Source organism: Pongo pygmaeus, chromosome 8 (assembly GCF_028885625.2).
Source record: "Pongo pygmaeus isolate AG05252 chromosome 8, NHGRI_mPonPyg2-v2.0_pri, whole genome shotgun sequence".
In the NCBI taxonomy this organism is placed as follows: Eukaryota; Metazoa; Chordata; class Mammalia; order Primates; family Hominidae; genus Pongo; species Pongo pygmaeus.
The window spans coordinates 34,587,854-34,659,942 of NC_072381.2; the positions used below are offsets into that span (position 1 = coordinate 34,587,854).

Below are 72,089 nucleotides of genomic sequence, written 5' to 3' on the forward strand. Positions count from 1 at the left end.
CCTTTTGTTTGTGCTCAGCACTTTTGATCCCAAGACTTCCTGAGAGAAAAGACAGCACAAACCACCCATGCAGAGAGGCAGAGTGCAGCTGAGTTTTCTATTGCTCCAATTTCCTCAGGAGGACCACCTCGGAGTGACAAGAAACGGAGAGACCATAACGCTGCTATTTTATGTTTTATTTATTTTATTTTAATTTATTTTATTTTATTTTTGAGATGGAATCTCACTCTGTCACCCAGGCTAGAATGCAGCGGCTCGATCTTGGCTCACTGCAACCTCCCCCTCCCAGGTTCAAGTGATTCTCATTCGTCAGCCTCCCGAGTAGCTGGGATTACAGGCGTGTGCCACCATGCCCAGCTAATTTTTGTATTTTTAGTAGAAACGGGGTTTCCCCATGTTGCCAAAGCTGGTCTCAAACTCCTGACCTCAAGTGATCCACCCACCTCAGCCTCCCAAAGTGCTGGGATTACAGATGCGAGCCACCACACCCAGCCAATGCTGCTATTTTAATAAATAGATGATACCAAAAGCCTTAGCCAGCATTTTACAAAACCTCTTCTCTGACAGAGGAGGGTTCTCCCTGGCATCTCCATGCACCTTCAGCAAACTCAGGTGACTTGGGCAGCGCGGTGGGTTAATGTTTCAGTTTCATCTCCTGCAGGGGGCTTAGTCCTATCAAGAGCAAAGTGAGAACAGCTAGGAAAGTTGTTTCCTTTAAGCTCCAGCTTATTACTCAAAATGAACAGTTTTCCTTCAAAGAGCTTTTCTCTGATTATTTGTTACTAAATATAATGAGCATAAACAGCCACGAAGTTATCTCTTTTGAGATATTAAAGAGTACATTGAAAATAGACTCCAAAAATTCATATCTGCTAAACTTACATCATCTACTGTTTTGCCTTCTGACAATCATGTGAAAATCCCAAGGATGTTAGAATTTTATGCATCTATTACTAGGCCTGGGCAGGATTTTCCCCATGGAATTGCACACACCCTACTTTGAGGAGGAACACCAGTAATGCAGTTTCAAAATTGCACAGCAAAGATGTTAAGGGAAAGGCTGTATCAAATCTGCTATTTCGTACAAAATAAGCAACATATTGAGCATTTCTTCAGCTTCTAAAACCTGGCCGGACAATGTGCTCTTATGCTAAAAAAAATCCAAAGCTTGGAAAATAATTTTGTTATATTATCTTTACAGGACGATGTCTATATTCTTAGCTCTAGAGAAAATTCCATCAGTACATAACCCCACTCTGCCCTTATAAATGATCCTCAACTGCTTCTTTAAGAGCCAAGGAGCCTATTTTCTAAAATGTAAATTACTTTATCAACTACCATAAAATTCCAATTTAATTCACATACATCAGAATAAAAGGGCTGAGGCCGGCACGATGGCTCATGCCTGTAATCCCAGCACTTTGGGAGAGGGAGGTGGGCAGATCACTTGAGGAAAGGAGTTCGAGTCCAGCCTGGCCAACATGGAGAAACCTCGTCTCTACTAAAAATACAAAATTTAGTCAGGCATGGTGGTGCACACCTGTAATCCCAGCTACTCAGGAGGCTGAGGCAGGAGAATTGCTTGAACCCAGAAGGCCGAGGTTGCAGGAAGCCGAGATCGTGCCTCTTGCCTGGGCAAGAGAGTGAGGCTCTGTCTCAAAAAAAAAAAAAAAAAAAAAAAGCAAGAAAAGGTAGTGGTCTTGATCCAGTTACCTTCCAGAGTCAATTGGCAAAACCCCGTCTCTACTAAAAATACAAAAATTAGCTGAGTGCGGTGGTGCATGCCTGTAATGCCAACTACTTGGGAGGCTGAGGCAGGAGAATCACTTGAACCTGAGAAGCAGAGGTTGCAGCAAGAGGAGATGGCACCACTGCACTCCAGCCCGCAGCAGAGTGAGACTCTGTCTCAAATAAATAAATAAATAAAAGAATAAAAAGGCTGAACATTTTCAGGGCACATACTTTATGTGGGCAGGGAGAAGGCAGATGTGGTAATGACAGCAAGGGAAGGAAATTCTGATATTTTGGCCCTTTCCCTACAGTGAGGTATAAATTGGCATGAAAGTACCTCTCATGCAACCCAGGTTACTAAGTCAGCCCTAACGTGGCCATAAACCAGTGCATCCTATGAAACTGTTCTTTATAAAACATTTCCTTCTCAAATTCACGGCTACTTAGCCATAGCTACGATTCCTTGGTGACTGAGGAGAGATTTTACCACTTGAACCGTTTTAAAGCAAGACCAAATAAACTGAACAAGTACAGCATTTGCAACGAGTTTCCCTTACAATTCTCTCACTATGACCCCACTTCATCACCAGTGTCAGCTCTGTTCAGGAAGAAGTTCCTACACAGTTCCAGAAAGGATTCTTAATCTATAAGAGAAGTAATAATAATGATGTTTCAACGCTGTTATCAGTGTACTGAAATACTAACATAACAACTGAGGTTTTTCCGCTCTCTCCCATCTTATAAAGCCAGGAGCTTCTAACAACAGTGGTTGCTGGTAAGGGATTTTATCAGGTATGATTCTACCATCAAAATTTAAATATGATTTTTCATGCATTCCTGTGCACTTACCTCCAATAACTCCACAAGTTTTTCTCTGCATCTTTTATGGTCTTCTAAGGAATTGGTAGGCTACTCACTTCTAGTTTCATCTCTGAGGCCTGTTTGCTAGTTTCTGTGCCTCTTTAGATGTTCAGAACAGTAGAATCAACCAAATTCTCCAAGGAAATATGTCAGTTATTTGTGAGAGCATAGAGGACAGCCCTTCTCTTGGTGTTCTCTTATTATTACTGAATGCATAAAATGCTTTCTACTGTAACCCTGAGGAAAATCGGATTTCAAAAAAAAAAAAAAAATGCCCGGCGCGGTGGCTCACGTCTGTAATCCCAGCACTTTGGGAGGCCAAGATGGGAGGATCATGGGGTAAGGAGTTTGAGACCAGCCTCGCCAATGTGGTGAAACCCCGTTTCTACTAAAAATACACAAATTAGCCGGGTGTGGTGGCCCGCACCTGTTATCCCAGCTACTCAGGAGGCTGAGGCAGGAGAATCACTTGAACCTGGGAGGGGGAGATTGCAGTGAGCCAAGATCGCGCCACTGCACTCCAGCCTGGGTGAAAGAGCAAGACTCCATCTCAAAAAACAAAAATAAACCCAGCTCTCTGGAGATGGAGGTGTAGAGGAGAGGACAGGGAAATATCTCCTCAGAACTTACAGAAGACACCATCACTAGAATTCAGGCTTAAAACAGGGAACAGGAAGTAGCTGTCCAATAAGATGACCAAATTTTCATCTAAAAGAGAAGTCTTTTGCTGGTTATGACATGAAGATTGCGTGTGCTGTCCCTTGGGAAAGACACAGCCACTATTAAAGCTACATTATGATTAATGGTATCAGGCCCAGATGTTAAGTTTCAGAAACAGGTAAAGAAGTCCTGCTTCCCAGACCTTCCAACATAATTACTCAAAAGGGAGGATGGTAATAATTGCACATGCCCAAATCCTTGTGGGCACAGTTTGAAATTACCTACTGTAAACCAGAAATTACTTCATGGTTTCTTGTTTTAACTTGAAAAGTTTTGTGAGTTGTGTATTCTACCCTGTAATATACCTATGTTTATTTTAATGCAAAAATAGTGTTTTAAGTTGCCATTTATGTTTCCCTCGTGCACTACTGGCATATTAAGTGCCTCCATTTAATAAGTACCAAGTGTAGGGCATAGTTTAGACTTCTACACAGCGCTTGAGAGCCTTGCTACAATGCAGATTCTCATGGCAGTGTGGGCAGTGGGGACCAGGATTCTACTTTGTAACAAGCCCTCCAGGGGACTCTGATTTAGACTAATTAGCCAGGACAGTAAGAATTGGGTCAGCCAAAAGTAGGGATTAAAAGTCTTTGGGTCCTTAGAAACTTGTATTATATGGGTGGCTTAAAGATCCATGCCAATCGCTTAAAATCAAGAAAAGGAACTTCTCAGATCTCATTCAGGAGCCAAGAATCGGAGCCGAACTCATTGTGAGCAGGGTGGTGGCAACATGAGTACGTTGCACAGTAAAGAAGCAGAGTGGGTGACCAGGAGCTGTGTCTGCAGAAGAAATTAGGAACCAGGCGCTAAGAGGAAGGGAAAGTTCACCAGAACAACTTCCACCAGCATGATGAGCTCAGCATTTAAGCCAGAGAAGTATGTTAGGGGAGAAGGCAAATATTCCTGCTGAGCCAATGTGTGATCAAATTGTATCTTACCTGAGATATAGAATATTTATTTCTATAAGTTAGCAGTCACTCTTTGGGAAAGTGTTACTTTATGTACATTAGGGTCTTAATCAATTTCCTTAGGAAAATTCCCAACTTTATTCTTCATTGTGTTCTAAAGAATGTATGTGAACTCTTATTTCTTTTTTGTGTGTTTGCTTATTTGAGACAGTGTCTTGTTCTGTCACCTAGGCTGGAGTGCAGTAGCACAATCTTGGCTCACTGCAGCCTCAACCTCCCAGGCCCAAGTGATCCTCTCACTTCATCCCCCTGAGTAGCTGGGACCACAGGCATGCATCACCTCACCCAGCTAATTTTTTAATTTTTGTAGAGATGGGGTATCACTATGTTGCCCAGGCTGGTCTCCATCTCTTTGGGCTCAAGTGATCTTCCCACCTCTGCCTCCCAACGTGCTGGGATTACAGGTGTGAGCCACCAACCTGGCCTAAACTCTTATTTTTAAAGGGGAAAGGGATATGTCCAAATCTAGATAGAGCTAACTGTAGAGAAAAGTTCTAGAGGTCAGGTTCAGAGGGAGCTACGTCCAAAAGGAGTGAGCAGGAACCTGTGATCATGGGCAGTCAGGAGAGAAACAGTTGCAGGAGAGAGTTGGGGCCACTGCACCCCTCACCCCTGCTCTTTGCCTCTAAAGCTGAGCCACCTCCCTGCAAGAAAAACTTAGAATTTCCCTCTGCTTGAGTCATAGCCTAAGACTGGCATTCCCAAATTAAACTTCAAACTGGTGCTCACATATGAGGTATGTCCTGCAGAGGTATGAGGTGTGGCTTGGGATTTCATCATCATGCCTCAGACCAAAGAGTAAGCGAAAGGTAGAAACATGGCAGAGTCAGTGCTCCAGCAAATGATGGGCAGTTGTTTTTGCTCTGTTCCATTTGCTGTTTTATGTCCTGAGTTTTTAGGACAGATTTTAATTCATAAGTAGTGTCTAGGTAGAGCATGAGCTTTGAGGAGCATCTCATCCTCCACCTTTCCCTAGGTCTACCTCAAATGACGTATTGTGGCTCCAGTTCTCCCTCTGGCCTCTCTGTGGGTTGTCTCTATCTCTCCTCAGAAAAGTGTCAGCACGTCCTGGCCAACCAGCATCCTGGATGATCTGCTGTAGTATCAGCAGCCCCAGTCTAAGGAGAGGGCTGCTTGAGGCGGACAGGCCACAGAAAGCAGTGTAACCATGCCTAGCCCTTGAGCTACAAGGATCAAGGGCTTTCTTGCCTAGCCTTCATCTCTCTTCTTCATCCTCTCTCTAGGGCCCTTTATCTTCCTCACTCCCCATTCAACTATTTTGGAAAAGACAGAACACTTATACACTGTTGGTGGAAATATAAATTAGTACAGCCTCTATGGAAAAGAGCATAGAGATCTTTCAAAGAACTAAAAGCAGATCTACCCTGCGATCCAGCAATCTCATTACTGGGTATCTACCCAAAGGAAAATCAGTCATTATATTAAAAAGGCATCTGCACTCCTATGTTTCTCACAGCACAATTCACAATTGCAAAGATATAGAATCAACCTAAGTACCCATCAACCGATAAGTGGATTTTAAAAATGTGTTACACCATGGAATGTCTCTTTCTCTCTCTCTCTCTCTCTCTCTCTCTATATATATATATATATACACACACACACACACAAACACACACACAATGGAATACCACTCAGCCATAAAAAAGAATGAAATAATGCCTTTTGCGGCAACATGGATAGAACTGGAGGCCGTCATCCTAAGTGAAGTAACTCAGGAATAGAAAACTAAACACTGCATGTTCTCACTTATAAATGGAAGCTAAGCATAGGGCACACACAGGCATACAGAGTGGCATAGTGAACATTGGAGATGCAGAAGTGGGGAGGGTGGGAGGAGTGTGAAGGATTAAAAAAATCACCTATTGGCTACAATGTACACTATTCAGGTGATGGGTACAGTAGAAGCCCAGACTTCACACTATACAATTTGTCCATGTAAACAAAAACCGCTTGTACCCCTAAAGCTACTGAATTTTTTTAAAAGAAAAGACAAGACGGGAGAGGGTAAATACAATTGCTCTGGGAGCATTTGTACAAAAAAATTATGTAGAGACCTACATACAAACAGGTTGTATAATCATCCTGACCCTGAAAGGCTCTGTTCAAATAATTTATAAAGATTTAAGTCAAAGAAAGGTCATGGGTGCCACCATATTCCAGTGTCCACATCGGCCACCACCACCTCTATCCTTCACCTAAGACCCAATAGGATATTCAGAATAAGAACATTCCATTATTAAACCCATATTTATCAAATTGCTAACAGGCACTGAATACTATAGTTTATAGCAAGACTAAACAGCTTACAGACATACAGGTATCCTCAAAGTTAGTTTCTTAATTGCTGTTTCTAGTTATGCTAAGGTTTTCTGCAGAGTTGTGATGAAGAATATGAATTAAAGCATAAATCAGACACCCCAAGGAGCTTGCCTGGTTGGCCAAATACAGATATCATGCACATAAAAGTTGAGCTATAGAATGTGTTTTATTGTGATTATTGTCAAAAAAATCCTCATTAACCAGAATAGAATATATGTTTCCTAATAATCTCAACACAATGCATAACATTTATTGAGCAATTACTAAGAGAAAGGCAGTGCTAATTGCTTTAGCTGCATAATGTAATTCACTCCTCACAAGATACTTGCTACAGAGGTGGAAACAGGACAGGAACTACTTGAATGTCTGTCAATTCCACTAGAAAGAATGAAATAAAACCAATCAATTTCCAATTTTGCATAACCCCATTGTTTCACCAGAATGAGATTCTGATTAGCCAAGCCTAGGGGTATATTCCTGTTCCTTGACTATGCTCTGGTGGGGAGAAGGATCTGGTAGGAGCCTCCAGGGACACAGTTGTCTTCCTAGCAAGAGGGCTATGCCATTGATCTGTTTCACAAAAGCTTCTCTCAGAGTAAAAAGGGAACTCCCTTGCAGCAACTCAGAGCACCATTGAAAAGGCAAAATGCTGGGTGCTTAGGAAAAATGCGAAACACACCCAGAGAGGTTAAATAAGTTATTATCCAAGTTCACATAACTACAAAATGTTCATCTGTAGACAAGAAGACAGGATGCCTCAAGCTCAGTGTATGTTCTGTTACAACTTGAACTACTGTGCAGAAACCAAAAGACACACACACAAGGTCAATGTGTTTTAAGATGTGAACTGGGCTGGGCGCGGTGGCTCTTGCCTGTAATCCCAGCGCTTTGGGTGGCTGAGGTGGGCGGATCACCTGAGGTCAGGAGTTCAAGACCAGCCTGGTCAACATGATGAAACCCCGTCTCTACTAAAAATACAAAATTAGCCAGGCATGGTGGTGCACACCTGTAATCCCAGGGACTTGGGAGGCTGAGGCAGGAGAACCGCTTGAATCCAAGAGGTGGAGGTTGCGTGAGCTGAGATTGCACCATTGCACTCCAGCCTGGGCAACAGGAACCGGACTCCATCTCAAAAAAAAAAAAAAAAAAAGATGTGAACTGATCAATTTTATCCTTCCTTCTCCCCACTAAGCCAGAAAGTACTTCAGAGAAGCCAGGACTTCAAAATGACAAACTTGTGTCAAGAGAGTATTAAGTAAATAAATAACAAATGGTAAAGATTTTAACGGACTCATACAGGTCTGGTTTTAAACCCCCTCCTTCTGCTACATAGAACCTGTGAGGACTGAATCATACTATGCAGCCAAAGCAACTAGCTTGGTGCTTTTCCCTTAGTAATTGCTCAATAAATGTTACGCATTATAATGTGATTATTAGGAAACATTCTGTTTTGATGGATGGGTTTTTCTTTTGAAAATATAGCAATTGAAGATAACTTTTTCAATTGAAGCAATTGAAGACAAAGACTCTAGAATAAGGAAGGGTTTCTTAAAATTTCTTAAACAGATAACATCAGCACTTACCATAAAACAAAACCATAATAAATTGAAATACATAAAAAAGTAAGAACTTTTGTTTATTAAAGAAATCAAGAATGGGAAGGAAAGCCAAGAGTGGGGGAAGATATTTGCAAGACATATAAATGCCAAAGGACTCTTATCCAGCATCTACAAAGAACACCTCATCTATTGCTTGCTGTAGGACAAGTTATCCCAACATTTAGGGGCTTAAAACAACAAATATGTATTATCTCACAGTTTCTGTGGGTCAGGAACCTGAGCATGACTTAGTTGAGTGCCTATGACTTAGAGTCTCCCGTGAGATTGGAGTTGAGCTGTCAGCGGGGGCTCTGGTCATCTCAAGGCCTCACTCAGAGAGGAGCTGCTGTGGGCAGGAACCAGGTGCTTTCTGGCTCTTGGCTGGAGACATCAGTTTCTTGCCATGTGGCCCACTCCATAGGTCAGCTCACAAGGCAGTTGGCTTCTCCTAGAGCAAAGGATCCAAGATAGATAGATAGATAGATAGACAGATAGGTGATAGAGAATAGATAAATAGATAATAGATAGGTAGATAATAGATGATAGACAGACAAATGATAGATAATAGATAGATAGATGATAGATAATAGATGACTGATTGATAAAGATAGCTAGACAGACAGAGAACCAGCAAGACAGAAGTCACCATCTTCTTGTAACTGGATGTCAGAAGTGATGTCTTTCTCACCTTTGCGGTATTCTACTCATCAGAAGTGAATCATAGTTGGGCATGGTGGCTCACCCCTGTAATCCCAGCACTTTGGGAGGCCAAGGGCAGATTGCTTGAGGTCATGAGTTCGAGACCAGCCTGGCCAACATGGTGAAACTCCATCTCTACTAAAAATACAAAAATTAGCTGGGTGTGGTGGTGGGCGCCTGTAATCCCAGCTAAGCAGGAGGCTGAGGCACGAGAATACGAGAATTGCTTAAACTGGACGTGGGTTGGGGCGCAGAGGTTGCAGTGAGCTGAGCTCACACCACTCACTCGAGCCTGGGCAACAGAGCAAGACTCCATCTCAAAAAAAAAAAAAAAAGAAAGAAAAAAAAAAGAAAGAAGTGAGTCATTAGATTTGGTCCACACTCAAGGGAGAGGTACACAAGGGTGTGAACACAACAGGGGACGGTCCCTGGAAGCCGTTTTAGAGGCTTCCTACCACATTCTCACAAATCAATGAGAAGAAACAAACAGCACAATAGAAAAACAGGCAAATAATTCAGCCCACGCTTTATGAAATAAAATATCGCAATTGTCAATAAACAGAGGAAATAGTACTCATTAGTCATGGCGGAAATAAAAATGAAAACCAAGATGAAATACTTCCAAGTAACAAACAGACTAGCTAACAATAAAAAGGCAAAACGTACACCAAGTGTGGGCAAGGATGTGGGACAACTGGAATTCTCATACACAGCTGGTGGGAGTATAAATTTGTATGATCTCCTTATAAAACAATTTGGCAGTATTTATTAAAGCTAAACACATATATTCTATGACCCAGCACTTCCATTCCTAGAAAAATGCCTAACAAAATTGCATGTATGTGTACACTCAAAAGGTGTGTGTAAGAAGATTCATAGCAGCTTTACTTATAATAACCAAAAACCTGAAAACCTCCCAAATGTCTGTCAACAATAGAATAGATGAATAAATTGCAAATAATCATGCAATCAATTACAATAAGGCAACAAAAAGCGATAAACTACTGCTATATGTTAATAATATGAATGGATCTCATGAAATAACATTAAATAAAGAAATGAGCCAGAAAAGTACACATCCTGTACAATTGTATTTATGTAAAACTCAGGAACTGGCCAAACTAATCCATGATGAGGGGAGTGAGCAGAGCGGTCTCTTTTTGTAGGACTCAATGACTGTGAGGCATCAAGGTGGAAGGGACTAGGGACCCGGTAATGTCCTGTTTACTTGATACATTGATATGGGCCATTAACTTTGTGAAAATTCAATGTGCTATATACACTTATGATTCATGCACTCTTCTGTATGCATATATTTCAATAAAATTTTTCCTAAAAAAAAAACTTTGTGACAAACTTTCTTCTGCTGTGCTATTCAGAATGTCACCTGTGAATAAACTTACTAATAAATAAATTTATTTAAAACTGAAAATCTATCCATTGATGCTATGTCCTAAGTTCTAGTTCCTAAGGCCCTAAGTATCAAGATTTATCTTTTAACTGAATTCTTGGAAAGAAAAATTCACCGATTTTTTTTTAACCTTTTGGTTTTCTTTTCTCCCCCAAAGGAGCATTAGAAATGTTCTCCACTTTGGGCCAGGCACGGTGACTCACATCTGTAATCCCAGCACTTTGGGAGGCTGAGGCTGGTGGATCACCTGAGGTCAGGAGTTTGAGACCAGCCTGGCCAACATGGTGAAACCCTGTCTCTACTAAAAACACAAAAATTAGTCGGGCGTGGGTGTGCGTGCCTGTAGTCCCAGCTACTCAGGAGGCTGAGGCAGGAGAATTGCTAGAACCCGGGAGACAGAGGTTGCAGTGAGCTGAGATTACGCTCCAGCCTGGGCAACAGAGTGAGACTCCGTCTCAAAAAAAAAAACAAGTTCTCCACATTGGAGGACACCAAAAGTTGATCTGTCGTTCCCATCTTTAATGAGCCCACAGATTCTTCTTGCTAAAACGTCTCAGTCTTAATATGAGAAAAAAGGTTTATAAAAGATTTAGATGTTTTATTTTCTCCATTGACATTTATTACGTACAAATTATTTGACACCCAATAGTTTGTAGCTCTTTATCCAGGACCCATATTCTCAAATCTGCAGAATCAGGACACCGGTGTTTTGCATGGTGGTATCATGAGATATCACCATGTGTGTGTATGTGTGTAGATGTGTGTATATATGTATGTGTACATGTGTGTATGTGTGAATATATGTGTGTATGTGTATGTGCATGTGTATGTGTGTGTGTGTTGATGGGGTTCAGAAGAAACTGGTGCTGGGAGGGTTTTATGGAAATAGGTACAGATGGGGAAAAAGACAAGGAGACCCAGAAAAGGAGAGATTTAGGAGAGAAGGAAGACTTGAGAGATTTCTTAGCCATATATTGAAATTTCAAATACACTATCAGGTTGGTACTCGCATGCAAAACACATGTCCTGATTCTGCAGGTTTGGGAATATGGGTCCTGGATAAGGAGCTACAAACTATTCGGTGTCACATAACTTGTAGGTAATAAATATTAATGGAGAAAATAAAACATCTAAATATTTTATAAACCTTTTTTTTCTGTGAAAAAGTGAGAGGGGCATAAAAGGACTATGGCAGCAAGAAGTATAACCAAAATGTGGCCACAAGCATCATTTTTGTGGCTTCATAGAACCTTGGGTTTGAAACAGATCTTTTTTTTTTTTTTTTTTTTTTTTTGAGTTAGGGTCTTTCTCTGTCGCCCAGACTGGAGTGCATTGGCACAATCTCGGCTCGCTGCAACCTCCGCCTCCCAGGTTCAAGCGATTCTCCTGCCTCAGCCTCCTGAGTAGCTGAAATGATAGGCACGTGCCACCATGACTGGCTAATTTTTGTATTTTTGGTAGAGATGAGGTTTCACCATGTTGGTCAGGCTAGTCTCAAATGTGTGACCTCATGATCCACCCACCTCGGTCACCCAAAGTGCTGGGATTACAGGCTTGAGCCACCGCACCCGGCCCTGAAATGGATCTTAAGAGTCGTGTAATCTTACTCCAAAGTTGAATCTTAAATTCCTCTTTCATAAACTTCTGAAAGGGAGGTTTTATGAAGAAACAATGAGAGTAATAGACGGCATAGATTCATACATGTGTGATAGGACACTTGGTCCCTCAAGAGTCCCTAATTTAACCATTTGCATCCACTCTCTTTTTTCTCTAACATGGTATTAGACTGGTTTTTCCACGAGATTTGAGGGTCCATATTGTTTTATAACCTCAGCACTGAAGAACTGTAAACAAATGTGCATGCATACTGAATAGCTGTATTCAATACTTTAGGAGCAGTAAATCTTGTGTTTTTAAGCACTTTAAGTTATAGCTACCGAACAGCAAACACCCCATTGGCCATGCCAGGGAAGCTAGCGCTCTTCCAGAAAGCAAACTTTGAAAAGGCCTTCTTACTCTATACCACCACCAACTCTCTGCTAACCTCCTAGCCTCCTTTTCATACTAAATGTGTATCCCTCTCTCCAAAGCCATGGTGACACACAAATGATGAGAGTTGCTAAGTGGATATCTTCATCTTTGTTCTTCTTTTTCCAACTTCACTGAAAACTCTGCTTCAGAATGAAAGCTTTCTACATGCATCCAATATAGAAATCTGAAAAAAAAAAAAAAAAACCTACTCTTTCTTTGTGCGTCACTTAAAGATCTATGTAAATGCCTCCTAGTGAGGAATACCTACTTTTGTTTAAGATTTGAAATCATTAGTTTTAAATTAGAATTAATGTTTGACATCAAGCAGTAGGCATTGATGGTAGAAAATTGATCAGTCTCAGGAAACTACTAAATGGTGGATTAAATACATACATGGTACAGAGTATATCCTGTGTACTGTCTAGTACATTAAATGTATGTTTCTTGGGCATTGCACATAGATATTTAAAAACAATGATTTTCTCATAAACTCTCCTACCGGGACTTGCTTTCTTCAAAGGTGAAAAATAGATGCATGAGTGCCATATTTGAATGCAAACCTCATAGACTAGTAGACTGTGATGGAGTCACAGTGTCATATCCAGTTGGATAGACCTTTTCTAATAGTTTCCATTTTTATCAAAAGCAAAATGAAAGCTATTTTCTATGCAGAGGCAAATTCTAAACAACACCCACCAGAATTAGCGAAGCAACATTTCATCAGAAAATCACCTGCAGAATTTAGAATGCAATTTAGAATGACTAATTAGTGTGTTAAATTGATATATTCAGAAAGTGTGGAGGGGATGAGTCAACACTTCAGAAAGAACCTTAATTTCAGAATTTCCTGAGTGAGCGCCCCAAATTATAAGCCTACCCACACATTAGTACATGGGTTAGAGAAGTCGGCTCACCCAGACATTTGTTTTGTGCATAATTTTAAAAAGAATAAATACTACTTTGGAAACTGCTCTGCTTCATTTTGCCAAAAGTAACACCCTTTCTGGGCACAATGCCACTAGATACTCACCCTACTTTCTTTGTGTCTGCGGGACCCTGAAACATTGTTTGCAATTTTATCAAAGGATTCATTGGATCAGAGGAAAATCAGAGCGAACGTATTGTCCATTAAAATGTAGAAAGGTGGGCCTAAGATGCCTTAGAAGAAAGCAAGCTTTTATCATAACACATTGTTTACCTTTTCGTTATTTTAAACTTGAATCCTATTATTTCACCATCTCTACTGTCACCCAGCCATCATTTCTTATCAACTCTTAACTGGGCTATTGTAGTAGCTCCTTCCATGGCCTCCTGGTCTTTAACCTGGCTCAATACAGCCCAGTTTCCATTCAACAGCCTGCATGAGCTTTCTAGAGCTGCCTGGACAGCTGAGGCTCTGCAAGTGGGAGAGGTGATCCCATACCCAGAGGAGGTGCCCATCCCTATGAGGACAAACCTCCAGCCCCTCCAAGACGGGAAGAACCAATAGAATCAACTCACTGCTACAGCATCTGTTGGTCCCCTTGGGGAACGGTGCTCAGTGGTAAGGGCTCAGTGCTGGTGTCTGTTACCGACAAGCTGGGCATTCCCTCCGAAACAGCAGTAGTGAAACAGACCTTGGTGAGTGAAGCACATGCTGCTGGGCTCATTGGTAACCTCTGTCTTTGCCACCAAGGCCATGATGCTCATGGGCTTATCATGGCAGCTCTGGGTGGCTGGTGATAAAGCTGACGAATGTCAACCAGTCAAGTCATTTTATCTACATGGTTACTCAGTGCCGTTTCCATGGTGGGTGGATGCTTTCTGGGCATTCATACATGATACCAACATCTTCATGCTTTGTGCCCACTCCCATTTTCTCATGCATATGTCCCTCCTCCAGAACCCCTTGTCCCAATCATTTAGCGCACTTCCTTCTGTGCCACCGTCCAGAGATCTGAATGTATTCTCACCTCTGGGAACTTCAGGTGTGCTGCTGAAAGCTTTGCCCATTGGGAGAACATTTTTTTTCCACCATCCAATCACCCATGAATGTGGCTATAATGCAACTCCTGTTCATTTTTGGCTTGCCCCCACATAGTGAACCAAGTCATCTATAGACCAGCTTTGAAATTTTCTCTTTTCTTTCTTTCTTACTTTTCTTTTCTTTTTTTTTTTTTTTTTTTTTTTTTGATGGAGTCTCACTCTGTCGCCAGGCTGGAGTGCAGTGGCATGATCTCAGCTTACTGCAACCTCTGCCTCCCGGGTTGAAGTGATTCTCCTGACTCAGCTTCCCAAGTAGCTGGGACTGCAGGTGCATGCCCCCACACCCAGCTAATTTTTGTATTTTTAGTAGCGACTGGGTTTCACCATGTTGGCCAGGATGGTCTCCATCACTTGACATTGTGATCCACTGGCCTCGGCCCCCAAAGTCCTGGGATTACAGGTGTGAGCCACCGCGCCCAGCTGAAACTTTCTCTTTTCTTAAGAGACAGAGTCTCTCTGTTGCCCAGACTAAAGTGCAGAAATGCAATCACAGCTCACTGCAGCCTCCAACTCCTGGGCTCAGGCAATCTTCGCTCCTCAGCCTCCTGAGTAGCTAGGACTGTAGATATGCACCACCATGCCCAGTTAATTAAAAAAAAAATTATTTTTTTGTAGAGATCGGGTCTTGCTATGTTGCTCAGGCTGGTCATCAACCTTGAAAGTTTAAACATTTTCCTCCTCCTCGAGCTGGTCATAGGGAGTAAGTGCACTAGTGCAACTGCAGTGAGTGACATGGGGGTTTGGGCTACATGTTCGTGCAACTGACATGTGCCTGCTGGCCCTGCTCTAGTTTGATCCCAAATGCCCTGTTTTCATCTTAGAGTGGACTTTCTGAGCTCATTGGCTTTAGGACTTGGAAGGTTCAATGGAACGCAGTTCATAAATGGAAGTTCTAAACACATGGTCACCCGCTGTCCCATAGCTAAGTGTTCCAATTCTATCAGGGCCCAGTGATGCACAGGGACTGTTTCCCAAGGCACGTCACTCTCTGCTGAGGATGACCTGGCTTCACTTTAGAATCACAGGGGCCTGTGTTGTGATTCTCCTACCAGAGCTTGTCATAAGTTTCATACTGCATCATGCCTTCCCCACTGTCACTTCCCAAACCATAGGATCTGCCTGATCAGATGATTCCAAAAGCAGGGCTGATTGCTTCACGGCCCGGACCCGATGCAGTGCTCTTTTCCACTCTGAGTGCTGCGCAAACTGGCAGCCTTCTTTGTTACCTGGTACATGGGCTGGAGCAGTTTTCCCAGGGTGGAATATGTGGCCACCGGATTCTAAAGCGGCTCACTAGGTACCACACTTCTTTTCCTGCGTGAAGAAATCAAGATGTTGAAATGTGCTTTTTTTTTTTTGAAAAGTATATCCCAGCATGACCCTGACCAGAGGACCCCCTAAAAACTTCACTGAATTGTCCAGTGATCTTCATAGGATTTCTCTCCCACCGTCTAGAGCACAGGTGACTTTTCAAGGCCTCCAGGGCACTGCTGTTTCTTGCTCATCCTGTCCAAGCAGCATGATGTTGATAAGATGGTTTGGGTGACTGGGGAATGGTCCATACCTCTTCACCCTGTGTTATGACAGAGGAGGAGGACTAATACAGCCCTCGGGAAAAACTATAAGTGAACGTTGTCCTTTTCACATCAACATTAAGTGTTTCTCATCCTTTTTCTCTTCTTCTCTTCTCTTCTTCCTCTTCTTCTCTTTCTTCTTCTTCTTGTTTTTGTTGTTGTTGTTGTTGTTTTTGATTTTTTTGTGACAGGGTGTCACTCTGAAGTGCAGTGGCTCAATCATACCTCACTGCAGCCTCAACCTCCTGGACTCAAGCAATCCTCTCACCTCAGCCTCCCCATTAGCTGGGACTACAGGTGGGTGCCACAACTCCCGGCTATTTTTTTTGTAAATTTTTTGTAGAGACAGGGTCCCACTATGTTGTCCAGGCTGGTCTCGAACTCCTGGGCTCCAGCAATCCTCCCAACTCAACCTCCCAAAGTGTTGGGATTACAGGCATGAACCACTGCACCTAGCCTCTGATACTTTTTCCTAATTGAAGTGAAGAAGAATACACTTTGCCAACTGATGACTTTATCCCATGTAGCTGAGATTAATCTGCTTTTTCAGTAACACCAGAATTGGCAAGCAACTTCCAGGATGGCTATAGCTTGGTTAAGCCTGTGGTACTCTTAAGTCATTCCCCAGGACCAATATGGTTTCTCCAGGGACAAGCCTGGTAAATTAAACTGAGACATGACAGAAACCAATGCTCCTACATCTTTCAGGTCACTAATCTGTGTCATCTGCTCACGGTATTGGTGAATTCCATTTAGCCTTCTTAATTATAAAAAAATCTTACTCTACAGACCAGGGACACAACGTGGGATTACTCCAATAGTCAAATGTATCGATTACACTTATATGCTTAGGAATTGGAAAATGGCAACAGGCAAGTCCATGGACCTAGGGGCCCACTGTGAGCTGAACTTTAGCCAGGACCGTGGTTATTACTACCTAGTTCCTGCAGGCCCCATGCTGACCAACAGCCACAATGATGCCTTGGGTCTCTGAGTACCAATGTCAACTCAGACTCTGTAGCCAATTAGTTCTTCAAATATCTGCTTTTTTCTCCCTTTCCACAGGGTATGGTCACCTAAATAAATGGCTATAGGTCACTTTGCAGAAGAACTAGAGAAGTGTCACAGGATCTACTTGTCATGATGTTACAGGATCCTGTAGGACCTGGCTACCTCTTAGTCAAAGGGCTCCAGGTCTGAAAATTGGCTCCGGCATGGGGACCAACCACCAAATGGTAACTTGTTATTGGGGCAACTGCTTTCAGACTTTGACTCCTCCATTCTAACTTTGTTCTTCTTTTTAAATTAGAGATATCAGGTGGCACCTTGGTTGGCTGCTGTCAAGGGCAGTGTTCAGTAAACTACAGTCGGATCCAGCCCATCGTGAGTTTTTGCAAATAATGTTTTATTGGAACACATTCATGCTTATTAGGCTCTTCATTCTTTCCCTTGCTGTCTATGAAGGAAGCTTAGACATCTCTCCTTTGCTGAGGCTTGCCCATCATTTTTTCCTGGCTTGTAGGAGCCACTCCCATCAAATTAGTTTGTCCTATCCCCTGGGGCTTTGCTGGAGTGATAAAAACTATATCCTGAGAAAATGCTCCCAAATCAATGAATTCTTGGTTATCCAGCTTAACATTCTAGCATCCTCAACCAAAAACCCTCAAGTCTAACCCCAGGAGTATTTCCATGGTACTGCCAGTACATACCGGATAGTTGTCGCCTTTCTTTTTTCTTTTTCAACAGGGTGTCACTCTATTGCCCAGGCTGGAGTGCAGTGGCATGATCAGAACTCACTGCAGCCTCTACTTCCTGACAGAGCAGGAGTATCACCATCTTGGACAGGCATTGTCATTTTTAAATTCACCTGAATCAAAAACTGCCTAAATCCAAAGGCATCAACCTAATAGCTAAGGTCAGCATGACCATAAACCACAAACAACATCTCTGACCAGAAACATTCCAAACTCCTCCCCAACCAGAAACATGCTAGCCCTAAGATAACTCACCTCCGGCTGGGAAGATGCTAGCCCTGAGATAACCCACTTCCTGCTGGAAAGATGTCAGCCCCAAGATAACCTCCCCTCCACCCAGAGACATTCCAACCCTGTCATAAACATCTTCCCCACACAGAAACATTCCAAGCTTGTAATAAGCCCCTCACCCTAAAACCAATATATACTCTTAGTCTGTAAGAGAAAGCGCTCCTGACCAAAATTGTCCAGAAGCCCCTCTCGGGTTTTTCTCTAAAATAAACCTCTCTTTGACTGTTAAGCTGCATTCTGTGTTTCTTTCCTCTTTCTTTAACTCTTACACTTCCCAGGCTCAAATGAACCTCCTGCCTCAACCCCCAAGTAGCTGCACCATCATGCCCAGCTAATTTTTTTGAATTTTAGTAGAGACGAGGTCTCCCTATGTTGCCCAGGATTATCTCAAACTCCTGAGCTCAAGGGATCCTCCTGCCTCAGTCTCCCAAATTGCTGCAATTATAGGCATGAGCCACCATGCCCCACCACGTCTTATTTCTTTCTGTGTAGATCTCTTTCTTGCCTTACAGGGCACACCCTGACTATATATGTGTTATCTTAGAATTTCACTCTATCAGTCTGGGAGCAGGAATGGAGATGGAGACAGGTCTCAAGGGCTGTGTCTGTGTCTTTTGGTGAGGAAGATTCTGCAGCATCTTTCAGCATGGTCAAAGTGCTAGCTCTTACTAGGGAAAGATGGGCCACCCATCCATGCCCAGAGGATGGGGGTGGGAATGTTGTAGAGTCAACATCACTCAGGACATCTCTCCAGATTTCCTGCTCAAAGGAGTGTTTAATGTCTCTGGTGCTCTGAGATCCTCATAATTAGGTCTTGAGCTTGCCTTTTATTGTGCCTGCCCTTCAGCTATAGGTGGTAAAGAGTTCTTTATATGCAACCACCATTACCACTGGAGTCTCTATGTTTCCCACACTTAGCTATTAAGTGCATAATGATGGCTCTCAGTCTCTCATTGCCCACTAACATGCAGTCAATGCACTTAGCCTTAGCCAGCCAATTGTGCTATATACATATATATGTATATATATAATATATATATATATATATTTTTTTTTTTGAGACGGAGTCTTGCTCTGTTGCCAGGCTAGAGTACAGTGGTGCAAACTCAGCTCACTGCAATTTCCACCTCCCGGGCTCAAGCAATTCCCCTGCCTCAGCCTCCTGAGTAGCTAAGATTACAGGCGCACACCACCGCACCAGCTAATTTTGTGTATTTAGTAGAGACAGGGTTTCACCATGTTGGCCAGGATGGTCTCAATCTCTTGACCTCGTAATCCACCCACCTTGGCCTCCCAAAGTGCTGGGATTACAGGCATGAGCCACTGTACCTGGCCCAATTGTGCTGTACTTATAAGAAGTTTCCCTCGTATTTCCAAATGCAGATATCATCACACCCATCTCAGAATTTGCCCTGACAGGAACATTTTCAAGGGCCCCTACCAGTGAAATATTAGCGGTTGGACTGCATCTTGTTCCCAGGACCATACATGTGCTTCTGATCTGCCAAGTAAGTGAGTTAATTTTACAACTCCACCTTGCTGTCTGTGTTTTCAAACCACTCTTGGTACCACTTGTGTTAACCCAGATCCTCTGAGAAGCCGATATTGACAGGAGTAATATGCAAGGGTTTTATTAAGGAAGATGCTTGTGAAAAGAAAATGAGGGTGAGAGCTGGAAAAGGCTGGGAAAGATGTCAGGCTAGGAGGCAAGTGTGAATCTAAGTGAAGATGAGAGGGAGAGAATGTCGGGTGGAACTGTCCTAGACTGTCATGCAGTCTAAGGAAGCTTCAACAAAGCCAGCAGGGATTCCTTGAGTTTACATTGCCAAAAGAGGAGTTTAATGTCTCCCAGAAATGAGTCTGCTTTTGTAGCCCCGCCACACTCAGTCCTTGACAAGGGAGCAGTCTTGTCCAAGTAAGGTGTGGCCCCGGCCAAAATAAAGCAATGTATTTCAAAGCATAGCATCTGGGGCACTGGTTGCACTCCTTATAGTGGGAGCTCTGCAAGCCACAATTTTATGGCTACCATAGAAAGTCAATGTAAGTTCAATCAAAATCCTCTGTGGATTTTTTTTTTTTTTTTTTTGAAATTGACAAGCTAATTCTGAAATGTAAACAGAAAAGTAAAGGACCTAGCATACCTAAAAAGATTCAGAAAAGGAACAAAGCTGAAGGACTTAGACAACCTAATTTCAAGACTACAGCAATCACATATAGGGTCAGTATTGCTTAATGATGAGGATATGTTCAGAAATGTGTAGGTGATTTTGTTGTTGATTTTGTATGTGTGACCATCATAGAGTGCACTTATCAAACCTAGACAGTAGAGCCTCTTATATACCTGGGCTATAAGGTCTAGCTTATTGCTCCTAGACTACAAATCTGTTCATCATGTTACTGTACTGGATACTGTAGGCAACAGGAACACAATGGTAAGTATTTGTTTGTCTACACATACCTAAACATAGAAGAAAGTATAGTAAAAACATGGTATTATAATCTTATGGGACCACCATCCAGTATGCAGTCTATCATTGGCCAAAATGTCATACCGTGCATAACTGTACACATAAATTAATGAAATCAGCCTGACAGTACAGAATCTAGGAATAGACCCCTGTCTGCATGGTCTATTGCAGGGGTATCCAAACGTTTGGCTTCCCTGGGCCACATTGGCAGAATGTGGCAGAATTGTCTTCGGTTGCACATAAAATACACTAACTCTAATGATAACTGATGAGCTAAAAAAAAAAAATCACATAATGTTTATGAATTTTTATTGGGCTACATTCAAAGCCATCCTGGGCTGCATGCAGCCCATGGGCCATGGCTTGAACAAGTGTGATCTGTTGGTTTTCAAAACAGTGCAAAGATTACTCAATAGGGAGAGATATTCCTTTCAACAAATGATGCTGGAACAATTGGATATCGAGGTGCAAAAAATGAACTTTGATTCTTACCTCACACTACATACAAAAATTAACTCTAAATGGACATAGATCTAAATAACAAATCAAAACTATAAAATTTCCAGATGAGGACATGAGCTCATCTTTGTTGTTACCTTGGGTTAGGCAAAGATTTCTAAGAACATAAAAATCATGAAGGAAAATTTTGATAAATTAAACTTTATTGAAATTTAAGCAGCTGGGCACAGTGGCTCATGCCTGTAATACCAACACTTTGGGAGGCTGAGGCGGGCAGATTGCTTGAGCTCAAGAATTTAAGAGCAGCCTGGGCAATGTGGTGAAACCTCATCTCTACAAAAAGTTAAAAAAAAAAAATTAGCTGGCACACACCTGTAGTCCCAGCTACTTGGGAGCCTGAGGTGGAAGGATCACTTGAGCCCAGGAGGCAGAGTTTGCAGTGAGCCGAGATTGCACCACTGCACTCCAGCCTGGGTGACAGAGCCAGACCCTGTCTGGGGAAAAAAAAAAAAGAAGAAAGAAATTTAAAATTTTTGCTCTTGAAAATACACTGAGAAGACAATGAAAAGAAAATTCACAGACAGGGAGAAAATATTTGCAAAACATATATCCAGAATATATGCAGAATAGATAAAGAACTCTTACAAATCAGTAATATGAAGACCACAGCCCAATTTCATTTTTTTTTAAAAAAACAGAAGGGCAAAAATTTTGAACTGATATTTCACCAAAGAAAATATATGAATGGCAAATAACATGAAAATATGTTTGATATTGATAGCCATTGGGAAATACTAATTAGAACCACAATAAAATCCTACTACATATGCACTGGAATATCTAAAATTAAAAAGTCTAACAATACCAAGTATTGCCAAGGATGTGAAGCCACTGGAATGCTTGTGTATTGCTGGTAAATGCAAAATGGTGCAACCACTTTGGAAAACAATTTGGTTGTTTCATATAAAGTTAAACATACAGGTGCCATTTAATCCAGCAATCTCACACCTAGGCATTTACCCAAAATAAAGGAAAATATATATTCACACAGACTAGTGAATTCATGTTCATAGCAGCTTTATTTATAATAGCCCCAAATTAGAATCAACCTAAATTTTGGCATATCTGCATATTCACACAATGGAATTACTTCTCAGCAATAAAAAGGAATGAACTACCAATATACCCAACAACATAGATAAATCTCACAACAATTATTCTAACTGAAAGAGTTCAGACACTAAAGACTATATGATTTTATTTATGTGAAATTCTAGAAAGGACAAAACACATGAGCACTGGGAAATGGGGGCATGATGGAAATGTTCTGTATATCATGAGGGTGGTGGTATAGGTGTTAAAGAAAAAGGAAAGAACACAAAAAGCAGCTCAACAGTCAAAGACAGGTTTATTTTAGGGAATAAACCTGAGAGGGGCTTCTGGCCAATTTCCGTCAGGAGCGCTATCTCTTACAGACTAACAGTATATATTGGTTTTAGGGTGAGGGGGCTTATCACAAGCTTGGAATGTTTCTGTGTTGGGCAGAAGTTTTTGACAGGGTTGGAATGTCTCTGGGTGGAGGGTAGGTTATCTTGGGGCTGACATCTTTCCGGCCAGAAGGGAGGTTATCTCAGGGCTGGCATGTCTCTGGTAGGGGATGTTATTTGTGGTTTATGGTCATGCTGATCTTAGCCATTAGGCTGATGCCCTTTGGATTTAGGCAGTTTTTGATCAAGGTGAAGCTTAAAATGGCAGTGCTTGTCCAAAATGGCGATGCTCCTGCTCTGACAGGTAGTAGTTACCCAACTTTATACATTTGTCAAAACTCACTGAATTTTACGCTTCAAATTGGTGAATTTTGTTGTCTATATATTATACACCAATAGACTAATTTTTTTAAGTAAGAGAAAATAAAATAATGGTGGAGACATAAAATGGAACTTGTAATAATCTTAAGGTTATTAAATAATTTTATTTAAAATTGACTTGTATTTAATGGACTGTGCATTTGTTTCTCAGGTTTCTAAGTGCTATCTTGAAAACAGAAGTCTAATAATTTATAAAATTGACTTCTCAATTCCAGGATGAAGTAAGAATTTTCTTCTGTGCATAAAGTGGACATCATTTGAAACAGCAACAATGTTTTCATAGTAGACCCAACAAAGACTTTCACTGGACTGTCTCTCATACAGACCCATTACACAGGTCCATAATTCAGTGAAGCTATTTGGGGATAGTCATTACAATTCTACATAAATCAGCAGTTCTTTACCAAGCTGCCATAATCCATGGTTAGATTTTAGAACACCTGAGAACATGGAATACTATATGATCTCCAATTATTTTTTGCTAAATATTAATTCTCTCAATAAGGCTTTTGACAAACATTTTGGGAATTAGCTCGTGGTTGCATTTCTTGGCATGGGCAGTGCTAGAAACTACTCAATGGTGCACATGACCACAGACCCCTAAAATCTCGAACTCATCATTGTGCTGGAGGTAGAAATAACCTATTTGTGGAAGTCAAGGTCTCTAACAAGGGAGGAGTTGGCTAGCTTTACCCTTTACCATTCATTCTCCTTTCGTATTTTCAATAGGAGAAATACAGAGAAGTTAATGGCATTTAGCAGTTCCATTGTCTACTGCCTTTCAGAGATTGAGAAGCTTGAGCCAGTTGTATTTTTTTTGAGATTCAAATGTATTAAATAAGAAAGATATGCCAAAACAAGTCTCTAAATATTGTGATAAATTTAAGTGTTAATAATTAATAACATTATGAATCAATAATTCATAAATCTACTGTATATTTACCTTCACTTGGATATAAGTCAGAAGACTACATTTGAAGCCCCTTTTGTGCATGATGTCCTGGGAAAATGTCCCTCTTGCAGCCACTCACCCCATCCCAAATAGGTTCTATTCTTCTAGGGTAACCTATTTAATTGGGGCCAGCAAAGTCCTATGAAAAGAGAATGAATAATTATTTCTATATGCCAAGAATGCTTTTAAATGCATTACTTGTATTAACTCATTCACTTTTTACAAATGTTGTGAGAACAGAATTAATACTATGAGATAAATCCTATTAGGTCAGGGAATGAAGATAGAATAGTTAGTAACTTGCCCATGATCATGGCTGGTAAGTGGCAGAGCTGACTCCAAAGTCTGTGCTCTTAACTGTCATGTTGGAGGTTGGATCATGTAAAGTAGCCAATTGTCAATCATGTGTGACTAACAAAATTGGCAATTTCTTATGGTTCAACTTGATGTAATGCTCAGATTGGCTGAAGCTATGTTTTTATGAGCATGAATATATGGGACACATTAGTTTCTATTGCCAGTCGAGAATACATATCAAACTTTTATCTCAATTTGACAAATCCAGTATTTATATCTGAGTTCTTTTTGCTCCAGGGCAAAGACATTTTAAAATTCATGTCTGTTTTGAGAAGGGGTGGGGGGCACAGCTAGCTGATCAGAGCTTAACAAAAAGAGGGACTGTCTAATGACTAGAGCTGTCAAAGCTGGGCTGATGGTCACTATGGACAGTGGTGGGAGCTTCTGTCCTGGGAGGCGCCCTCAGAGATGGGATATGCTATTACTCAATAAGTCTACCAAGGGTTCCTGCCTCATTACAACTCAACCAGTGCAGGAGTTGGACATCCATCAGACTCCTGCACACCCAGAATGTGGCAAGCTTGCACTGCTGGACTTTTTACTATGGGTACTCTGTTTTTCTTCCCAGATGTCAACATTTAGAAATCATAGTGTTACCAGGGGGTCCTTGCTCCCAGAGCTCCCAAGATGGTGGTGGGCCGTTTCCAAGATGGTGGCAAGCCTCGTGATCTCTGACCTGGGGTTCTTGGCCTCACGGATTCCAAGGAATGGAATCTTGGACCGTGCAGTGAGTGTTATAGCTCTATTAGAAGCCGTGGGTCACAGAAGAGAACCGTGGAACCCAGCGACTGTGTTCAGCTCAATTAGGACGAACCCACACACTTAGCAGTGCAAGAACAATGGCAAGCCTTTAGCTCAATCGGGACCAGCAATGGGTGCCTCGCTGGATCAGGAGCACAGCGGACACCCTGCTGGATCCAGAGGGATGGAAGTCAGTGGCGGGTCTGTGATGGCAGCAGACAGCAGTGGTGGATGGTGAGCGAAAGCTCACCTCGAGCGGTAACAAACACAGAACGAAAAGTGGGCAGTTGCAATATTTAATAGAGTGAAAACAGAGCTCCCATACAAAGGGAGGGGACCCAAAGTGGGTATCAGTTGCCGGCTCCAATGCCTGGGTTTATATCCTGATCATTGTCCCTCCCACTGTGCTCTCAGGCAATAGATGATTGGCTATTTCTTTACCTCCTGTTTTTGTCTAATTAGCATTTTAGTGAGCTCCCTTTACTACCTGATTGGTCGAGTGTGAGCTAAGTTGCAAGCCCCGTGTCTAAAGGTGATGCGGTCACCTTCCCAGCTAGGCTTAGGGATTCTTGGTCAGCCTAGGAAATCCAGCTAGTCCTGTCTCTCAATAGTCAAGGGGATTCTATTGAAAAATGGGCAGGTTCCTTTTGCTCTGGTTGAATATTTTTGTAATTTCATGAAGGATTCAGAGCAAAATAGTGCTCTGTCTTTCAGAAGCACATTGAGGGTCCTTAAATTTCATAGTCTAATTTTACAAAGTCCCTTTCTTGTTTCCATAGGTTATTAGAAACTATTTATTTCTTTCCTCTGGGCAGAGCCCACAGAATTCATAAGATCTTCACCACTGGGATTTAGCAGCCTTGCATTTGCTGGAAATTGACTCTGGAATGGTAACCAGATCAAGACCACTCCCTTTATTTGCTTTTTTTTTTTTTTTTGAGACAGAGTCACTCAGTTGCCCAGGCAAGAGGTATGATCTTGGCTCACTGCAACCTCTGCCTCCTAGGTTGAAGCAATTCTCTGCCTCAGCACTCCCAAGCAGCTGGGATTACAGGCATGCACCACCTCACCTGGCTGAATTTTTTATTTTTAGTAGAGATGGGGTTTCACCATGTTGGCCAGGCTGGTCTCGAACTCCTTTCCTCAAGAGATCCCCCGGCCTCAGCGTCCCAAAGTGCTGGGATTACAGGCGTTACCCACCACGCCTGGCACTTTACTTGCATTTTATTGATTTACATTGCTTATCTGTGTAAACCCTCATAACAGAGATATACCCAGACTGCCTCTCAGCAGCCAGCCAAATCTGCAGATCCCCAACTTTAGCTGGAAGCCAAGGCTACTGCCAAGATTCCATAAATCAGTTCATTTGGCTCAGCCTGACTAGCAGGACCACGAAGATAAAGAATGCCTCCAAAAACAAAATCAAACTGTCCTGGAGGCTGCACAGAAAGAGATGGAGAATTGTCTCGGTCAATTCTGGGGCAGCATTTTTGCAGGTAGAATTTTTTTTTTCTTTCAGGATAGCCAATGTCCCATTTACTGTGAAATTTGGTATTGCTGATTACAGCTTGTAATGATCATTCGGCTCAGTGGATCATATCTGACTTTTCCAAAAGCCATTTTATGTGGGCACCAATGTGTTTGTCCCACGCTTATTCTGGTCAGTGGGGCATGCAGTTATGAGGATCAGATGGAAAGTAATTTCTTGGATTTCCTTTTGATGTTTCCAAAGGGAGGAAGATTCTCTGTATCCCTCTGGGTGCTCCCTGACAGTGTGGAGAGCCCTGTGATGGCTTGAGGCGGGAGATCCTATTTTCCACCCCCAGTCACTTGACTGGTCCACCAGGAAGCTCTGCATTCCCAGGTTTTTGAGACATGTCTCAGCCACAAGTCATGAGGCTTACCTCTCAGCAAAGTCATCTCAAGAAAAACAACCAGAAGGCTGTTCTTGGATATCTGGAGCTGAGATAGGGATGCAATGCCCATCACTGCTTCCCTAGTCCACTCCTATGAGAAGCTGATACCCTTTCCACCTTTCACTCATCACCTTTTCTCGCTGTGCTTATTGATCCTGAACAAAAATGGCAGCTCAGAAGCTCTCATCCAGCAGAAGTGACTGAGAGCAGGACAGCAGGCCCGTCCACCCTGGCCTTCTCCCACCAGGCAGTCTGCGTGGTTCCTGCTGAGCAGACTTATCCCTAATGGCCGGAAGTGCTCCTCTCTTTGCCCACCAACCCTAGCCCCGAGGCAGATGCAAGTGTCTCCATTTCCCTGGTCTCACTTTACTCCTCTGCTTCCTGGGATCAGACTAATAATTTCTAGTTCTCTGGATTGGCTCTGCTTTGCAATACATGACTCACTCTCTTTTCCTTCAAGCTTTCCCTTAATGTAGTCCACACTCAAGGATGCTGGCTGGGTCTTTATCACAGGAGAATTTTCAGGTATTCAGCAACTGAAGAAAAAAAAAGACCTATTGAAAACTCCTTTCCCTGCTCTCAGTCAGGTCACACAGAGTTCTTGAGAGAAGAAAAACAGCAAACGTGAAACTGATGCCAGTCATATCCTTAGAATAAAGGCCAAGAAGTAGGAGTGATTTTTTTGTGTGTTGGTGCATGTATGTATTTTAGTGGAATGAAAGAAACAGCCGTGCCCTCAAACACCTCACTCTTGTGTTTACGCAGCTGGCCCCCACTGGAGGATGCATCTGAGACTGCATTCCATGATATTACACCAATACCTTCAATAACCACATCTTCTTTTCACATCCAGATCACATTGGAAACCCATTTACTCTATTCATAAAAGTGTAACATATTCAGCCCTGAGTCTCCAGTTATTATCAGCATTTGCACATGACCGAGCATAGTCACTGAAGCCTCTGCTCTTGCCATCACACATTTCTGAGCATTTTGAACTGTGATTTTTACGCTTTAACCTGGGGGCTCTTCGACTTTCCTAAAGAGGGGAAATCCAGATGAGAGCACTAGATCTTACGCTATCATATTAGCTAGATGGAGGAAGCAAGAATAAGTGCAATAACAAGAGCCAGGTGAGATAATTAAAACCATCTTAATCCCTTCACACCGAGAGGAGGATGTCAGCCCATTTCTTTTCCTTTCTCTTTCTTCTTTCTTTCTTTCTTTTTTTTTTTAAACTGTGTAAGCTTTAGTTCTGATTTCATCTCAAACAGCCCTTCCCATCAGTGCTTGTTCTACAGATGTGAATCAGTGGAATGAATTAAGTTTTGCTCAAGGCATTTAGTAGAGTAATAATCTGCTTCTCAGAGGAGGGGAAATAAAGATGAAAAAATTTAGCAAAGAGCATCTACCCTACAATGCTAGGTCGGTAATAAAACATAAAGATGCTTAGAGAAAAGCACTCCCCAACCAAAGCGGGTCTATTAGAAGCAAGTTTTGCCATGATTGCTGAACCCTTCTGGAAAGGGTAAGGAAAAAAAAAAGCACTGTCAAAAATCATTTGAGTATAAAAGTGAAATGAAAGTCGTATTTTTAAAATGTGGTATTCAATGTGGACCTAGAGTGGAAGGATGCAGTACAGTCATTAAGGGAGACAAATAGAGGATGTGCCCAAAGGGCAGTGAGATCCCTGTCATGTGATGGTGTGGAAGACCTACTGTGAACAAAGACCCCGCAAAGCCCAGAAAGCCAGGTGGGAAATCATTCCTTTATCTTTCCTGGCCCTATGCTGTGGCGGAACAACCAAAATGAGAGTCTATTGGATCGAGCCCTGGCTTCACTCCCTTGGGGCATTCTGTTTCCCCATTCAGAGAATGAGTGAGAATAGTGAAACCTGCCTCAGCCATCCCAGAGGCTTGTCCCAACGGTCCAAAGAGATCAAGATTAGGAGTTGTCTTTGCAAAGAGTGAGGAGAGCCAGGTGCGGTGGCGTCTGCCTGGAGTCCCGCACCTGGGAGGACTACTGGGCCCAGATCCACCTATGGGAGGATCTACTGGGCCCAGGAGTTTGACACTGCAGTGTGTGATAATCACGCCTGTGAATAGCTACTGGGCTATATATAGCCTGGGCAATATAGAGAGACCTCATCTCTCTCTTTAAAAAAATTGCCTGGGTGCAGTGGCTCATGTCTGTGATCCCAGCATTTTGGGAGGGTGAGGTGGGAGGATTGTTCGAGGCAAGGACTTTGAGACAAGCCTGGGCACCATAGCGAGATCTCATCTCTACAAAAAAATTGTAAAAATTAGCCAGCTATAGTAGTGTGCCTGGAGTCTCAGCTACTCAAGAGGCTGAGGTGGGAGGATCATTTGAGCCCAGGAGTTTGAGGCTGCAGTGAGCTATGATCACACCCCTGCACTCCAGCCTGGGTGACAGAGAAAGACCTTGCCTCAAACAAACAAACAAACAAACAAAAAAACAAAAAAACTTAATTGAATTTTAAAAGCTTTTTAAAAGGATGAACATAGCTCTAAGCTAACCTGAAGTTGCACCCAAGCAACTATAATTTTTCAGTATTCTCATTAATTTTAGAAAATCTTTCTGGGCAAACTCTTTAAAAGTGGGAAATATTTAAAATATGTAAAAGTGGGAGATAAAGGAAGATAGAAAACTTCACTCTATTGGAGAGTAATGAGAGGGTGGGGAAAAGAGATTTTATTCTTGTTTTTGTTCCCAGCAATTTCAGCACACTTTGATCAATTTAGTCTTATGAAAATGAAAATTTCAAAAAGAAGCGGCCAGAGTCATATTCCTAAGAGCACATCTGGTCATGCTGTTCCTCTTTGTACAATCCCACAGTGGTGTCCTGATACCTTCAGGAAAAGATTCAATGTCCTTAGAATGGCATTCGTGGCTCTTGATGGTGTGCCTTAGTGTGACTTCCCCATGCCACTTCCCATGCCTGGAGCATCCTGCTCTGCCCCCGTATCCCCCACACCTGCCTACATCCCCTCTGTGGTCTCCACCACCAGGAAGCTGCCACGGGACATTCATCAACAGGAATGAGTGGCCTCCGGGGTGTTCATGCTGGATGGTGAATGGTGACCTTTTCCCCTCTATTTGTGAGCGCTTTCAGAATAGCAAATATATCTTTCTTCTGGCTGTCTTTGGTATCAGAAGCAATGCCTGGAAAATCAGGGGGCACAGAATAAATGTCCTTTTATCTAAAGAAGAAAGGAAAGAAATTAATGTTGATTCTATAACTTACCTATAGTTCTTCAATTTTAATTATATAAATGCCATTTTTATTGTTTTTGTCATATTTGTGAACTACCTCTTGTAATAGCATTTGCTTAATTATTTTGCTTCAATTAACAGCTTACTTTTAAAAACTTAAATGTAATTTAAGAGAAAATGTTTTATCACTTTATCATACATTCCATGAAAGGAAGAGCCCTGCTTTGTTAAGCACTGAATCCCTAGTATCTTAAACTGAGCCTAACACAAAGCAGGTATCCTACTCTGGTTAGATGACTAACAGGAAAATTAGTACCACTGGCCACTAATACAAGGTAACATGAATAATAGATATAAAAAATGAAAGAATACTAATAATACAGTAATTGACCCCAAACCTAAGACTCACCCCTTCTTATGGTTTGGATCTTTGTCTCCACCCAAATCTCATGTCAAATTTTAATCCCCAGTGTTGGAGGCGAGGCCTGGTGAGAGGTGATTGGATCATGAGGGTGGTCTTTCATAAATAGTTTAGCAACATCCCCTTGGTGCTGTTCTTATGGAAGTGAGTGAGTTCTCATGAGATCTGGTTGTTTAAGATTGTGTAGCACCTCCCCTATCTCTATCTTCCTCCTGCTCCCGCCATGTGAACTACTCGCTCCCCCTTCACTTTCCACCATGATTGTAAGTTTCCTGGGGCCTCCCCACAAGCAGAAGCTGCTATGCTTCCTGTACAGCCTTCAGAACTATGAGCCAATTAAATCTCTTTTCTTTATAAATTACCCAGTCTTAAGTATTTCTTTAGAATAGTGCGGGAAAACTGACTAATACACCTCTCTTTGTTTAAAGGGGATGCCAGGATTACAGCAATGTTAGGACCCTCCAGAACTCAAGTGCAAATTTCTCCTTGATTAATTAAAAGGATTGAAAGATAATTGAAATGACTAGCTGCACACTGAGTAGTCTAGTGTCATTTCACACACAGTCATTCCATAATCATCAAGCACCTGTACCATGGGTCTTTCCCTCAGTTTGGGAAACATCACCTATGTTATTCCTTCAAGTTCCTACTCCTCTTCTACAAAAGCTGACCAATGAGGAGTTCCAACCCATCAGGAGACTAAAACTATTTTGATAAACTCATTTAAATAGAAGTACAGACCCCAAGAGGACTGTAACTGTTAAAAAAAATCCTGGAGTTTCTTATATGTTAGTTTTGTATCATTCCTGCCTCAATTTGCTTCCCCTGTGGTTAACAACACAAAAGCAAAAACCTTGCGTATGAAAAATGTGTGCTTCTATTCATAATGTATGTCACTTTTTTTTTAAAGACAGTTAGGGTCTCACTCTGGTTCTCAGGCTGGAGTGCAGTGGTGTGACCTTGGCTCACTGCAGCCTCAACCTCCTGGGCTCAAATGAACCTTCCATCTCAGCCTCCCTAGTAGTTGGGACCACAGGTGTGTGCCACTGTGCCTGTCTAATTTTTGTATTTTTTGTAGAGACAGGGTTTCACCATGTTGTTCAGGCTAGTCTTGAACTACTGGGCTCAAGCCGTCCTCCTGTCTTGGCCTCCCAAAGTGCTGCGATTACAGGTGTGAGCCACCACGCCCTGCTATGTCACCTCTTACCATATTAAAATACAGACACTTGGAGGAAGAATCACTAGATGGTGTGCAGTGGTGAGTGGCTTGTTAAGGAGCCCTGACTGTCCACAGAAATGTCACCTTCCCTTCAAGGTTATATCTTCCTCCTGTTGTTCCTTACCCTGTAACCTAGTGCCTTGAGCACAGGCACAAAAACTTTCTTTTAGCTTTCCTTTATGTAGCTGAAGAAGGCAGGACTATGCTAAGTGAAGAAAATAAGTATTTGTAATATAAGAATACCATATATGAAGCCTAAAAACATTCCAACACATAAAGCATGTAAAATAGCTACCCAGGAAGATACAAACTTCTGGTAGAATGAATCTACCAGAATATAGCAGGGAGTAGGGAGTATTATAGTTACACCAAATGCATATGTCTGTTTACAAAACAACAGGAACAAAAACTTTGGGAAATACTGCTCTATCCCTAAAAGACTACCTTTACTTTCTTACACCAGGACATGGAAAGAGCTCTTTTGCTAAAAAATAAAGCAAAGCAATAACAAGAAAAGCAAATTTAAAAAAAGAAACAGAAATCCATTTGCAGTGAGATCTTAAAGCTTATTCTCCAACAATAAGCAGACATGAATTTGGGGTTGCCCTTCTCACATTCTCCCAAACTCCCTCTTGATCAATATTTGCTTTACTCTTTCTCAATGTTTCTCTGTTTATTTTTCCTTTCCAGACAATGGAACCTGTTACAAATGTTGTGTAGAGAGGAGCTACAGTGTGATCTGCACCAGACCTTCTCTAGTCAAGACTGAATTTATGGCTGGGCAGACAAAGTGGCTGCCTAGAAAGTGTATGACTTGAAGGCAGAATGAAAAGGTCCCAACCTGTATTAGTCTATTTTTATACTGCTATAAAGAACTGCCCAAGACTGGGTAATTTATTTATTTATTTTTTTAAAAAGAGGTTTAATTGATTCACAGTTCAGGATGGCTGGGGAGGCCTCAGGAAACTTACAATCATAGCAGAAGGTGAAGGGAAAGCAAGGCACCTTCTTTACAAGCCGGCAGGAAGGAGAAGTGCTGAACAAAGCGGGAGGAGCCCCTTATAAGACCATCAGATCTTGTGAGAACTCACTCACTATCACGAGAAAAGCATGGAGGAAACCACCCCAAGATTCAGTGATCTCCACCTGGCCTCACCCTTGACATGTAGGGATTATTACAAATTAGGGTGAGATTTGGGTGGGGACACAGCCAAACCATATCACTGCCATTCTCAGATGTATCTCTTCCTTGGTCTCCTTGGAATCCCTAAATGATGGACTGACTGACTGCTTTAGACTGAAGCACCGGCTGCCCTGTTGAAGTACAGGTAAAAGCTGAGAGAGTGGGTCACTGCCAGGGGGGTGCTCTGGCCTTTGGTTGTTAAATGCCAAAGCTGCATCTCACCTTAAGCCAACTGCCTGAACTCTCTTTTCACCTTTTCCATAGTTCTTAGGTAGTCACAATTCATTTTTATTCATTCATCCATTAATTCATTCATTTATTCAGCACATTTATATTGAGGATCATTTACTTAGCATTATGCCCCAAAGATGCACTGTTGAAAAAGACAGATGTTCCTGCCCTTATGGAGATAAAATGGACATTAAACAGCCAATTACACACAAATGCAATTACTATTGATTTACTGATTCAGTAATTATATATTAAGCAACTACTCTGTGGTAAGTACTGTGCTTGGTGCTGGAAACTTAATAGTTAACAAAAATGTCACATTCTGTGCTTTCATGAAACATGGAACTCATAGTCTAATCAAATATGACATAAGAGAATATAAAATTGCATATGAGGTAAGTGCTACAAAGGAGACACAGCTCTATGAGTATATATTACAATAAATATAACTACAATAACTTAATAGATGTGCAATATAAAAAGATGTAAATTATGACATCAATGACATAAAATGTAAGGGGGGAGTAAAATTGTAGTTTTTATATGTGATCAAAGTTAAGTGGTTATCAGCTTAAAACAAGCTGTTATAAGATTGTTATTTAAAACTTATGGTAATCAGAAAGCAAAAATCTCTAGTAGAAAAACAAAAGATAAAGAGAAAGGAATCTAAGCATACCACTATAAAAAAAAAAAAAAAAAAAAAATCAGGCCAGGCACTGTGGCTCATGCCTGTAATCCTAGCACTTTGGGAGGCCAAGGCAGGTGGATCATGAAGTCAGGAAGTTTGAGACCAGCCTGGCCAAGATGGTGAAACCCCATCGCTACTAAAAATACAATAATTAGCCAGGCGCAGTGGCAGGCACCTGTGTAAAAAGTAAAGTAGAGGTTCCTCTTCAAAGAGACTTTCCTCCCCATCTAATTAGGAATAAATAGTAACTTCTCTAAGAAGCAAAATTTATTCAAAGATCTGTGCTAACATTCTTCAATATCTGCTAACCGTAATAAAGAAATCAATGTGCTTTATGTTTTTAGCTCCCACTATTTAGCCTAAATATTTGCCCTGACATGCTTATACTGGTTCAAGCAAGCATTAGGTCATAGCCTGTTCCTCTTCATTATTTGAAGGTGTTTTTACCTTTCTCAGCATTCCACAAGTTACTTGCTCCTTCCTTTGTTCTCCTCTGCCTTTGTCTCTTTTAAGAAATTCTAAGTTGCCAGCCAGTCAGGACAAATACAGAATGTGAGGTCCCGTTCCAGCCAATGGAAACCGGACACAGCAGTAGGGGGGACGTGTCAGGTTATAAATGATCCTGTCTCCTTTGTTTGGTGTACTCTTCGTGGCAAAACCGCTGGCGAGTGTACACTTTCTGCAGAAACTAAAAATGGCCTTGCTGAGGAAATTAAATTTATGTTCAAGTGCTATATCTTTATGGCATCAGGGAACAAGCATTTCTAACAGCCTGTAATCCCAGCTACTCAGGAGGCTGAGGCAGGAGAATCGCTTGAACCTGGGAGGCAGAGGTTGCAGTGAGCTGAGATTACACCACTGCACTCCAACCTGGTGACAAAGTGAGATTCCGTCTCAAAAAAGCAAACAAACAAACAAACAAAAAATTAAATCATAAAGGAGAACTAGAGAGAAACAATGGAACAAACTACAAAACAAGCAGAAAACAATCAACAAAATGGCAATGATAAGGCCTTACCTATCAATAATTACTTTAAATACAAATAGATTAAATTATTCAATCATAAAACACAGAAAGACTGAAGAGATTTAAGAAACAAAATTCAGCAATATACTGACTACAGAAGATTCACTTTAGCTTTAAGAATACACATAGGCTGAAAGTAAAGGAATAGAAAAATACATTCTATGCAAATTGTAATCGAAAGAGAGCAGAGGTGGCTATGCCTATATCAGACAAACTAGATTTTAAGTCAAAAACTGTAAAAGAGATAAAGTCATCATATAATGATCAAAGGGCCAGTTCATCAAGAGGATACAATGATTGTAAATATATATGTACCCAACTTCAGAGCATCTAAATAATATATAAAACAAATATTAACAGAACTGAAGAGAGAAATAGGCAGCAACACAGTAATAGTAGGGGACTTTAATACCACACTTTCAACAATGACTAGATCATTCAGAAAGAAAATCAATAAGGAAACAGTGGACTTGAACAACACATTAGACCAAATGGATCTGAAAGACATATATAGAACATTCTATCCAACAACAGCAGAGTACACATTCTTCTAAAGAGCACACAGAATATACTCCAAAATAGAATATATGTTAGGCCATGAAACGAGTCTTAACAAATTGAAGAAGATTGAAGTCATATCAAGTATCCTTTCCAACCACAGTGGTATGAAACTAGAAATCAATAACAAAATGAAGATTGAAAAATTCACAAATATGTGGAAAAGAAACAACACACTCTTGAACAACTAATTAATTAGTCAAAGAAAAAATCAAAAGGGAAATATGAAAATACCTTGAGGTAAACAAAAGCGGAAATACAGCATACCAAGATTTATGGGATACAGTAAAAACAGTTCTAAGAGGGAAGTTTATAGCTATAAATGCCTCCATTAAGAGAAAAGAAATATGGCAAATAAAAAACTTAACTTTACAAGGAAGTAGAAAAAGAACAATAAACTAAGCCCAAAGTTAGCAGGAGGAAGGAAATAATAAAGATCAGGGCATAAATAAATAAAATGGGGACTAGAAAAACAGTAGAAAAGATCAATAAAATTAACAGTTGGTTTTTTGAAAAGATACACAAAATTGGCTCTCTTAGCTAAACTAACTTAAAGAGCTAGAGAAGACTCAAATAAATAAAATTGTAAATGAAAAAGGAGGCATTACACCTAATATCACAAAATGCAAAGGATCGTAAAAGACTACCATGAACGATTATATGACAACAAATTGAATAACCTAGAAGAAATGGAATTTCTAGAAACATACAACCGACTGTAGGGGCCAAGGGAAAACTTTCCCTTTGCCCTCTGAAGGTTCACTGAAAATGAACTGAAAAGGGCGGATTAATAAGAGAAAAAGCATACAAATTTATCTATGTGCAAAGAGAGGGAAATCACAAAGTGCAATGAAGTACAGATGGTTCTATACCCTTCTTCTTAGAGGACAGGGAGATAGGGAAGTGTGGAGGAGTAGTAAACAATTTTTAGGGGAATTCAATGGGCTTGAAGAATGTACAATGGCCTAGAAAAAAAGTCTGTTGGGCCCACAGAGCAGACATAATGGTTTGTGAGAAAAGTCTCTCCAGGTGTGTTGACAGACTTCAGTCTTTCTTTCTGCCATGAGTTCAGTTCATGAAAACTTAAGAAAGGGAGCAGAGGTGACTGTTTTTGTCTTGAATGGGTCCAAACTTCTGGCAGATAAGGGAACTTCACAGAACAACTTCATCCTTTGCTTTGAGAGAGACAAAGAAATGAGAGGCAGGAGAAGGAGGAAGGTCCAAGAGACCTTGAAGCTTCTTCAGTTCATCACGTCAAAGTGCCATATTTTGGGGTATCAGTTTCTGAGCCCCAACAGGGGTAAACATAAAGCTTGCTTTCTCAAACAAGCATTCCAACATCCAACAGCTCTATTAATTTCCAAGAGTACTGTAAAATATATTTTTTCAACCAAATTATATGAATGATCCGATTAAAAAAGACTTTAAAATAAATACATAATATGCTTTTAGTACAAATAAAACCAAGAAAGACTGCTTAAAATAAATACATAATATGCTTATACTACTATTTAAAAAAAAGAAAGACTGCTTACACAAAGGAATTAAATTCTACCAAATTTAACAAGATGCACACACCCTCACTTCTAAGGTAATACCTGAAAAATATTCTCAATTAATGAAATTAAAAGGCATAAACATGATCAGCAAAAAGTAATAGGATTTCAATCCTAATAATTAATATGTTAACTAATTCCAGAAGCAGATCAAGTGATACTAAAAAGCTTCTGCATTCCAAAAGGAACAAGCAACAAAGTTAAATGGAAGCCTATAGAATGGGAGAAAATGTTTGCAAACCTCATATCTAATAAGGGGTTAATATCCGAAGTATAGGCTGGGTGGGGTAGCTCACGCCTGTAATCCCAGCACTTTGGGATGCCAAGGAGGGCGGATCACCTGAGGTCAGGAGTTTGAGACCAGCCTGGAGAACATGATGAAACCCTGTCTGTACTAAAAATACAAAAATTAGCCGGGCATGGTGTTGTGTGCCTGTAATCCCAGCTACTCGGGAGGCTGAGCCAGGAGAATTGCTTGAACCCAGGAGGCGGAGGTTACAGTTAACCAAGGTGGCGCCACTGCACTAGTCTAGCCTGGGTGACAGAGCAAGGCTCCATCTCAAAAAAAAAAAAAAAAAAAAAAAATCCAAAGTATACAGGGAACTCCTGCCAGTCAATAGCAATAATAATAATCATCATCATCCAATTTTTAAAATGGGCAAAAAGTGGAATAGATATTTCTTGAGAGAAGACATACAAATGGCCCACAGGTAACTGAAAAAGTGCTCAACATCACGAATTCTTATACATAAATCAAAATCACAATGAGATATCACCTCATACCTGTTAGGGTCCTTATTATTGAAAAAGCAATATATAACAAGTGTTTGGGAGAATATGGGGAAAAGGAACCTTGGTACACTGTTGGTGGGAATGTAAATTGTTACAGTCATTAAGGAATACAATAAAGGTTCCTAAAAAAATTGAAAGTAGAACCACCATATGATCCAGCAATCCCACTTCTATATATTTATCTAAAAGAATTGAAATCAGTATCTTGAAGTCACAGCTGCACCACCAGGTTCACTGCAGCGTTATTCATAACAGCAAAGATTTGGAAACAACCTAGATGTCCACTAACATGCAAATGAATAAAGAAAGTGTGATGTATATATGCATGGCACACTATTTAACCTTTGAAAAGAAGGAAATCTTGTCATTTTTAACAACAATTGATGGACCTAGGGAACAATATGCTAAGTGAAATAAGCCAGACACAGAAAGACAAATTCTGTGTGATCTCATTTATTCATTTATATGTGGAATCTAAAATAGTCAAACTTTTAGAAGCAGAGAGCGAATGCTGGTTACCAGCAGGGTGGGGAAGGAGAAATCAGGAGGTTATGGCCAAAAGGTACAATGTTATACAGGATAAATAAGTTCTAGAGATCTACTATGCAGTATAGTGCCTGTAACTAACAATACTGTATTTTGTACTTACTATTTACTGAGAGGGTAGATGTTATGTTAAATGTTCATACCACACACATACACACACACACACACATAAAATAATAATAAAGGGAGTGGGCAGGAACTTCAGGAGTTAATGGATTGATGAATACATTTATGAACTTTATGGTGGTTATGGTTTCAGGAGTGTATACTTATCTCCAAACTTGTCAAGTCGTGTACATTAAACACGTATAACTTTCAACCTGTCAATCATATTTCAATAAAGTGATTTTTCTAAAAAGAAGATATTCTCTCATGTTTTCTTCCAGAAGATTCATTATTTAATCATTTATATATAAGTCTATAAATCCACCTCTAATTTGTTTTGGTGTATGTTATGGGTAGCAGTCAGATTTCATTTTTTTCTCCTGGACAGATATCCAATGGACCTATCACTGCTTATTGGAAAAGACCATTCTTCCATTTACAGAATTGTAGCAGTATAAAATTAATCAGGTGGCCATATAAAAAGTGGTATGTTTCTGGGCCTCCTTCCATTGATGTATTTATATACCTTTGGTCCATACCATGTGTGTTTTTTTGTTTGTTTAGACACGGTCTCACTCTATCACCCAGACTGGAATGCAGTGGCATGGTCATGGCTCACTGCAGCCTCAAACTCCTGGGCTCAAGCAATCCTCCCACCTCAGCCTCCTGAGTTAGCTAGGACAACAGGCATGTGCCACCACATTCAATTAATTTTTTATATTTTTTGTAGAGACTAGGTCTCACTGTTGCCCAGGCTGGTCTCAAATTCCTGGGCTCAAGCAACCCTCCCACCTCAATTTCCCAGAATGTTGGGGATTATAGGAATGAGCCACCACCCCTGGCTCATACTATATCTTAATTACTATAGCTTTGTAGTAATTCATAAACTTGCTGGTGTAAATCCTCCAACTTTGTTTTCTTTCAAGACTGTCATGGCTATTCTAAGTGCTTTGCATTTCCAGATAAAGTTAGAATATCTTGCCAATTACTAAAATTAAAAAGCTTCCTAGGGCTTTGATTTGGATATCATTGAATCTTTAGATCAAACTGGACAGAAATAACATCTTCAAAACACTGAGTCTTCCAATTTGTAAAGATGGTAAACCTCTCTATTTAGGTCTTTAACGTCTCTCAGCAATGTTTTGTAGTAAAAACCAAAAAGTGTAGACGCCTTGTATCTTTTTTGGGAGAATTTATTTCTGGTTATTTGATGGGGTTTGTTAGTGCTATTTTAAGTGCTATCATTTACTTTCCATTTCAAATTGTTCATTGTTAATATATAGCAATAAAACAGATTTTTACATATTGACATTATATCTAGGGATATAATAAATTCAGTCTTTAAGTGGAATAAGGATCCTTTTGGATTTTTTACACACACAAAACATGTCTTCTTTATAGAAGATAATTTACTTCTTTCTTTATAATCTTTAAATTTTGTGTCTATTTTTCTGCCCTACTGACTCACTAGAATATCTAGTGCAATGTTGAATTGAAATGATGATAGTAGACATCCTTACTATTAATGTAGTAAATGATGTTGTTTGTTTGATTTCTAACAGCAAATTGACTAAAATTCTAAAGTATATATTGTATATTGATTTATTTTATTTACTATGTTTTTGTTTAAGATTTCTGCATCTATGGTCATGAAGGATATTGGCCTATAATCTCCCTCCCTTCTTCCTTCCTTCCTTCTTTCCTTCCTTCCTTCCTTCCTTCCTTCCTTCTCTCATTCTCTCTTTCTTTTTTGCATCTTGTTAGGTTTTAATATCAAGGCTATGCTGACCTAGTATAAATGTTTGGTAGTTGTATTAGTCTGTTTTCATACTGTCATAAAGAAGTACCTCAGACTGAATAATTTATTAAGAAAAGAGGTTTACTTGACTCACAATTCTGCAGGCTTAACAGGAAGCATGGCTAGGAGGCCTGAGGAAACTTATAATCGTGGTGGAAGGTGAAGGGGAAGCAAGTGCATCTTACCATGGTGGAGAAGGAGAGAGAGGGAGACCAAGGGAAGTGCTACACTTTTAAACCATGAGATCTTGTGAAAACTCGCTCACTACCATGAGAATAGCTTGCGGGAAATCTGCCTCCATGATCCAATCACCTCCCAACAGTTCCCTCCCCTGACATGCGGGGATTACAATTCTACATGAGGTTTGGATGGAGACACAGATCTAAACCATATCAGTAGTATTCAGTTTTTTTTTCTATTCTCTGGATATGTTTGTTTAAATTTGGTATGGCTTCTTTTCTTAATATTTGTAAAATTTTATCAGTGAAACAACCTGACCTGGAGTTTTCTTTGTGTGAAGGTTTTTAATTACAGACTCGATATGAGACTATTCTGTTTTTTTACATTTCTTCTTCTGTCACTTTTGATGCATTTTCTTAGGAATAGTGTGTTCTATCTAATTTTTTAAAGCTTTGACATAAAATTATTCATAATATCCCTATATTATTCCTAATGTCTCTAGAAGATGTATTTTTGTCCCTCTTTTCTGTCTTAATGTTACTAATTTGTGGGGTTTTCCAGCCATCTTCTAAATTGGCCTTACTAGCAATTTGTTAATTCTATTAATGCTTTCAAAGAACTATTTTTAAGGCTTCTACTCATATCTATTTTCTTTGGATATAATACAAAGTCTTTTTCTAGCTTGTTGGTATAGAAATTTAGATTTTTAAGCTTTCTTTATTTCCAACAAGTGAATTTGGAGCTCAAAAACTTCTCTGAGCACCTCTTCAGCTGCATTCTGCAAGTTTTCATGTTTTATTAGCTCATTAGCATTCAGTTCAAAATACTCTCTAATTTCCATCATGATTTCTTCATTGCCCATGAGTTATTTAGAAATGTTTTACTTAATTTCTGAACATTTGATAATCTTTAACATATCTCTTATTTATTTTTAATTCATTTTTTCTGAGGTCTAAGACATAAATTTGTATGATATCAATTCTGAGATATTTTGAAGAGCTTTCTTTAATGGTCAAGCATATGATCTCTGCTTATTTGATCAGTTACAGAAAAAATAAATAAATCTTCAACACCATGATTGAGAATTGGTCTACTTAAAAACAATTCTATCACTATTAGTTTTATATGTTTTGGAGTTTTGTTTTTGGGCAGAAAAGAATTGTTCTATTTTCTTCTTGAATTATCTTTTAATCAGTACCTCAAATAAAATACCCTGTCTTATGCCTTACCTGATATGAATATAGGTACAAGGTTCTGATATGAATATAGGTATAGGATCTTTTGGTTGATATCAGTACAGTATATCTTTTACCCATCTTTTTTTACTTTTAACCTTTCTATGTCTTTATATTTATACATGCTCTTCAACTTACAATGGGGTTACCTCTCAATAAATTCATCATAGGTTGAAAATATTCTATGTTGAAAATGCAATGAGTACATCTAACCTAACAAACATCATAGTTTAACTTAGCCTATCTCAGATGGGCTCCAAACACTTACTTTGGTCTAGATGTAGGTAAATGTAAAATGGGGCAAAATTGTGTAACACAAAGCCTACTGTGGTGAATACTATACACAGATGGGCATTTTGTAGACATGAAGGTGTCAGAGGTATGTGAACCAGAGCAACTCCATCTTAAATAGGACCTGGGTAAAATAAGGCTGAGACCTACTGGGCTGCAATCCCAGACAGTTAAGGCATTGTAAGTCACAGGATGAGACAGGAGGTCAGCACAAGATACAGGTCATAAAGACCTTGCTGATAAAACAGGTTGCAGTAAAGAAGCTGGCTAAAACCCATCAAAACCAAGATGGTCACAAGAGTGACCTCTGGTCATGCTCACTGCTACACTTCCACCAGTGCCATGAGTGTTTACAAATCACATGGCAATATCAGGAAGTTATGGTCTAAAAAGGGGAGGCATAAAAAAATCCAACCCTTGTATAGCCTATTATCAAGAAATAACCATAAAAATGGGCAACCAGCAGCCCTCAGCACTGCTCTGTCTATGGAGTAGCCATTCTTTTATTCCTTTACTTTCTTAATAAACTTGCTTTCACTTTACTCTATGGACTCGCTCTGAATTCTTTCTTCCATGAGATCCAAGAACCCTCTCTTGCAGTCTGGATCGGGACCCCTTTCTTGTAACAAAGGGATGCAAAAATATAAAACACAATATCAAAAAAAATCCTGGAAACACAGTACACTGTAAAGTATTCATTATTTACCCTTTGTGATTGCACGGCTAACTGGGAGCTGTGGCTTGCTACCTGCCCAGCATCGCAAGAGAGCATCTTATCACCTACTGCTAGCCCAGAAAAAAATTGAAATTCTAAATTGAAGTAAAGTTTCTACCAAATGTGCCTCACTTTTGCACCATCCTAAAGTCAAAAAGTCATAAAGCAAACCAGTGGAAGTTGAGGAACTGTCTGTAAAGTGTTGTGTTACAAAGAGCACATAGTTGCTTTTCTTATTCTGCTTGGCAATCTTTAATATAATTACTGATATAGTTGGACTTCAGTTTACATTTTTTTAAAAAAGTTTGTGTTGTGATATCACTCTGACTGCATGCTGGGTGTGCTCCTCCCTCCCCCTTTTAAGGTGTTAAATGTCAATACATACCATACCAAAGAGAGCAGTCATGGTAATCTAAATGTCTATTATTTACTTAGGTCTATGCAAAGCAAAGGTGTTTCCTTGAGCAAAGAATGGAGTCCAGCAGCAACAGAGATCTCTGAAGACTGATTGAGGGAAAGACAGAGAGAGCACACAGTCTGGGGGACAAATATTTCTAGAAAAAGACCCTCACAGTGGGATTTTTAAAAGATGCTAGAGGAGGTCTATTTCAGGCAGTCTTGGGAGATCCAACTAGGCAGGGTACGGTGCTGTGCATGAAGCTTATTGAGGTACAGCTAAAGTCAGTGCAGTTCGTATTTCCTGGTCCTCACCCAGTAAATTCAAATGAGCGTCTACCAGTTTTCACCCTGTGGGTACAACTGAGTAGACCATCAAGTTCATTTGACAGGTATTCAATGGTTTAATCAAAGGGCTTGATTTAATGGCTTAAGTGTGAATTTTCTGGGGATGAATCAATTGTATTTCTCCACAATTTGTACCCTCTGTTTTAATTCTTTTATTCCTTCTTTTGTTCATTCTTTTAGATTAATCAAATACATTTTTAAAGTTTCCTCCTTTCTTTTTAATTATTTAGGGTAATATTATTGTATAATCTGCAGCCTTAACTAATTACTATCCACCTTATTAAAAATTAATATTTGTATTATGTCTCAAATAATGCAAGAATTGTACGATTCATCTGCATTTACTTTACTTGTCATTAACCAACAAGATATTCTTAATTTTCTTATAAACCGTCAATATTATTTGATATTTACTCCCATATTCACAGTTTCTAGTGTTTTTCATTCTTCTTCCAGTTCTATGCTTCTATCTTAAATTATTTTCCTTCAGCTCAAAGATCTTTTGAAAATGTTCCTTATAGTTTCAGTCGTCTGGAGAAAAAGTTCTCAACTTTTGATTGTCTGAATATGCCTTTGTTTTTGCTTTCAATTTTGATCTTTATTTTATCCCATTTTCTCATAGAATTTTAACTGGGTTTTTTGTTTGTTTGTTTGTTTGCTTTGTTTACTTTCAGCACTTCCAATGTGCCATTCTATTGTCTTCTGGCTTTTACAGTTTCTGTTGAAGTCAACCATCAGTCTTATTTTAAGCTCCTACTTTGAAAATAGTATTTCTTCTTTCTCAGGCTAATCTCTAAAGATTTTTTGTTGGTTGGTTGGTTGGTTTTTTTTGTATTTAGAAGTTTTAGTGTGATGTGCCTATGGGTGGTTTCTTTGTATTTATTCTATCAAGGGCCCACTGAGTTTTGTGACTCTGTTGGTTTGTGTCTTTAATCATCCTAGACAACCTTAGCAATTATCACTTCAAATATTTTTTGAACCTGTTCTCTATCTCCTCCTGGAATTCCATTCAGACATGTTAGATCTTTATCTGTCTTTCATTTTATTTTATAGTTTATCTGTTTTCTTCATTCTTTTTCCTTTTTCTCTGTGCTTCACTTTATTTCTTATTGATCTATCTTTGAGTTCATTAATTTTGCCTTTTGATGTTTCTGGTCTGATTTTAAGGCCATAAATGATATGTTAATTTTGAACACTGTGTTTAATATCTCTAGACCATTCATTTGATTCTCTTTTATGCATTACAGTTCTCTGTTGAAATACTTTATTTTTACCCATTTTTGCACATCTTTCCTATGTTCTCTTTAACATGTTAACCAAAATGACTTTGAAGCTCTTGTCTCTATGCCCATGTCTTATCTTCTATTGCTTTATATTTTTGCCTGAATATAGATTGCATATTCTTGCATCTTCAGTAGTCTGGTAAGTTTTGATAATATGCTAGACAGTGTCCCCAAAAAAGTCATAAAATCTCCAGATGATATTTTTCACCAGTAACAATTTTCTCTTGCTTTCCTGTTAGGTAGGTAATGCAATTATCTCATCACCTCAACCCATTCATAGATTGAGCCAAAACAAGACTTGTTAGGAGTCTTAGTATGACAAACTTCATCCTTTATACAACCCTTATTTTGGGGGATAGAGTGAGTGGCCCTTCTGGGCATTTTTCTCAAGTGCCTGATGGATTTTTGTCTCCTCATCCTTGGGACACTGCAGGGAATTCAATTCTGTACTTCAGAAGTTTTGGACTTAACTCTTTTGCCTCTTGCTCCCCCCTGCAATAACTCACCTCTTCAACTCTCCCCACCAGCTCAGAAATCTAGGAAATTTCTTGAAGAGGAGGCAAGTTGGGTATTTGAATCAGGCTAACTCCCTCTGGTAGAACTCTTTTTCCTAAGCCTCCTAAGATTATGGAAGATTTTACTGAGCCTTTGAGAAGCATTTTACGTTTTTAAAGTCTTCTATGCTTTTCAGTTATCTAGTGCTGTCGAACAAACCACCCTGAAACTCAGTTGCTTAAGGCAATAATAGCCATTTATTTTGATCATGAATCTGCAATTTGGGAAAGGTTTGATGTGGATGCTTCACTTCTTTGCTGTGGAGCATTGGCTGGAGTGGTTCAACTGGGTTTGGAAGAATCCAGTTCTACGATGGCTTACTCACATGTCTGGCAAGTTGGTACTGGCTGTTGGCTGGGAGCTTAGCTGAGGCTATTGGCTAAGATTCCTCTCCACATGGGCAGGTGCATGTAGCTGTTTGGATATTCTCACAGCATGACTTTTGGGTTCTAGGAGGTAGGAAACGGAAGCTGCCAATTTTTTAAAGCCTGGGCTTAGAATTTGTTTCAGCATCACTTCTGTAGTATTTTATTTGTCAGAGCAGTCACTGAGCCTGCCTAGATTCAAGGGTGAGGGACATAAATCTCAACTCTCAATGGAAGAAGGGTGAAAGAATTTATGACCATCTTTAATTCACCACACACACGCCATCCCAAAGTTCAATAAATGTTCTATGAGAAAAACAGGGCGCACTTTTGGGTTTCCTTAAGATTCCGACATGTCATTTCAGCCTTTCACAATCATTGAGAGCCTTGTTTGTTTCAGTTTCCTTTAGTAGTGTGCCTCTGAGTTAGTTACTCAAGATAATCCTCAGTTCAGGCCCAGAGTCTGAAAATGTTCCCAGTGATGAAACCACTGGGATTGATTATTCACCTCTGAATGGCATCCCCTGTCTGGAATTCAAATTTATAAATGTTGTTTCTATAGCTCTTCAACAACTTGAAGCCATGGTAATTATTGAGACTTCTCAGTAAGGATGCAAAAAGTAAGAAGAGAAGAGTGCCCAAGAGAGAATCTCAGGAACCTCTAAAGTTAAAGAAACAGAGATGAAGGTTAGATCAACAAACAACAGGCAAAGGGGTAGGAAGAAAATCAAGAGAGTGCAGTGTAATGGAAGCTAAGTTTAAGTGTTGACTAGCTGGGAGTGCTCTACAGTGTCAGTTGTTACAGAGAGGATATAAGATAAAGAGGAAAGCTTGCACTAGATTTCCTGACAGGTAGACAAGGTTCAAGAGGTGGTTAGGTGCAAAGATGGGTACAGCAGCTAGCAGGCCATGGATTAAGGAGTGAGTGGGAGGTGATTGATTAAGTGAACACAATGTGAGTGAAAAACTCTTTCAGCGAATATGTTACAGGAAAGGGGCCCCAGTCCAGACCCTAAGAGATGGTTCTTGGACCTCACCCAAGAAAGAATTCAGAGTGAGTCCTGAAATTCTTATCTGCTATTTAATCAGGAAGGAAGAATGAATGCCTGTGTAGCTAAGTTTTAGGGAGCAGACAATGAAGGTGAAGGTGGTTTCTTTCTTTTTTTTTTGAGACAGAATCTCTCTCTGTCACCCAGGCTGGAGTGCAGTGGTGCGATCTCAGCTCACTGCAACCTCTGCCTACCAGGTTCAAGCAATTCTCCTGCTTCCACCTCCTGAGTAGCTGGGATTATAGGCATGTGCCACCATGCTCAGCTATTTTGTATTTTTTTAGTAGAGACGGGATTTCATCAAGTTGGCCAGGCTGGTCTCAAACTCCTGATCTCAGGTGACCCACCTGACTCGGCCTCCCAAAATGCTGGGATTGCAATGGAAGTGGTTTCTATAGAATGGACTTCATTTATAAATAGAAATTTAGTTCCCTGCTAAACACATGAGAAAGCATGCAGGGGTAGAATATTTGAGAAGAAATGATGTTTGAAATAACCTGTGTGGGGAATAAAAAAGACAAATATAAAATAATTATGGAGCAACTCTGAGTCCAATCTTAGTCTCACTAGTCAGAGATGTTTGTAATGTAAGAAAACACAGAAATCAAACAGCTGATCTGGAGTTAGGTTTTTATGGGGCACGTGTAACAGAAGGACAACAGATCAAAGGAACTGAGGAGTTTGGCAAATGAGCGGATAAAGCAATAGATGATGAAGTCTAGGCTGTAAGGATGTAAAGTTAGGATACAGTGATAGGATGGAATAAATTAGAGCAATCAGAGATATTTGGATGAGGTCAAAGAACAGTAATGAGACAAAAGGGAGAAATGTGTGGCCAGAGAGTAAGATGTGAAAGTTAAGCTTTCAGAGGTGGAAGAGTTCTAAGTGATGGCAAGGTGAACGTAGCAGCCACCTGAGTAGAGGGCTGAAGTGAAGAGCTAGTGAAAAGCCATCGATGCTGGGGAAGTCAGTCAAAGAGCAGCAAAGTCCAGAGGCTGAACTTGCAGCCCAAATAAAATCAGAAAAAATGTCAACAGGATTAGAGGTGTCAATGAAGACAATGAAGCTGATTCCCAAGTGTATGAATGACAGACCCTGACCAGGGTATGGGTGAGTGACAGCAATAGAGAGAGCAAGTGAATGTTGGCCAAGATGGGGCATGACCTTCCAAGGAGCAGGAGCAAGGACTGGTATAGATTTGGAAGTGGCATTGGGCCTCCAGAAAGATGAGGACTACTCCATCTCTCAAGACTCAGGTCTGTGAAGTGTGGGCCAATGAGTGCCATCTTTTTAAGAAGGCCACAGACAATAGGAATTCTCAGAAGGGAAGCCTGGTCTCTTCTGCTGTAAAGAGAAGCTGCTCCTGATACTGTCATCTGCCTCCTGCTCTCACGGGGCATAGACCAACCTCTGTTGAGACAATGGGCTGTTTTTAGATGTGTGCTGGTAACCATTCACCTGACCAAGAAGAAGCATGTCTGCTACCACACTCTCCATCCACACAACTCCTTCTGAAGATGGTGAAACTGTCTTTGCAAAACTTATAACAGTGAGAAAATTATGGCAGTGAAAGACATCTGATCTAATGAATCCCCTTCTTGCCTTTGGCCTTCAAACTGTCCTTAATCATTCCTGGGCCTGGGCCAGGCTAACTTTGGGGGACATTTATTTTATAGTTTAAATGATAACAGCCCTTCCCCCAAACTAAGCTGCCTTTGTAAAGCTAATAAGAGGCCATCAGGCTAGGAGGATGAAAGGAGTCTAAATTCTGTTAAGGTGTACACATAAGCAATTGCCAGCCACTATTCCAGAGATTACAAAATGTTGATGAAAAGAGTCAAACTCTGTACAATATTTTAAGAGATTTATTCTGAACCATATATGAGTGACCATGGCCCCTGACACAGACCTCAGGGGGTTCTGAGAATGTGTGCCTAAGTTGGTTGAGGTGCAGCTTGGTTTTGTACATTTTAGGGAGGCATAAGACATCAATCAAGTACATTTAAGGAATACATTGGTTTGTTTCAGAAAGGCGGGACTACTTGATGTTGTGGGGGGGTGTGCTTCGAGGCTATAGATAAATTTAAACATTTTCTGGTTGACAATTGGTTGAGTTTGTCTAAAGACCTGGGATTGATAGAAAGGAAATGTTCAGGTTAAGATAAAAGACTGGAGACCAAGGTTCTTTTGAAGTCTTATAGTGGCTGCCGTTAGAGACAATAGATGACAAATGTTTCCTATTCAGGTCTATAAAAGGTGTTAGATTCTTAGGTAATCTCTTTAGGATTGGGAGGGCCTGGAAGAAAAAGATCTAGCTACGTTAATAGAGATTCTGTACAAATGCAAATTTTCCCCCAGAAAGGATGGCTTGCAGGGCCATTTCAAGATATGTCAAAGAAACATGTTTTGGGGTAAAATAGTTTGATTTTCGTCCTTGCCTTGTAATGTTATGCCAGAGACCATTTGGAAAATAAGTCATGATATATAGGGTTAAGTAAAACCCATCTGATGAGGATTTACGTTTTGTAGGGCATGACTCCCCAGATCCCTTAGACAGGAATTTGGGCAAGATAAAAACATCAGAGCTTAGTCCTCAAAGATATGCAATTTCCCCCAATTTCTCCTGCAGATAACATCACTATTGTAGAACCCCAATTTGGCCTTTTGCGATGTCTTTTTAGGTTTTTTGCATGTCTGACAATGATGATTCACCTGGACCCACCAACTGCTCCTGTGGCCCCACGCAGAAGTGATCCAGCACATATGAGGACCATTTCCTACACCCTTATGACCGCACCCCAACCAATCAGCAGCAAGTGCCCATTGCCTAGCTACCCCTCCTCTTCCCCCAAATTATCTTTGAAAAACCCTAACCTCCGAATTTTCAGGGAGGCTGATTTGAGTACAAATAAAATTCTGATCTCCTGTTTAGCCGGCTCCGCATGTATAAAACTTTATTGGAATTCCCTCCCTTGATAAACCAGCTTTATCTAGGCAGGGGCCAAGAAGAACCCATGGGATGGTTACAATGGCATGGAACCCCCAAACTCTGGAACCTAGAGCTCATTCACAAAGGCAGGGCTACTATCTGGGCATTGTCCCCTTGCCTGTGCAACCAACAGCTTCTCCCACTACTGTTCTCTCTTTCCCCAGCTCTCTCTCTCCCAAAGCATCATGACATTAACTGCCACAGGTTAGTGCAAGAAAACAGAGGCAGACTTTATACACAAATGGACGTTGACGTTCTGAAAGACCAATGGCTCAGTGTGCTATAGACCTAAAAATTCACTTTGATTTTGACACAGAAAAGTGAGGCAAGAACTGAGCCACCGTATGCTCCTCTGTTAGCCGAGACAGGGCCGACTGACCAGAACACATGCGGCAGCGGCTCTTACCAATGCATAGGTAAGTTTCTGCAAAACAAAATCAGGCATCTCTTTAAATTAATGGTGCTAATTTGAATGTCACTGGCTTTATAGGCTTGTTTCCATGTTATTTGTGAATGCATTTAGTTTTTTTGAAGCTATAAGTGTTTTTATGTTTGTATAAATTTAAGTAACATTGTAATTCAACACTGTAATCTGTGGATTATTTCCTGGGAAGAGGTTATATGTATACATTATTCTATTTTGAGAAACCCTAATACAAAGGGAGCCAAATAGCAGAGAAGTCTCAGCTGAAGTCGGATGACAGCAATTGCACTGGGCCAAGCCTTGCAGTTCCTCTAGGATGCCTGTGAGGTTTGAGGATGAGATCATAGGTCTTTAGAGTGTTTGCTCCAAATGCCCATGAAGGAAGAGTTCAGCTTTGCAAACACTGTGTTGTTCAGCCTCTGCTTTAGCTCACTAAAGAAGGGGGTGGGGGAGGGAGGGAAGAGATACTTTTGTCTGTGCCTGGGGGTACCATAGGGAACATGTGTATGGAATTACACTGCCTCTTACAAGCACTTTTAGTTTGCTATGCCTGCAATTCAAGGATGGCAGAATGCAAGATAGCCTATACTATCAAGATGGCCCTGACTCAGAGCTGCTTGGAAATGCCACCTGTAATCTTAAAACAAAACCCACCTTCCCTCTTCAAGAACAGTCAGTAGTTTAATTATGCTAAGTACTTTTCAACGTAGGAAGCTTTGGGTTGCTGAATTAAGCAACAGAACAGCACTCTTTTAAGGCTTAAGACTATACATTTAGAAAGCTGATAACATGTCTCATGCAGAAAGCCTAAAGTCTATTAGGCAGTTTCCAAGGATTACATTTCACAGACTCTCTTTCCAATCCAAGTACAGATATACTCAAACACCCTCACTCTTACAAGTGACCCTTGGCCTCGCTAAGCCTTCCTAGATAAATGTAGATGGAGACTTTTAGAATTAACAAAGACCAACATTTGGTTGAACATGTAAATGCAATTGTTCAAGCTGTAAATTAAATTCAATTACGTACAGAGAGTAGTATCTTAAGCCTCCTGCTAATTATACTTGTGAGTTTCAACTCATTAAACTCGGATAATGTCCAGAAAGACAGAATCTGGCAGCAGCAAGCCATGCATCCCGCCGGCCTGTCCCCTCTGTGGCTTTCATCACTGTGATTTTGTATGTTGGTAAACCCAATTGACATCCAAAGAGTCTTTAAGAAAAAAGGGGAGAGAGACATCCAGGGTGTGACCATAGAAAATGTAGCCAAGAGCAGAGGCCCAGTGTGCACCCTCCCAAGTTATCTACAAAATGCTGGTTTGGGGGTACAAGGGAGAACGTAAGGCTTTCCAAGAGAAATGCTAATACTTGGAGGTGATGAATCTTACCCTACACCCACCCACATACGCCCCCAGGGCAAGAATCCACAGAGCAGGCAGATTCCATTTCTCCTCTCCTTCAAGTGGGCAATTCAGCCTTTAGGTGGGTTCTTGGGAAGCAGAGCTGATTCAGCAACACTGGGAAGCATGTTCAGCACCCTGTGTGGTCGCAGGGGCCCTTTTCACCCCTTTCAGCATTACTTCTCCTTTTTGCTGTTTCTCTTACCCCAACTTTGACCCCTTGGTGACCAGGACATCTGATAAGTCCATTGGCAGGAAAGGGATGGCAGTGTGCTAACTAAGCCAGGAATGTGTGCATTTTTTAAAAGGCCCCATGGGAGACACAACTTCAGCACAGGAAACAAATTGCTGATGTGGAAATTTTAAGTATTAATCAAGGGGATGCATGGAGAGAGGAAGCTTTTCCTACAACCTTCAAGTCACAGTCAGTGGGCCATTCCAGCCACAAGGCCAACCCTGATCACAGGCTAATTAGATTGATTCAAAAGATGGTGATTGAGAGGCTCCTATAAACCAGGCCTTGTACTAGGTTCCTGCTCTGGAAACACTTTTAAGAGGGCATGGGGGTAAGCCTTAAAGAACACAAGAGTTCAAATTCACTTTGAGTGAATGGATTTTGTTATATCATAACCATGTTTTTATGGATGTTAGATAACCTTACACATTCTTCACAAAATTTTGGAGACCAGAAGTTATGTCACTGTATTGGTTATCTACAGCTGTGTAACAAACCACCACAAAACATGGTCATTCAAAGCAGCAACCACTCGTTTAGCTCATTATTCTCCTGGGCAGTTCTTGCATGGGCCCTCAGGGTCTCTGCTGGGCTTGGTCCTGTGTCTGTGCTGATCTGGTAAGCTGGCAGGATGCTGGCTGGTCCCAATGGCCACACTCACATTGCTGGTGCTTAGCTGGCTGTTGGCTGGCACAAGTGGGTGACTGGGCCACGCTCTTCTCATCATCCATCGGGCCAGCCAGGGCTCCTTGGCATGACAGAGGCAGTGTTCCAGGAATACTTAGAGGGTAATATGGTTTGGCTCTGTGTCCCCACCCAAATCTCATCTCAAATTATAGTCCCCATAATCCCCACATGTTGACGGAGAAGCCCAGTGAGAGATGATTGGATCATGGGGACAGTTTTCCCCATGCTGTTCTCATGGTAGTGAGTGAGTTCTCATGAGATCTGATGGTTTTATAAGGAGCTCTTCTTCATTTGCTTCTCACTCTTCTCTCTCCTGCTGCCTTGTGAAGAGGGTGTCTGCTTCCCTTTCTGCCATGATTGTAAGTTTCCTGAGGCCTCCCCAGCCATGCAGAACTGTGAGTCAATTAAACCCCTTTCCCTTATAAATTACCTGAGTCTCAGGTGGTATCTTCATAGCAGTGTGAAAGTGGACTAACACAGAGGGCAAACCCAGCCTGCAAGCTCTTTTCAGATATCTGCTTGTGTCAGATTTGTTGCTGTCCCATTGGTTCAAGCAAATCACATGGCCCAGCCCAGACTCACTGTCCAGAGGGGTTTACCCAAAAGTGTAGATGCTTGTGCATTTCTTCTTGTAAAGTTCAGCTGATGCTAGAAGGAAGAAATCAGGCAGCAGCATTGTGGACCATTACTGAAAAAATCAACCCAAGTTACCTATTATAATACATGGCTTTAAAAACACAAACAAAAACCAAGAGTCCTGCCCTCTGAAGTGACACTTCCTAGACTTCTGAGTTATTTGGATGTATTAGTCTGTTCTCACGCTGCTGAGACAGTGTGAGACATACCTGAGACTGGGTAATTTATAAAGGAAAGAGGTTTAATTGACTCACAGCTCCACATGGCTACGGAGGCCTCACAATCATGGCAGAAGGTGAATGAGGAGCATAGTTGTGTCTTACATGGCAGCAGGCAAGAGGGCTTGTGCAGGGGAACTCCCGTTTATAAAACCATCAGATCTCTTGAGACTTATTGACTATCATGAGCACAGTATGGAGGAAATTGCCCCCACGATTCAATTATCTCCACCTGGCTTCACCCTTGGCACATGGGGATTATGGTAAGTCAAGATGAGATTTGGATGGGGACATAGCCAAACCATATCATCAGTGGACTAATAATATTTAAGAAGAAATAAGGAAGGTAGGAGTGAAACATAGGCTTGCTAAAATGTTTATGTTGTCAACTAAGAATATTAAATAACAAATAGGTAATTATCATCTACTGCCATGAGTATTTTAATTTAGAAAAAGGCCATTTCAATACCAAAGTCGAAGCAAGACCTGAGTTTAGAATAAACATTAGTTCTTTAATTAGAATAAATTTGGTGTTATGAAAAGCTATCTTCGTTGTCCTTATTTTTCTCATTTCGCTGAAGATCAGTGGAAAGTCTGATTTAAATGGCCCTGTTCTGGAGGCTGACATATTAGAACAACTGGCCTAGAGAAAGATAACAGGGTAAGGCAGGCTTTGCTGATTAAGTAATTAAGTTAACTACTACTAAGTTAGTTGTTATTTAAGCCTGTATTGCATGTGCTTGCTAGCACTGCCCTACTTTATTTAAGGTGATAGAAGGTAAAAGAGCAATCTTCCTCAAGCCTTCCATAGTCTAGCCTGGAAGTGAAGACTCGGCATTAATATAGATGGTCAAAAATCTAGAAAACAGAAGTCCCAAAGCAGAGCTCAGAAGTGAATTGCAAAAACAATAGAGGTGAGGCTGAAATAGGACTGTGAAACCAGCTCACAAGCAAGAAAGAACAAGGTTGCTAATTCATTTTACATTTAGCGCATTAATCCTGGCTTGAATAGAAGCTTCCTGGAGCCACATGGAAGACTATTTTCTTACATATCTCTGGGATTCTGTCTTGTCAGCTTAGATCATAACTCTACCAGGCAAGAATAGTGTCTACTTCTGAGCTGTGAACATTAGCCAAGACTACACTGGTTGCATGAGTACGACATCCCTCCAAACGTGTCACTTTTACATATTTGAATTTACTGATCACACTGAAAAGAGAAGTGAGAAAATGGAGTTTCCAAGTCCAATGCTTTCTAAGATTCTTGGAAACTTTTTGCAGAAGAGGTGCCAGTTGAAATGACACACATGCCAGGAACTTGCCATTCTTCCTCTTTTTGGAACTTGATAGCTACATTCTCCATATATATAGAGGGTAGGTGAGCCCATAGTGGTTTTGCCTACGTGGGGAGGTTTTTACTAGTTTCTTGCCTGTGTTCCTGTTACTCAGCACAGCAGATGGGGGTGGCTCTCACTTGAATATCAGCCCGCCAGAAGCTGAAGAGGAACCTCTGCCAAATTTTGATCACTAAATTGTTATCCAGTGTCATCCCACATTCAAATAAGAGCCTTCTTTAAGAAACCACCTTTTGAGAGAAAGCTAATTTTAGAATGACTAGAACACAAAAACGCTCAACACAGAAATAAAGCCCCAGATCCCATGGTGTTGTTCCTTTTCCCAAGTATCCTTCTCTTTCGAGGCTTGTTTCAGCCAAAATAAAAGACTCAGCCACTCACTCCCTTCAATATTTCTAAGCAAGAGATTCTTCGTGGATTGGGTAGTTCAGAAAGATTGAGCAAATTTCAAAGCATGCCTCTTTCATTCTCATCAATGATAGAAAAATCTATCTATCTATCTATCTATCTATCTATCTATCTATCTATCTATCTATCTATCTATCTATCCACCTATCTATCTATTTGAACTGTGACAGTCTAATTCAAGTTTGACATTTTTTGATTAGGAAACTGAGTACCTCATATCTAATGCAAGGATTAGAACCCAGTACTTCAAACCATCAGTGCATTATTCATTGAAATCTCCTCCCTATACTAGGAGGACAAGGCCCTGGCAGAGGTTACATAATATGTTTCAATGTGTTCTGAAAGCCTCAGAAAACATGCCCCAAATGTGGAACCATTTTTCTCCTTCAACTGCCACTTTTTGTTTGCCTCTTTTAGTCCATTGACAGAGAAATGAATTTTTCCCACAATCAGAGATGATCAAACACTGACTTCTAGTAGCACCATTTCCAATGCATAAACTCAAGGTGCTATTAGGAAGACAGTCATGAATTTAACCAAGACATGGCCGTAGTCATTTGAAAACCTAATCAAAGGGATATCCCTTTCAAATCACCCTATTCCAGGTTTTTCATGTTTGGCCTGATATGTATGCCACCACCCATGGGTGAAGTCACCCACCCAAGTGACTGCTTTAGACCACTGCCATACACCATTTTCAGATATGCAGAGAATAGTCACTGGTAGAAGTTTGAATTAGACATCCAAAGATTACTTATCCGCTGTCTGACTTTAGCAGGGACAGAGTAGACATGAAAAGATGGCCTTCAGAAGTGTGTAACTTTCCATCGCGGTCACCATGATCAGAAGGTACAAAAACAGTCTCCATCACATGATTACAGACCTTCGCCCCTTTGCTGGACTCCTATAGTACTCAAATCACATTTCAATTTTAACCCTTTGCAAACTATACATTGTGTCTTTGCATGAGCACTTTTTTGAATGAAGATGGATCAGAATCCAAATTTCTCATTACATACAATTTTCAAAACAGTAACCAAGTTTTTAAAAAATTACCCTCAATTCTGGAACAACTGTCTGGTTTTTCCATATTTGCCTATAATTATTACATCAAAACGTGGGTGCATGTCAAGCCACGTACAGATCGGTGGGACCCAAGCACTGCACAAAGCATCACTGTGCATTGAAAGAAAGTGATAACGTGAGTTGTCTTTTTAACGCTTGTAAGAAACATTAGCCACTGCTTTCTGTGAGTCTGTTACCACTCTATCTTGTGTGAGATCTGGCAATGGTTCAAGGGAACTTCAAACTCTCATGGGAGATTTGCCTATCAGTTTAAAACCCAGAATAATCCTAAGACTCCCTTTTGAAAATGAATCCAAATTCACTACATTCTGATGTAAAACAAGTCTTACTATAAAATTGCATTTTAAACCAATCTTGCTGATATTCAGGTCACATGACTCACCTGCAATGGATGCCATGGGTCTTCCACGTGGTTGGGGAAGATGGAAGGCAGAGAACCATTTCACCCCATTATTAGGTTCCTGCTAGGTTGCCAGTTGTCTCCCCGACCCCTTCACCATGTCTGCTCCCAAGATGAACTGCCTTAGGTAGATTACAGAGGAGACACATTTCACCTCTTAATAAAATGTCCCATTGGCCATTGTGAACAGATATCTTCAATTATTCTGTGTCTGGAAATCCAGAGATGATTTCTTGGCATTTTAAGAGATCACCCAATAACAGTGAGAAAGCACACAGACGTTGTAACTCTGGGTGAGAGTATGAACCCACCATTTGCAATGATGGCAACTGTTGAGAAGAGGGAAGAACGTAGATAAAACACTGAAGTGAGCTTATTCATAAACAGATAAGAAGTGCATAAAGGCACAGGTGGTGTGGTACATGGGGATGAGACTGTTAATCTGAAGATCTGAATGAAAATTTTCCAAAGTTGGGAAATATAATTGGTAAAATAATATGAATGGAAAGTGTGCCTTGAAAGAGATTCTGTCTGTGTCCTTAGAGTTCTGTTTGTGGTTCACGCGCTTTGCTAGTAGAAATAGAATGTATTGAATAAGTAAAATTAGGCAAACATGTTTCTGTCAGCAAAAAATACATGTCTCAGTCAGCAAGACACTCAGAGATACAGGAATAGTAAAGAGGAAGAAACCATAGGGTTTTGATGCTTTTGTAGCCACGAGGAGTGGAACTAGGGTGAGGTTTGCTAGGGAATTTGTACACTGGACATAAAATGAATTTATGGGAGGATAGTGTGAACAGTGGACAAAAGGGATAGACAGAGCCTGCCTCCTAGAAGGTGTCTACTACCTGCTGAGTGGTCCTGAATGGTATGTTTGCCACCATCACAAATTAACCTGTGAACTTAATAAACTCAATCTCTGAATTTATTCAGAGCTTGACCCTCTGAAGGGTCAAGACCCTTCTGAAGGTCTTGAAGGGTCTGAAGACCCTCATTGGCTCAACTGTCCACCTGGTGGGTCCCATGAGTGAGGGATTGGGGAGCTCATTTCCAGGAAGCTTCCAGAGTTGGCCTGAGCTGCTAAAGAGCCAGAGAGAGCAGCTTGCTCACTTTACTCACTGGTTTTCCTTCCCCTCTCTTCATGCAGAGGTTTGGAGCCTGCCTTACATGAAAGGGAATCAGCAGCTTGGTGTATCCTTGGTTTTTGCCAAAGACCCAGTGCTCTCTCTACCCATATCTCATACCAAACCATGTAAAGACACAAAATAACAAATCCAGCCACTCCAAGGAATGAATACCTGACAAGTGATTAATTCTCAGATATATTTCTGATATTCTAAGGGCCTGTTGGTGCCTCAGTCATGTTCTTGGCTAGCTCAGAGTCTGTATTTGAGGCAAGAAATCAGACTGAGAAACTCCAATGTCAACCCCCTGCAGTTGCTAAGCTTGGAGATGAAGAAGACACCCGGCCCCAGATCTGGAGGGTTGTGTGGCTGAGCCCCTGCCTTTGCTCTTTACAGTGGCTACACCTCTATTTTAAGGAAGCCCTCCTGTTTTCTGGAATATAAATTTCAGGTTAAGGCCTTGTCTTAGTACTTTTGTGTTGCTGTAAAGGAATACCTGAGGCTGGGCCATTTATAAGAAACAGAGGCTTATTTGGCTCATGGTTCTACAGGCCACATAAGAAGCATGGTGCCAGCGCCTACTTCTGGTGAAGGCTTTAGGAAGCTCCACGCATGGTAGAAGGTGAAGGGGAGCAGGTGTGCAGAGATCACATGGTGGGAATTAAGAGAGAGGGGAGGAAGGTGCCCACCTTGCTAACAATCACTTCTTGCAGGAACTAATAGAGCAAGAGCTCACTCGTTACTGTGAGGATGGCACTAAGCTACTCATGAGGGATCTACCCCCATGACCCAAACACCTCCCACCAGGGCCCACCTCCAACACGGGATCAAATTTCAACATGAGATTTGGAGGAGACAAACATCCAAACCATATTATGACTTTCCCCCTTTTTGTTTGCCTTAAGTCAAATGCTTGCCTTAAGCATGGCAGAGTGAGAGTGCTCACAGGTGGGGCTTTCTAGAGAGGTTAGAAAGGTTGCATGTGAAGCAGGATTCTCCTCAAGTCTATATTGGTGCCTACAATGCCTCCACTAGAGTCATCCACTGGGCAGTTATTTACCGTGAGAAGATACTGCCAGGAGGCAGATATGTCACTCAGGAGGAATAAATACTGATCCACAACTATGAGCTATTTGTGCTGGCCTAGAATTCTCAAATTAGTTGGCAAGGCTGAAGGGGACTATTCAAAATAATTTTTTATGTTTGGGTTTCTTTCTTAGTTTACATACATTTTCACAAATATTATTTTAGCCAATCTCCACAACAACCTATGGGAAAAGCACATTTGATTCCTTTTTGCTGATGAGAAATCTAATATGCAAAAAAGTAAAAAAAAAGGCAGCCCAGGCTGCCTCAACAAAATGCTGTGGCCTCTGTGGCTTAAACAACAGAAACTTATTTTCTTGCAGTTCTGAAGACTGGAAGTCCCGGATCAATGTGCCAGCAGGGTTAGCTTCAGACGAGGGCTCTCTCTTTGGGCTGCAGAAAGCCACCTTCTTGTTATGACCTTTCTTCTATTTGTGTACATTGAGAGAGAAAGAGGGAGAGAGAGATCTCTGGTGTCTCTTCCTCTTTTTATAAATTCACCAGTTCTATAAATTAGGGTCTCACCCTCATGGAAGGTAATTTAACATAATTACCTTCCTAAATGCCCTATACCCAAATAAAGTCACATTGGGGGTTTAGGCTTCAACATACAGAGTGTGCGGAGGGACACAGTTTAGTCCATAGCAGCTAGTATGTGTCAGAGTCAGGATCAGAACCCAGTCTCCTGACTCCATATGCCCTTCCTTATATGTCATTTACAGTTAAGTGTGGATAGAGGTAGAAGGCAACAGAGAGGAGCAAGAGGGTGTGAGGAGGAGAGGAAGTCTCAGTGGGACACTGAGGAGGTGGTGGGATCAGAAGGAGGAATCCTGGGTGCTGAATCTGCAGATGATGGGAGGGTGAGGAGGAGAGAGGGAAGTGAAACCAGATGATGGAAGGCATAAACTACAGATGAAGGAGGGAGTCAAGGTCCATGCTAGGATCCACATGAAAGACTTCCATAGACTGAAATGTAAATCACCAAGAGAATTTGGCAAAAACCTGTTGTATTTGGGACTTGAAGTAATATGGTATAGGAAAGGGAACATGGCACTGGGGATAAGAGAACCAGCCCTGGCCTGGCTTTAGATGTGTGACTCAACATCTCTGACCTCAGTGTCTTCACTGGACTCTCTCAAGACAAAGGCCGAGACTCAGATCATCTCGAATGTCCTGGGAGGGTCTCAAAGAGCTGTGATGCTGAATCGTGTGCATGTATGAGGTGGTGATGAGAGGGGTGGAGGAATAACATGGAAACCCAAACAAATCTTCACCAGTTACCTATTTCATGATTTGCTTTAAGCCAAGCTGGGTAGAACTGACCTCTGAGCTGTAGGACCTGGGGACAAGATCCGAGTCATAGTACTTGAATGACATCAGTGATGGGAAGAGACACTTTGACCAAACAGGACTAAATTTAAACCATTTTCTCAAAGTGTAGTGTCTTTATTGGCCTCTTCCGGATGCTTTAAGGAACAAGAAAAGGATAAAGGGAATTCTGAGAACATGAATTAGGAGCAACCTTGAAGCCCTGGGGAATTTGTCCGTCTGGGCCTGTGCTGTGGGGCACACTTCAACATTTATCCACCCTTCCATCAGCCACCTTTGACCAACACTAAAAGCCCGTTACCAAGAAGACAGAGAGAATAATTTCTCTCCTATTAGTCCTTTCTCCTTCCCAAATGTAGTATTAGCCACTGGGAGCTATAATTGCAGGCATCACCCAAGGACTATGGATATAAATTTCACAAAGGGCAAGACCTTCCATTATGAGTGGGAAGATGGCTTTAATTAAAAAAAAAAATCAATATATTGTTTCCAATCATTAGAATCCCATGTCAGTGGCAAAATCAATCCTTTTCATATTAAAATGCTTACATTCACACTAAGATGTTATATTACACATGAGTCACTGAGAGATGTGGGGAAGGGGGCTGCCTGAGGACCAGCAGGGGCCCCAGCCATGCTGGGCCATCCTTCGAGTCATGGGTTTCTTGAAGGCCAGTCTTCAGCAATGCTGTGAGCTGAGAAATTCTACACGCACCAGAGAGATTTGAAATTCTGTGCACTAGAGAAAGTGTCTCGTCTTGACAGATTCTTTCCTCATTCTTCCCAATCCTCAAATGAAAGCAAGAAGAAAAAGAAAAGCTGAAATCACATTTTAAAGAACAGGAGTGGTTTTCACTCTACAGCAGTTTCTCCCTATGCTGTGATGGTGAATTTTTTCCACAGGGTTCAACCAACAAGCACCAGGGGATTCCGATGTTAAAAAGGGGCTCTGTTTTTAAAAGATAATTTATTTATTCACGTAAGAAAGTGCCTTTGATTTTAATCAGTGGCAAGAGGTTGATTCTCCCCTCCAGTTTCCTGAGAAGCATCAGAGAATAGAGATGGTGTGGATCTTGCTGGAGAACGTCACATATTACTGAAATCAACTCTTGACAGCATTAAATTCCCAGAGGTGCTATTCCATTTCCCACACAACATAATAGTAATGATCTTATGAAGAAACTTTGCTTTTATGGAAACTGTTTATTTCTAAGAACATTCTAACGTCAGGCTAAGTGTGAAGCTTCCCTAATAAAGAAGTAAAAGAAAACAAGAGTCCTAATTAAAAACATTGTTTAAGGAGACACTTGTACGATAAAAGAAAATCACACTTTACATGGAAAACTTAATCATGTATATTGCTAGAAAGCACTGCAGATTTTTCAAGCCAATCTCCCAGAATCCATGCCTTGTCATTCTTTATGCTCTTCAAGCCCAATTCTTCTGGGTACCGTTTTCCTTAACTCCAGTTCAGCAGACACTCCCTTTGAAGTTAGTGTGAACCTCCTGCCCAAAGGGGAGAGAGATGCTTGAGGAATATCCGCTGATTTTTTTTTTTCTTATTTCACTGGGTGTTGAAAAGGATAAAACAGTCTTGCTGTCTGTCAAATGCTGCCCAGTTTGATTTCCTGCCTGTGTGAACAGAGCAGATACGTCTGGTTGATGCTCAGGCACTCAACAATTAGGACTGTGAAAATGATTTTATTAGCATGTTGAAGAAATCGTGGGGCTGGCTTTACATGCTTACATATTTACTATGCTGTGGTATTTTTCCTGCCTTTGAGAAGCAGACTCTACTAAGTTTGTGCTGATGTGAGCCTGGAGTAAGCCAGGAAGGACTCGAATGCTGGCTTTGTCCTGTTCTGTGACTTTGGGAAGTGACTTTACCTCTAAGTGCATTATCGCTTCTTCTGTATAACTTGGGGAAAATACTACTGCTTTTCTTTTTTTGTTTGTTTTTTTTGAGACAGTCTCGCTCTGTTGCCCAGACTGGAGCACAGTGGCACAATCGCAACTCACTGCAACCTCCACCTCCTGGGTTCAAGCAATTCTCCTGCCCCAGCCTCCTGAGTAGCTGGGATTGCAGGTGTGCACAACCATACCTGGCTAATTTGTGTATTTTTAGTAGAGATGGGGTTTCACCATGTTGGCCAGGCTGGTCTGGAACTCCTGACCTCAAGTGATCTGCCCAGCATGGCCTTCCAAAGTGCTGGGATTACAGGCGTGAGCCACGGTGCCTGGCCATACTAGTACCTTTCTGACAGGGCTTTTTGTATCGGGTTATCAAATTCATAAAAAAAAAAAAGCCTTTATCACTAGGTACTAGTGTTATTCCCATGTTATAGAGGAGGAAACTGAGGCTCAGAGAGATACATGCTGAACACACTGCCTATATGAGGGTTATGCATAAACTTGGCCTATAGTATAATGCCTGTTACCTAGAAAGAGTGCAATGCCTATTAACTATCATAATAATAGCTTCAGATCATTCCAGTGATCCTTTAAAATAGTGAGCAGAAGAGTGGCTACAGGTAGAAACTTGCAGAGCATCAACAATTAGGAGATGGGTGGAAGAGAGGAGAGAATCAACAATGATAAGGACACAACCCAATCAATAATGACATTGCCCAGCATTTATGGTTTCTATACTGTGTGCCAGGCACTATTCTAAGGGCATCCCATGTTTTAACCCAGGGATGTCCAATCTTTTGGCTTCCCTGGGGCACATTGGAAGAAGAAGAATTGTCTTGAGCCTCACATAAAATACATTAACACTAACAATAGCTGATGAACTAAAAACAAAAAGGAATATCGCTAAAAAATCTCATAATGTTTTAAGAAAGTTTATGAATTTGTGATGGGCTGCCTTCAAAGCCATCCTGGGACACATGTGGCCCACAAGCCAGGGGTTGGACAGGCTTGCTTTAACCAATTTCATCTTCATTACAACACTCTGAGACAGGGAAGCATTGTATCCGCTATTTATAGATGAAGAGACTGAGGTATAGAGAGGTTTGGTGAATGCCTCAAGGTTGCATAGCTGGTCAGTGGCAGAGCCATCCCTGCAGCCTGACTTCGGAGCACTCTTCTTTAAGCTCTCACTTTGCTGCTGTCCCAGGGCACTGACAGGCAGAACTGGAGAATTAGGAGAACAAGAGACTGTATCATAAGACCAGGGAGAGATTGAAAGGCTGGCGGTGTTAAATTACCTTACATAGGTTATGGTCCCAGCAGGAAAGAGATGGCATCCCCGAAATTGAGAAATTTGAGGAGAGTTTAGTAAAGGGACTATTTACAAAGGTATGGTCAGGTGTAGGCTATTTGACTCCTGCAATTCAGAGTGTTAAAGATAATAATGGGCTACACAGTGGCAGGTAACAGTGGAGGGTAGAGAGTGAGGTTAGCACCTGTTGGCTTGAATGGCTGAGAGGAGAAAGTATATGCTGGGGCAAGAAGCAGTGGTTCACTCCTGTAATTCCAGCACTTTGGGAGGCCGAGGCAGGAGGATCACCTGAGGTCAGGAGTTCAAGAGCAGCCTGGGCAACATGGTGAAACCCCATCTTTACTGAAAACAGAAAAATTAGCTGACTGTGGTGCTGCACGCTTGTAATCCCAGCTACTTGGGAGGCTGATGTGGGAGGATCGCTTGAACCCAGGAAGTAGAGGCTATAGTGAGATCCTGCCACTGCACTCCAGCCTGGGCAACAGAGTAAGCCCTGAAAAGAAAAGAAAGAAAGAAAGAAAAGAAAGAAAGAAAGAAAGAAAGAAAGAAAGAAAGAAAGAAAGAAAGAAAGAAAGAAAGAAAGAAAGAAAGAAAGAGAAAGAAGGAAGGAAAGAGAGAAAGAGAGAGAGAGAGAGAAAGAGAGAAAGAGAGAAAGAGAGAAAGAAAGGAAGAAAGAAAGAAAGAAAGAAAAAGAAGAAAGAAAGGAAGGAAGGAAGAGAGAAAGAAAAAGAAAGAAAGAAAGAAAGAAAGAAAGAAAGAAAGAAAGAAAAAAAAGAAAGAAAGAGAAAGAAAGAAAGGAGGGAAGGAAATACTGGAACCCTAAGAAAATGAGGGAGGGTGGGAAGGAGAGGGAGGAAGAGAGAGAGAAAGAGAGTGAGAGAGAGAGAACTCATTAGAAAGGACAGCCTAACAGGAGCTATGACTTCTGACAAGAGTAGCAGGCAGCCTACCCTTAGTATGTCCACTGGAAGGAAAATAACTGCCCATCTCTGATGCTTCTTTCTCTTTCCTATCATCTCCAGGACTTTCCATTGGCCAGACTCACTGGTAGCCAAAGGACAAGGACACCACTGATGCAACTGTTGGAGTTCAGTTTCCCCGCGCACAAAGCATGGTGCAGAAGACAGAATAGATTTAAAAGAGCACACAGGAGACATCCAGTCATGACTTAAACACATTAAATAAAATACTACTGGGTTTAGCAACTCAAATATTACTGATGACTTTGTCGAGAACATATTTCAGTAGAGTCATGGGGTGCCGGAAAAGCCAGAGGGCCAGTTAGCTGAATATTGAATGGTCAGCGACAGTGTGGAGGCAGTGAACAGAGACTGTTTTCAAGAACTGTGGTTAGGCAGGGAAGGAAAGAGAAAGCAAATGAGGGCAACGGAGAAAATATTTATCAACCCAGAGAAGAAAAAAGAAGTGGTTGAAATATAGACAATGGAATGAAATCCTTGGGAAGCTGAAGGAGCCAAGATCAAGATGCCTCTTCCAGTGAAGCAGGAAGAAAGGAAGGAAAGAAGGGAAAGAGCAAAGGGTTCACTGTGTAAGAAAATAACCTGTGGCATGGCAACAGTGATGCCATCTTGGAGGGAAACCACCTCCATGATGACCAATGTTTGACTCCTGCAAACCAGTGTGTTCTCCAGCAAGGTCTTTAAACAACACCCACAACCTAAATAAGCCCTCATAAAGAAACAATGCCTGTAGCATGGATAACCCCTCTCAAAGATGCTTATCTAACCTCCCCAGTGGTCCTGAGTTTCATAGGAAATCCTGTGACATGGCCAGCTGCACCTCTTTTACCCTAAAACCTTGCTTCTAGAGGTTGGATGTGGCAATCCACCTTCTCATGGCTGCCCAAGACATCACTTCTGTTTTCGAGTTCCTATTTAACATGTCTTTCCTAGAAACTGCAACCTCTGCCTCCCGAGTTCCATCAGGTTTATTTTAATCTAGGTTCATCAGCTGATTCACACTGTAGATGAAGACTGAGTGAAGAATGGCACCACGAAGATCAAGGTGGGGAGGAGGAGAAGGTCCCAGTGTGATCCTCCCAGGGCACTGCAGTCTGGGGAAGGCATCGGGTTCACACCACTTAGAAATCCTTCACTGAGTCCACAAAGCATTTCACAGTGGCTGAGAGTAGTGGTCACCACTGGGAGTGAGGGAGCCAACTGCTCAGGAGGGGAACTCAGACAAGGGGAGACAGGCAGCCTGGGGGCATAGATGTACTGAGGTGTTTTGGGGAGGCACTAACTCTGCTGCAATACCTTCCAGATGATGGAATTTCAGCCAGAGGCTGTGCACTATGGCAGCTCCCCAGTAACATGCCCTCAGAGGAGGCAACGCCTCACCATCAGCTCCCTAAGAGTGGATGCTGTAGAGACCCAGGCAAGACAAGAAGACCTCCTGGCCCACTGCCTGGGCTTGCATGTGTAGTGTGCGGACTCTGGGCAGCAGAACTGTACTTGGAAGTAGGGTCTGAACATTCTTGGAAGCTGCTTAACCACTTCAATCTGGATTTTCATCCCTAAAAAAAAGAAAGAAAGAAAGAAAAAGACTTTTGCATGACACCAGGGATAGTATTTGACCATCTCTCAACTCTGAACTTGCAAAGAAGAATTTACACCCAAGTATCTGGTACATCACCACTTAGCTGAAAGTTTCTTTCTCTTTTGAAGGATTAGTGGAGGAAGTCATCAAAACATTTGTGTAGTTAGAAGCAGCCTAAAATAAAGGAGGAGGATTAAGGTTTAATTGCCATATTTTTTGTTTTGCAAAATGTGTACCCAATTAAATGCAGTTGGGCAGTTCTGGGAAGAAATTAATAAACAGAGGGTGGGGGAGATGTGGCTGCAGAGAGAAGAGACTGTTCCCAAGCTGAAATTTTGTTTGCCAAGTTTCAACAAAGAGCAAAGCTTAACTCTGAAGGAGAAACCCTTGAGAGACAGGGCTTAGAATAGTAAAGCAAAAAGAAGCCCCAAACGGGGTGGGTTGAGGAGACATTTTTCTAATGCAGTTTATCCTCAACAGGTGCTGGCAACATCTGTAATGAGACTATCCATGATAAAAAGCTCCCTATACCTTAATCCACACTATATTACATTCATAAACACATTCCCTTCTATTCTCCTCCCCCTGAGGTGCAGGAATAAATAATGTGTGTGCTATTAAACTCACATCTCTGCTTTCTGCCTAACATTAAAAGTAAAATGAAAAAAATAGCTTCCACCATTACAGTATTCCCAGGGGGATGAAAATGGGAAATACCAAGAAACATTTGGGGTGAGCCAATAGAGGAAGCTCTCATATCACCATCAGCACCATCAATTAAGAAACCCCGGGCGTAGTGGCAGGTGCCTGTAGTCCCAGCTACTCAGGAGGCTGAGGCAGGAGAATGGCGTGACCCCGGGAGGCGGAGCTTGCAGTGAGCTGAGATTGTGCCACTGCGCTCCAGCCTGGGCATCAGAGCAAGACTCTGTTTCAAAACACAAACAAAAAAAAGAAACCTGAAGACTATATACATTGAGTGGGTCCTTTGAAAGATACAAATAAATGAGGAATCTTAATTTAATTCAAATATTATCAAAATAATATGAGTGCCCAAGTTTTACAAATGGAATCAATTCTTTTTATTTATTCATTTATTTATTCATTTGTCCTACAACAATATGTACTAAGCATTTGCTATGTGCAAAACACAATGGTACAGAAATTCAAAATACAGAAAAACCATAGGAAGTACTGTATGGCACTTGGCTTTATGGTCTGTGGCAAAGGTGGCTAGTAGTTTGATATGGTCCTGTCTTCCCACCTTAATTTGGCTACCTTTAATAGGAGCCTACTGTGCAATCCCACTAGGCCAGTACACAGTGTAACTGAAGGTAGAGCTTTCTATCCTGGTACACAACCGATGTTCATAAAAAATAATCCAAGATGATTAAATTGCATGATGTTGTTCCTTCTGGTCTGTAGGAGACATACATGACCTTGCATACATGTACCTCACCTCCAATTCATTCATTCATGTATTCATCAAATGTATAGCCCTCATCTATTAAGCAGCAGAAAATGCTTGGTGCTGGAGATACAAAGATGACTCCAATTGTCTTTTCTTTTTTTTTTCTTTTTTTTGTTTGTTTGTTTTTTGTTTTTTAGATGGAGTTTCACTCTTGTCCCCCAGGCTGGAGTACAATGGCGCCATCTCAGCGCACTTCAACCTCCACCTACAGGGTTCAAGCGATTCTCCCCCCTCAGCCTCCTGAGTAGCTGGGATTACAGGCACCCACCACCATGCCCAGCTAACTTTTGTATTTTTAGTTGAGATGGGGTTTCACCACGTTGGCGAGGCTGGTCTCAAATTCCTGACCTCAGGTGATCCACCGGCCTCCGCCTCCCAAAGTGCTGAGATTATGGGCATGAGCCACTGCGCCTGGCCCCAATCATCTTTTCTTTAAAGGGACTTATGATCTAGTGGGATGCCAAGATAAGAGATGCATCTCTGTACAAACTGTCACAGTTGCTGGGACAGTCTGGGCAGAGTGAGACCCAGGAAAAAAAGACCATAGGAAGGACTGATGATAGCTTTATCAAGTTCATGACTTTTGCACCGTATTTGAATGACAAGTCAGCATGTGAGGTGAGAAAGGAGGAAGATATTTAGGTGAAGGGAGTCATGAACCATGGCTAGAAATGTGAAGAAGCACCCAGGAGTGTTTGGGGAATGGTAAGTGCCTGTTCAGCCAAGGAGATGGTCCAGAGTTGGTGGAGGCCTGGAAAAACATGAGAGAGGAAGACCCTCTGTGGTGAAGGATTCCTTTCCCCACAGTGGCAATGTTGTGTGCATCATGGAAGAAAGACCTGCGAGATGAGTGTGGCGGTAGGAGGCAATTCTTGTCCACTCAAAGCTCTTCTCTGCTACAATAGCTAGGGCTTTCTTTACTTATGACATAATCCAAGCTTACCTTTCTTGGAGGCTTTAAAAAAAATAGTCTAGATTCAGGAGGACCTGAGAGATAATTCTAAGATTGATACTTAAAGTGATTCTACAGTTTATTGATTGAATGCATTGGAACATTTCAAGAAATTGCAAAAATAAGAAATAAAAAACCAGTTTCTAACTAATCAACTGAACAATTTTATTCTGCAAAATAGAATTTATTGTAATTTACCAAGTCAACTTGGATTTTTCAAAAAATTAGGGGTTGATTGCTGTGTAACACATCATGTAGAAAACATTTTTGAATGCTGAAATAGAGGATTCTAATAAATGTATACAAAAGAATAAACAAAACAATATCAATCTCATATATCTCCATGAAAGAGACTTAGATACTTGGTGTATATACATATCAGGCTACTTTTTATACTCACTGGTTCTCTTTTAAAACTAATAATGCTACTCAAACCAACAAAACAAGCAAGCTTTAGAATATAATCTCTGTTTACAGAAAAAAAATATATATTCAACATGAATTAAGCAAGGCTTGTTTATGATACACAGAAAGAACAGGCCAGGCCCCTATCTCCAGCGCACAAACACACATTTAATGATACATCTATAGGCTAGCATCACTTTGGATGTTTTCACATTCAAATTTGCTGGAAACATTTAGTCTGGGTATGTACAATAAGTACAGTGGTTCCCCCTTATTCGAGGTTTTGCTTTCTGTAGTTTCAGTTACTCATAGTCAACTACCATTCAAAAATTGGTGAGTCCAGTAGAGTAAGATAATTAGAGAGAGGGAGAGAGGGGGGCCACATTCATTATCTGTTATTACAGTATATTTTTATAATCGTTTTATTTCATTACTAGTTATTATTGCTAATCTCTTACTGCACCTAATTTATAAATTGAACTCTGCCACAGGTATGCATGCTTAGAAAAAAGCACAGTCTATGCAGGTTTGGTACTCTCTGTGGTTTCAGGCCTCCAGTGGGGGTTTTGGAAGTATCCCCTGCGGATAAAGGGGGACCACTGTATGCATGCCACAGTAGTGCCAACAAGAATAACTCAGATTTTATCTGCCATTTTGTTCCATTACGGCTTTCCACGTGAGTCTCTGCTGAAGGAAAGTCAGGAGTGTTTCAGACCAAAATCTGTTTGTGTGTTTTGTGGGACATGCACTTTTTTGCATTTACATTTTTTTTGAAATGTCCCTTATGCCTTTTTCAAATATGCATCTTCTATGTCACCAGCCAGACTGCAAGCTCCAAGCATAGCATCTGGAGCTACGACTATCCATGGCTATCATCAACTAGCCAGCTGACGTGTTGTCAGGTCTGAGCCTAAATCTTTATGCTTAGTGAATTGAGGACAAAGGATAACTTAATGTTGTTTCTGTTAAACCGAAATTGCTGTTTATGGCAGACTTTTTCCAAAGTACTAAACAACTCCATCTAGCAGATCAATTTGCTTAGGCAACCTGAGGGAACATTTTGTAGTTAATTCATTTGAACAGACCTGCTGGTAGGCAGTGCTGATCAAAATCAGATGTACAATAGGATAAACGCTCTAGTTCTTCATCAGAAAGACAGAAGACTGGAGATCTCTGCCAAAAAACTTTCCAAGCTGCAGTCACATTTGCTTAGTTTTAGCAACATCTCTGGGATCATTTGTATTAGATTTACCTGGAAATTGGTTGAAAAAATATGCAAATTTCTGAGCACAAACCTGGACTCCCTCAATAGAATCTCTGTGGGTGGAGTCTCAGAATCTAGATTTATAGAAACTTTTCCAGAAAATTTATTTGCACACTAAAGTTTGAGGATGGTTGTTGTATGGAATCCAAAGAATGTTTCTCTAGACATAAGGACAGACTGATTTTCTAGGGGGAAAAATGGCATCTCTGCTGTAGAAACTACTGTAGCTCATTTTACTGGAAGTGCGGGTTCCCGTGTTAGAGCACAGACAAACCCGCCAATCACTCTGCTTAATCAGATGTCTTATACCATGTCAGCAGTGGTCCCTGGAGAAGAATTAAGTTCTCCCAAATATTTTAGCATCTAGCCTTTTATGTCAAAAAGCTGAACATTTCACTTCTGTAACCACATTGAAAATATATTGCATTATTGATCTCATTCCACCCAAATGAACCATCCTCAACTTTTCAATAATCACGAATGACTCACTAAAATGAGGGTGGTGCATTGACCAAGGTGCTATGGTCTGAATGTTTGTGTCCCCCAGCCCATTTCATATGTTGAAACCTAACACCCCATGTGATAGTGATACAGAATGGCTGGGCTCCTGGCTAAACCCCACCCTTAAGTCTGGAACTGCAGCCCTAGATGAAAACAGCTGCCCCCATTTTTCTGGCCAAATGTTGCTTTTTTGACCTGCCCTGCCCCTATCCTATGCCCATAAAAATACTTCAGCTAGCAGAGCAATACAAGCAGTTGAGCACTGGGGATACAAGCAGCTGAGCGGCAAGCAGAGAAGCAACTGACCATTGGAGACTACAGAAAGATGTGATTAACTTCAGATGGGGCAGTTTCAGGGAAAAATCACCTTCTTCCCGCACCATCCCCTTTCCAACTCCCCATTCCACTGAGAGCCATTTCCACTTCCATTGCCTAATAAAATCCTCCATGTATACTACCCTTCAATTTGTTCATGTGACCTGATTCTTCCTGGACACAGGACAAGAACCTGGGTGGCTCACACCTGTAATCCCAGCACTTTGGGAAGTTGAGGCAGGTGAATCACCTGAGGTCAGGAGTTCAAGACCAGCCTGGCCAACATGGTGAAACCCCATCTCTACAAAAAATGCAAAAAATTAGCCAGGCATGGTTGTGCATGCCTGTAATCCCAGCTACTCAGGAGGCTGAGGTAGGAGAATTGCTTGAACCGGGAGGCAGAGGTTGCTGTGAGCCAAGATCATGCCATTGCACTCCAGCCTGGACAACAAGAGCAAGAATAAATAAATAAATAAAACAAAAATACAAAACAAAACCTGAGTGCTGAGAGGGCAGGAGCTTGGACATTGCTGTGGGGCCTGCACAGAGCCTGCTCCAGCCAGAGAGGAGTGACCAGCTGGTTCCAACGTTTATTTGCTCCAGTTCCCGCACTTGCTTGCTCATGCACTCCCTCTCTCAAGGAGTGGCCAGCAGTGGGCCGAGTGAAATGAGCCAGTTCCCACCCATGAAAGGGGTCAAGGTCAAGGGAATAATCCAGTCTCAATAGTATTAAAAGGTGGGCTCTGTCTGGAGGTGATTGAGTCATGAGGGTGGAACCCTCATGGATGTGATTGGAGTCCTTATCATAGAGACCCAAGGGAGTTTGTCCCTTCCACCACTTGAGGACACAGGCAGAAGACATCATCTATAAGGAACATACCCTCACCCAACACCAAATCTGCTGGCGTCTTGATCTTGTACTTTCTCAGCCTCCAAAACTTCAGGAAATAAATATCTGTTGTTTATACGTCACCCAGTTGATGTATTTTGTTATAGCAGCCCAAATGGACTAAGACACAAGGTGACAGAATGGTTGTGTGATCTAATTAATTAAGGCTTGGAGAGTGACTGGAGAAGGGTTTAGTATCAGCATTCAATATTATTTATTTGTAATGCAATTTGAGAACTTTCTCCATAATGAGGAAAAATTACACACAGCCATTTAATTCCTCAGGGTACTTGAGAGTAAAAAGCTGGCTTCAGGAGAGCAGAGAATTACTGCAGCCTTTACTATAATAACCACCAGCATGGAAATGAAATAAGAATCTGTTAGCTCCAGGTGGAAGGTTATCTGAGGAACCTAAATGGGCCTGTTGCTGATATACTCATGGTTGGCACAGGCAGAAAACAGACATTCAAACCCCTCTGCTGAACCCCTCACAGTCAGCAGCACTAGAGACCAGAAGCACAAAATGAGTGAAGATATTGGTGGCGATAAATTTTTTTTTGAGTTAATGGACTTCATGAATACATATATTTTTTAA

General features: G+C 41.1%; 1 long non-coding RNA gene across 1 annotated transcript; it reads right to left on the bottom strand.

Annotated features, from left to right (window-relative positions):
- Positions 1 to 12,189: 12,189 nt before the first annotated feature.
- LOC134740212 (uncharacterized) lies at positions 12,190 to 34,238 on the bottom strand. Its single transcript, XR_010127510.1, has 4 exons — positions 34,191 to 34,238; positions 27,212 to 27,303; positions 23,745 to 23,892; positions 12,190 to 12,546 (listed from the first exon to the last, which is right to left on the bottom strand). It is a non-coding gene; the product is annotated as an uncharacterized LOC134740212 (long non-coding RNA).
- Between the last annotated feature and the right edge of the window lie 37,851 nt (positions 34,239 to 72,089).